Raw genomic sequence first — 72,089 nt, 5'->3', positions numbered from 1 at the left:
CTACAGAGCAATTGTGATAAAAACTGCATGGTACTGGTATAGAGACAGACAAGTAGACCAATGAAATAGAATTGAAGACCCAGAAATGAACCCACATACCTATGGTCACTTGATCTTCGACAAGGGAGCTAAAACCATCCAGTGGAAGAAAGACAGCATTTTCAACAATTGGTGCTGGCACAACTGGTTGTTATCGTGTAGAAGAATGCGAATCGATCCATACTTATCTCCTTGTACTAAGGTCAAATCTAAGTGGATCAAGGAACTTCACATAAAACCAGAGACACTGAAACTTATAGAGGAGAAAGTGGGGAAAAGCCTTGAAGATATGGGCACAGGGGAAAAATTCCTGAACAGAACAGCAATGGCTTGTACTGTAAGATTGAGAATTGACAAATGGGACCTAATGAAACTCCAAAGTTTCTGCAAGGCAAAAGACACCGTCAGTAAGACAAAAAGACCACCAACAGATTGGGAAAGGATCTTTACCTTTCCTAAATCAGATAGGGGACTAATATCCAACATATATAAAGAACTCAAGAAGGTGGACTTCAGAAAATCAAATAACCCCATTAAAAAATGGGGCTCAGAACTGAACAAAGAATTCTCAACTGAGGAATACCGAATGGCTGAGAAGCACCTGAAAAAATGTTCAACATCCTTAATCATCACGGAAATGCAAATCAAAACAACCCTGAGATTCCACCTCACACCAGTCAGAATGGCTAAGATCAAAAATTCAGGTGACAGCAGATGCTGACGTGGATGTGGAGAAAGAGGAACACTCCTCCATTGTTGGTGGGATTGCAGGCTTGTACAACCACTCTGGAAATCAGTCTGGCAGTTCCTCAGAAAATTGGACATAGTACTACCGGAGGATCCAGCAATACCTCTCCTGGGCATATATCCAGAAGATGCCCCAACTGGTAAGAAGGACACATGCCCCACTATCTTCATAGCAGCCTTATTTATAATAGCCAGAAGCTGGAAAGAACCCAGATGCCCCTCAACAGAGGAATCGATACAGAAAATGTGGTACATCTACACAATGGAGTACTACTCAGCTATTAAAAAGAATGAATTTATGAAATTCCTAGGCAAATGGATGGACCTGGAGGGCATCATCCTGAGTGAGGTAACACATTCACAAAGGAACTCACACAATATGTACTCACTGATAAGTGGATATTAGCCCAAAACCTTGGATACCCAAGGTATAAGATACAATTTGCTAAACACATGAAACTCAAGAAGAATGAAGACTGAAGTGTGGACACTATGCCCCTCCTTAGAATTGGGAACAAAACACCCATGGAAGGAGTTACAAAGACAAAGTTTGGAGCTGAGATGAAAGGATGGACCATGTAGAGACTGCCATATCCAGGGATCCACCCCATAATCAGCATCCAAACGTTGACACCATTGCATATACTAGCAAGATTTTATCGAAAGGACCCAGATGTAGCTGTCTCTTGTGAGACTATGCCGGGGCCTAGCAAACACAGAAGTGGATGCTCACAGTCAGCTAATGGATGGATCACAGGGCTCCCAATGGAGGAGCTAGAGAAAGTACCCAAGGAGCTAAAGGGATCTGCAACCCTATAGGTGGAACAACATTATGAACTAACCAGTAGCCCGGAGCTCTTGACTCTAGCTGCATATGTATCAAAAGATGGCCTAGTCGGCCATCACTGGAAAGAGAGGCCCATTGGACACACAAACTTTATATGCCCCAGTACAGGGGAACGCCAGGGCCAAAAAGGGGGAGTGGGTGGGTAGGGGAGTGGGGGTGGGTGGGTATGGGGGACTTTTGGTATAGCATTGGAAATGTAAATGAGCTAAATACCTAATAAAAAAATGGAAAAAAAAAAAGAAAAGTATTATCAAGAAAAAAAAAAAAAGAGCTGGCTGCTCTTCAGAAGACGTGGGTTTGAAAGATCCTGACAGAATGTAAAATGTCATAGAAGCCATGAAATTGGCAAAATAGATTTCATTGTTAGTAGAAGTAGCTTTACTGATTTAGAAAAATTAAGGCGCACAATGCTCTGGCTGCTCCTTGAACCCATGTGTCTGCCAATGTTTTGACCGTTCCTTGAACCCAGGTGTGTGCCCACTGCTGCACCTCACTGCCAGGTGTTTGTGATATTGGTTGCTGGGGAAGAGTCAGAAAATCTCCCCAGCAACCACAGCCGGGCCAATCCGGAGTTGCTACACCTGCACCAGACTCTTTCCTTGTACCCCTCCCTACCCATTTCTTTAGAATAGACATTGTTTAGATCTGGAAATCCCCTACTCCCCTTTTCTCCTTTCCCCCCTGAGGGCCTATAAAAACTGGGACCTCTTTCCCCTTGAGGTCGACTTCTCTACCCCTGTGTGAGATATGAGTCATCCCCAGAGCTCTGGCTTATCCCCCAATAAAGCCTCATGTGGTTTGCATCAAGCTTGGTCTCTCATGAGTTCTTGGGTGTCTGCTATTGTCCCTAGGCCTGAGCAAGGGGCTCCTCACAGAGTCTTTCATTTGGGGGCTTGTCGCCGGATTGGCGTGACCACCCATGTCTCCGAAGACCCACTTGGAGGTAAGATTTTTTGTCTAAAAATATTTCTGTAAGCCAGCAAGGTTCAGTGCAGAAATTTGCAGCTCCTACTTTTCGTGAGAAATGGAGAACTGTGCCTCAGGATGAGGCACTGAGTGTGAACAGCAGAAATGCTGGAATTACTGGCTACTGCTCACTCTGGGAGAAGCCCCGAGCGAGGGGAAGTACTCCAGGAGTCCATCTGGGGCAGGAAGTGAAGAGTTGGTAGGCTTCCTAGATTGGAAGACTTACACACTTCCCTGACTTTTTTGCATTTCTGAATGGGTTTTGTTTGTCCATTAGAAGACGGGCATTTGTCAGTGTGTGTGTGTTTTTTGTGTCTGTTTCGTGTTTTCCATGATATTGGACGATAGGACAGACTGTAATGACCCCCCCCCCCCCAAGTTTGACTTCAGACCACTGGACTGAAGTTAGATCAAGGGCCCATAATCTTTCAGTAGAAATTAAGAAGAGACCTTGGCAGACTTTTTGCGCCTCCGAGTGGCAGCTTTTAATGTAAAATGGCCACTGGAGGAGACTTTTCATTTGATTCTTATCTTTGAAGTTAAAGCCATTGTTTTTCAGAGTGGACCTGGGTCCCATCCAGATCAACAGCCTTACCTCATCTAGAATTCACCGCCATAAATCAAACCATAAATTCCTGGCATATCTTGGAGCCCCCCTGCCCCCCCCCCCGGGCTGCCCACATGCGCCTGAGTGGGTCAGCATGGTGGCAGCGACAGCGGAGGTGGTGGTGAGGACCCTGCCTAGACCAGCGTGCTTTCTGGCCTGGCTGCAACAGGGCGGGCAGGGCTCGCCCTGCCATGCCAACTGCTCCAGCTCCCTGGGCATGCACAGCCCCAGCCCTAAACAGAGCCTCCTCTTCAACCCACAGCTCCTTCCCCTCAGCCCTATCTTCTACCCCCACTTGGTCCTGCCTCTCTGCAGCCCTGGGACCGCTGGCTGAGCAGCTACAAGATCGAGATCCGGAGCCGACGATTCCAGGGTCCCCCAGCAGATGGAGCTCCTGACACCACTTCTGTTTTTCTTTTGCAAGCTGTGGGCGACCTGCCCATGGACCCGCAATCTCTGCAGATCTGTACAATTGGAACGCTGGGTTCCCTCTAGACCAGTCAGATTAAAACTACAACATGGCTCAAGGTAAGGAGATGTTGGCAGTTTACGCTGGGCTCTAGTCTAAAGGGAGCGACAAGACGCCCCACCAATTTGGCTAAGGTAAGAAAGAGAGAGAGAGACAGAAAAGAGAGAGAGAGAGAGGGAGAATAAAAGGGATAAAAGACAGGAGAGGAACTTAATCAGGATTTTGGCCGCAGTAGTAGGGAAGCATAAAAGAAAGAACAGGTCTGAGAATAGATGGACAGGGTACCTGGGAAACAGAGAACCTAGACCTGGAAGAAGAAGAGGAAGAAGAAGAAGAAGAAGACCCGTCTAGAAGACTTTAGAGAAGGACCAATGTGCCTATTGCAAAGAAAAGGGACTATGACTTAAATACTAGCACCGGCTACTCCAAGACAGGTGAGAGAATTCTTGGGCACTGCTGGGTTCTGCAGACTTTGGATACCTGGGTTTACAACACTGGCTGCCCCCTTGTACCCCCTGACCAAAGAAAATGGAGAATTCAGATGGACATCAGAACATCAGAGAGCCTTTGAAAATATTAAAGAGGCCCTGTTGACTGTGCCAGCCTTGGAATTGCCAGATCTAACCAAACTCTTCATCCTCTATGCCATGACATATTTGTCTAAGAAGCTGGACACAGTAGCCAGCGGATAGCCCACATGTTTAAAGGCCATTGCCACAGTAGCCTTACTTTTTAAAGATGCCAACAAATTAACTTTGGGACAGCAAATAACTGTGGTAGCCCCCCACTCTCTTGAAAATATTATCCACCAGCCCCTAGACCAATGGATGACAAATGCCCAGATGACTCACTAGCAGAGTCTATTGTTGACTGAACGAGTCATGTTTGCTCCTCCTGCTATCCTCAACCATGCTACCTTCTTGCCTGAAACGAACGACTCCTTGTCTGTTTACTGCTGTGTGGACATCCTTGCAGAAGAAACTGGGATCCATAGTGATCTACGCAACCAGTCGTGGCCAGTCATTCCAAACTGGTACACAAAAGCAGCTTCCTACGTGTCACCTTGAGCGCAGAGTCGGCAGAAAACCCCAAGGTCCCCCGAAGACTCTCCATGCGATCTTAGGACCTCTGGTGAGTGGAACACAACTTCTGTTCCAATCAAATCTCGAGGGACCTGAGAGCATTAATTAGTGAAGCAGAAAACCCGGCCTGACGAGGGTCACAAGTCCCTTCTAGTCAGCACCAGCAACGGGTCACCTTGGGTGTGGAGTCAGGGGACACCCCCAAGGTCCTTAGAGGACTCTCCACACAATCTTAGGACCTCTGGTGAGTGGAACACAACATCTGCCAGGAGGCAGGTTAGAACGCCAGATATCTGGGCATCTTCCCTGCAAGAGAAGAGCTTGCCTGCAGAGTGCTCTGACCACTGAAACTCAGGAGAGATCTAGTCTTCCAGGTCTGCTGATAAAGGCTAACATAATCACAAGAGGAACAAGCTCTAACAAGAGACAACTATATAACAACTAACTCCAGAGAATACCAGATGGCAAAAGGCAAACTTAAGAATCTTCCTAAGAGAAACCAAGACCACTCACCATCATCAGAATGCAGCACTCCCACCTCACCTAGTCCTGGGCACCCCAATACACCCGAAAAGCTAGACCCGGATTTAAAAGCATATCTCATGATGATGGTAGAGGACATCAAGAAGGACTTTAATAACTCACTTAAATAAGTACAGGAGAGCACTGCTAAAGAGTTACAAGTCCTTAAAGAAAAACATGAAAACACAACCAAATAGGTAGAAGTCCTTAAAGAAAAATAGGAAAACACATCCAAACAGGTGATGTAAATGAACAAAACCATGCTAGACCTAAAAAGGGAAGTAGACACAAAGAAAACCCAAAGTGAGACAACGCTGGAGATAAAAACCCTAGGAAAGAAATCTGGAACCATAGATGCGAGCATCAGCAACAGAATACAAGAGATGGAAGAGAGGATCTCAGGTGCAGAAGATTCCATAGAGAACATCGGCACAACAATCAAAGAAAATGGAAAATGCAAAAAGATCCTAACTCAAAACATCCAGGAAATCCAGGCCACAATGAGAAGACCAAACCTATGGATAATAGGAGTAGATGAGAATGAAGATTTTCAACTTAAAGGGCCAGCAAATATATTCAAAGAAATAATAGAAGAAAACTTCCCAAACATAAAGAAAGAGATGCCCATGAACATACAAGAGGCCTACAGAACTCCAAATAGACTGCACCAGAAAAGAAATTCCTCCTGATACATAATAATCAGAACAACAAATGCACTAAATAAAGATAGAATATTAAAAGCAGAATGGGAGAAAGGTCAAGTAACATATAAAGGCAGGCCTATGAGAATTACACCAGACTTTTCACCAGAGACTATGAAAGCCAGAAATCCTGGACAGATGTTATACAGACCCTAAGAGAACACAAATGCCAGCCCAGGCTACTATACCCAGCCAAACTCTCAATTGCCATAGATGGAGAAACCAAAGTACTCCACGACAAAACCAAATTCACACATTATCTTTCCAAGGATCCAGCCTTTCAAAGGATAATAACAGAAAAAAAAAAAAACAATACAAGGACGGAAATCAAGCCCTAGAAAAATCAAGAAAGTAATCCTTCAACAAACCAAAAAGAAGACAGCCACAAGAACAGAATGCCAACTATAACAACAAAAAAAATTAAGAAGCAACAATTACTTTTCCTTAATATCTCTTAATAAAATGGATTCAATTCCCCAATAAAAAGACATAGACTAACAAACTGGCTAAACAAATAGGACCCAACATTTTGCTGCTTACAGGAAACACATCTAATGGAAAAAGACACAACTACCTCAGAATGAAAGGCTGGAAAATAATTTTCCAAGCAAATGGTCTGAAGAAACAAGCTGGAGTAGCCATTCTAATATTGAATGAAATCGACTTCCAACCCAAAGTTATCAAAAAAGACAAGGAGGGAGACTTCATACTCATCACAGGTAAAATCCTCCAAGAGGAACTCTCAATTCTGAATATCTATACTCCAAATGCAAGGGCATACACATTCATTAAAGAAACTTTAGTAAAGCTCAAAGCACACATTGCACCTCACACAATAATAGTGGGAGACTTCAACACACCACTTCATCAATGGCCCGTTCGTGGTAACAGAAACTAAACAGGGACACAATGAAACTAACAGAAGTTATGAAAGAAATGGATTTAACAGATATCTACAAAACATTTTCTCCTAAAACAAAAGGATATACCTTCTTCTCAACACCTCATGGTACCTTCTCCAAAACTGACCATATAATTGGTCACAAAACAGGCCTCAACAGATACACAAATATTGAAATTGTCCCATGCATCCTATCAAATCACCATGGACTAAGTAAGGCAGATCTTCAATAACAACATAAATAATAGAAAGCCAACATTCACGTGGAAAATGAACAACACACTTCTCATTGATAACTTGGTCAAGGAAGGAATAAAGAAGGAAATTAAAGACTTTTTAGAGTTTAATGAAAATAAAGCCACAACATACCCAAAAGTATGGGACACAATGAAAGCATTTCTAAGAGGGAAACTCATAGCTCTGAGTGCCTCCAAAAAGAAACTAGAGAGAGCACACACTAGCCTCTTGACAACACACCTAAAAGCTCTAGAACAAAAGGAAGCTAATTCACCCAACAGGAGTAGAAGGTAGGAAATAATCAAACTCAGTTGGCGAAATCAACCAAGTGGAAACAAGAAGAACTATTGAAAGAATCATCCAAAGAGGATCGTGTTCTTTGAGAAAATCAACAAGATAGATGAACCCTTAGCCAGACTCACTAGAAGGCACAGGGACAGCATCCTAATTAACAAAATCAGAAATGAAAAGGGAGACATAACAACAGATCCTGAAGAAATTGAAAATGCCATCAGACCCTTATACAAAACACTATATTCAACAAAACTAGAAAACCTTGAAGAAATGGAAAAATTTCTAGACAGATACCAGGTACTAAAGTTAAATCAGGATCAGGTTAATGACATAAACAGTCCTATATCCCCTAATGAAATAGAAGCAGTCATTAATAGTCTCCCAACCAAAAAAAGCCCAGGACCAGATGGGTTTAGTACAGAGTTCTATCAGACGTTCAAAGAAGATCTAATTAAAGTTCTTCACAAACTATTCCACAAAATAGAGGCAGAAGGTACTATACCCAATTCATTCTATGAAGTCACAATTACTCTGAAACCTAAACTACAGAAAAATCCAACAAAGATTGAGAACTTCAGACTAATTTCCCTTATGAATATCAATGCAAAAATACAACATAAAAATCTCGCTAACCCAGTCCAAGAACACATTAAAACAGTCATCCATCCTGACCAAGTAGGTTTTATTCCAGGATTTCAGGGATGGTTTAATATACAGAAATCCATCAATGTAATCCATTATATAAACAAACTCAAAGACAAAAACCACATGATCATCTCATTAGATGTGGAGAAAGCATTTGACAAGATCCAACACCCTTTCATGATAAAAGTCTTGGAAAGATAAGGAATTCAAGGCCCATACCTGAACATGATAAAAAGCAATCTAGAGCAAACCAGTAGCCAACATCAATTTAAATTGTGAGAAGCTGGAAGCAATCCCACTAAAATCAGGGACTAGACAAGGCTGTTCACTCTCCCCATACCTATTCAACATTGTACTTAAAGTCATAGCCAGAGCAATTCGACAACAAAAGGAGATCAAGAGGATACAAATTGGAAAAGAAGTCAAAATATCACTTTTTGCAGATGATATGATAGTATGTATAAGTGACCCTAAAAATTCCACCAGAGAACTCATAAACCTGATAAACAGCTTCGGTGAAGTAACTGGATATAAAATTAACTCATACAAGTCAATGGCCTTTCTCTACACAAAGAATAAACAGGCTGAGAAAGAAATTTAGGGAAACAACACCCTTCTCAATAGTCACAAAAAATATAAAATACTCTAACTAGGGAAGTGAAAGAAATTAAAGAAGATCTCAGAAGATGGAAAGATCTCCCATGCTCATGGATTGGCAGGATCAATATAGTAATAATGGCTATCTTGCCAAAAGCAATCTACAGTTTCAATGCAATCCCCATCAAAATTCCAACTCAATTCTTCAACGAATTAGCAAGAGCAATCTGCAAACTCATCTGGAATTACAAAAATCCGAGGATAGCAAAACTCCTCTCAAGGATAAAAGAACCTCTGGTGGAATCACCATGCCTCACCTAAAGCTTTACTACAGAGCAATTGTGATAAAAACTGCATGGTACTGGTATAACAACAGACAAGTAGACCAATGGAATAGAATTGAAGACCCAGAAATGAACCCACATACCTATGGTCACTTGATCTTTAACAAGGGAGCTAAAACCATCCAGTGGAAAAAAGACAGCATTTTCAAAAAATGGTGCTGGCACAACTGGTGGTTATCATGTAGAATGGGAATTGATCCATTCCTATCTCCTTGTACTAAGGTCAAATCTAAGTGGATCAAGGAGCTCCACATAAAACCAGAGACACTGAAACTTATAGAGGAGAAAGTGGGGAAAAGTCTCGAAGATATGGGTACAAGGGAAAAATTCCTGAATAGAACAGCAATGGCTTGTGCTGTAAGATCGAGAATTGACAAATGGGACCTCATAAAATTGCAAAGCTTCTGTAAGGCAAAAGACACTCTCAATAAGACAAAAAGACCACCAACATATTTGGAAAGGATCTTTGCCTATCCTAAATCAGATAGGGGACTAATATCCAATATATATAAAGAACTCAAGAAGTTGGACTCCAGAAAATCAAATAACCCCATTAAAAAATGGGGCTCAGAGCTAAACAAAGAATTCTTACCTGAGAAATACTGAATGACTGAGAAACACCTGAAAAAATGTTCAACATCCTTAATCATCAGGGAAATGCAAATAAAAACAACCCTGAGATTCCACCTCACACCAGTCAGAATGGCTAAGATCAAAAATTCAGGTGACAGCAGATGCTGGCGAGGATGTGGAGAAAGAGGAACACTCCTTCATTGTTGGTGGGATTGCAAGCTTGTACAACCACTCTGGAAATCAGTCTGATGGTTCCTCAGAAAATTGGACATAGTACTACAGGAGGATCCTGCAATATCTCTCCTGGGCATATATCCAGAAGGTGTTTCAACTGGTAAGAAAGACACATGCTCCACTATGTTCATAGCAGCCTTATTTATAAAGCCAGGAGCTGGAAAGAACCCAGATGCCCCTCAACACAATGTAGTACTACTCAGCTATTAAAAAGAATGGATTTATGAAACTTCTAGGCAAATGGATGGACCTGGAGGGCATCAGCCTGAGGTAACCCAATAACAAAAGAATTCACATGATATGTACTCACTGATAAGTGGATATTAGCCCAGAAACTTAGAATATCCAAAATATAAGATACAATTTGCGAAACACATGAAACTCAAGAAGAATGAAGACCATTTGCTCCTTCTTAGAATTGGGAACAAAACACCCATGGAAGGAGTTACAGAGACATTTTGGAGCTGAGACAAAAGGATGGACCATCTAGAGACTGCCATACCTGGGGATCTATCTCATAATCAGCCTCCAAACGCTGACACCATTGCATACACTAGCAAGATTTTGCTGAAAGGACCCTGATATAGCTGTCTCTTTTGAGACTATGCCGGGGCCTGGCAAACACAGAAGTGGATGCTTACAGTCAGCTATTGGATGGATCACAGGGCCCCCAATGGAGGAGCTAGAGAACGTACCCAAGGAGCTAAAGGGATCTGCAACCCTATAGGTGGAACAACAATATGAACTAACCAGTACCCTGGTGCTCTTGGCTCTAGCTGCATATGTATCAGAACATGGCCTAGTCAGCCATCACTGGAAAGAGAGGCCCATTGGTCATGCAAACTTTATATGCCTCAGTACATAGGAACGCCAGGGCCATGAAGTGGGAGTGGGTGGGTAGGGGAGTTGGGGGGAACGGTATGGGGAACTTTTGGGAGAGCATTGGAAATGTAAATGAGGAAAATACCTAATAAAAAATTTTTTTTTAATAAAAGAAGAAGAAGCTTCCTAGTAGAAGGCCCTTCAGATAGCTGAGGGACACAGCCCATCAACATCTACACCAATAGCACTTTTTATAAATACCTTTTCAAAATGGGTAGAGGCCTACCCAATGAAAAAAGAAACTGCCAATGTTACAGTAAAAAGATCCTAGAAGAAATTTTTCCACGGAATACCTAAGGTAAAATGGTCTCACAGCCTTTGTTGCCCAGATAAATCACAGACTGTCCATTCAACTGGGGATTAATTAAATTTTACATTGTGTTTATAGACCCCCAGAGTTCAGGATAGAAAGAAAGTTTAAATAAAAAAGAGACCTTGAAGCCGGGCGTGGTGGTGCACGCCTTTAATCCCAGCACTCGGGAGGCAGAGGCAGGTGGATTTCTGAGTTCGAGGCCAACCTGGTCTACAAAGTGAGCTCCAGGACAGCCAGAGCTATAAAGAGAACCCCTGTCTCGAAAAACCAAAAGAGAGAGAGAGAGAGAGGGGGAGAGAGAGAGAGAGAGAGAGAGAGAGAGAGAGAGAGACCTTGACTAAATTGATCTTAGAAACCGGCAGGAATGACTGGACAGCCCTCCTTCCCTTTGCCTTGTTCTGCATCAGGAACACTCTGAGGAAATTTAAGCTCACTCCATACGAAATCCTGTATGGGAGTTAGACTCCTCTACCCCTGCGTGGGATACAAGTTGTCCCCAGAGCTCTGGCTTTCCCCAATAAAGCCTCATGTGGTTTGCGTCATGCTTGGTCTCTCGTGAATTTTTGGGTGTCTGCTATTGCCCCAAGGCCTGAGCGAGGGGTTCCTCACAGAGACTTTCAGGTTCAATTCTCAGATACCACATTGCAGCTCACAACCATCTATAACTCCAGTTCCATGGTATCCATTTCCCTCCTCTGACTTCCATAGGCATCAAGCACATAGGTGGTGCACAGATATACATACAGACAGAACACCCAAACATATAAAACCATTTTTAAAAACAGTAGTATTTACTTATTTAAATCAGAAGACAATAGCACCACAAGATTGATCATAAGAATCTTTTAACTATATTGTGATAAAAATATCCATAAGGCTCAGAGTATCACTGTGTTCTATAAAGAAGGTCACTATGATCCGAACATGATTTACAAAGAATTCATTCCTCAGAGGTCATGATTAATTATTGAAAATGAGATTGAACATTTAAAAGATTGGTGAACTAGCAAATAGTGCTCAGTTTACAGTTAAGATTTGAGCATTTTACTTCAAAATTGTAATATTATCATACAATTGTAGCAGGCACAGCTTAAAGGACACATTGGAGGAACCAGATTTGTTAAACATATGGGCCTATTTTCTTCAAAGGAAGAAAAATGGCTGATGTCTGGTTACGTGGAAAGCTGAAGTGAATGTTGTCTGACAATCTGGTGATCTTTTTGCTATACTATGGAGCCAGCCTTCCTGACTCCCCCCACTGTCCTGAGCATTAGTTAAATCTTTGTCCTGAGCTTAGTCTCTTGAAGAATAGGAATCAAAAGTTTCCACGTACTTCTTCAATAGACTCTATCTTTATGCTTGTTACATATCCTTCCTCATTAAGCCTTGCCCCAGCACTGTTTATTAATCAATAGAATTCATTCTTATACTAAAGGTCACAGGTGCTCTACTTTGGGTTTTGGCATAGCTATTCCTAAAGCTTTGTTGTAATGATTATCATGTAGAAACATCTTTCTAAAGTTTTACTGTACTTAAATGTGCAAGAGAAATAAACCATGACATGAAATTCTAGAAATTTCAAACCAGTACGACTGAAATGGTACTTCACCTATTGTGGATCATTTCCCTGCCAGCTGTGAGACTTGAAGAAAGGGTAGTTGTCCCAACAATACAATGAAATTCTAGTACTAAGGACCAGCCTCAGATCGGAGAAGGGTTCCTGAGGGAAGGGGTGTTTAAGAACAGTGAAAAAAAGACTTTTAATCCCAGCACTTGGGAGGCAGAGGCAGGTGGATTTCTGAATTCAAGGCCAGCCTGGTCTACAAAATTGAGTTCCAGGACAGCCAGGGCTACACAGAGAAACCCTGTCTCAAAAACAAAAAAACAAACAAACAAACAAAAGACTTGAAGTCAATCATGGGGTACAAGCTGATGGCCTGTGTTCTGCTTAAAACAGTTTTTTAGACAACCTTCTGCTTGAGACAGCTTTCTCTAAAGATCTCCAGATAGCTCTGCTCTCAAAGACTAAGGCCCAGTGTTTTATTTACATATCAATTTGGTCATTTACTCCAGGTTCCCTTTTGATTATCCCACAAATCAGCATTCCTAGACCCCTTGATTCCTAGAAAGATAGCAAGCACATTTTTTAACATTGCAAATGAATTCAGAGTTATGCCTGCCTTTGTAAACATAAACAATAAATTTAGTTGGGTGGGATCTTGCCCTGCGAACAGCTCCCTGCCAGCTGTATCCTTCCTTAATATCTTTCTGACAAGCTGTCTCCTGGTGTAGCTACCTTTGTTCTTTTAGGTCCATGGAGCTTCTCTTATAATTCATATTGCATCCTTATATTTTGCATAGTTGAGAAATTATATAATTTTAAACCCATGTTTTCAGAATTCTTTCCCACAGCCTTAAGGGCTACCCTGAAGGTCTCAGCATTTTATCATTTTTGCTAAGGACATAAACATACTCCTCATCCCAGACTCAGGCTGCTTCTACTTATCATGGAGTCGTTAACCTTAACAGGGAACACATTTCCAGATAACCTCCGCAGGGAGAATATTTTTGGAAGGAGGAACATAAAGTAAAAAAAAAAATAAACACACACACACAAGCCTCACACCCAGCAACTGTCAACACTGGAGAAACATGCACTCTTGGCCTGTTGCAGGAGCAGGAAACCAAGTCACACTATCTCTACCACATGGTCAAGCAAGACTTAGCAGTACACAGTTCAAAAAATAACTTGTTCATTTGTTCTTTGCTTGTTTTCTAGCATTTCAGACCCATAACAACCAATTACAACTGGACAAAATCACACAGAGTTCTGCATCTTGGTTTTCAGGCATGAAAAGCAGAAAATTTCCAACATCTTCACTTTTAGAAGAAAGTTGTCTACTATAATCTTGGAATATTATTTTCTCATTGAACTTGATAATGCAACATAAATATCAAACTTTCACAAATAAAATAAAATTAAGACATTTCACAATTATGTTACCATCTTGGGCTTATCTATTTTAAAACATTTTTATATAAAAAAGTCAATACAATTTTGCAGCTATTGATTTTTACTGATAGTGATTTAAAATTTACCAGGTGTTCTTGATCTCTTCTCAGTGAAAATGATTTCAAGTGTGTTGTGAAAATTAGCAAGATTCTGCCACGTTTCAGTGGCGAGTTTTCGAAGAATTCAACAGTGAATTGTCTCTGCTGCTGGACTCTTTCCTACTTTTAAGGTCAATGGAAACAATAGAAAGTAAAAGGGTCAGAGCATAGAAGAACACAAAACCAGAAAAGAATACCAGTTATTAAACAGCTATGACAAGTGAGTTTAAGCTTCCATTTAAGGACTACCATGAAACCTGTCGGCTAATTTAAAGTATAAACCACTTCATTAAGTGAAGGGGGCTGTTATTCAACTGAATCTTCTAGTGAATCATGTCATATGCTTTTGGAAAATGCCTGCAGATTTTTTGAATAAATATTAAAGAATTTTCATATTAGTAAATTGTCAAAGGCCAACATAAAAGATGCAATTCTGATTTTGTATTAAGTATTTTATTTATTTATATTCCAGCTGTCCTCCCCCCTTCTGCCCCTCCCCACAGTTCCTCACTCCATTCTTCCTCTCCCTTGCCTTCAAGAGGGTGCTCCCCCTCTGCCCCCATGCTCCAAGAGTATTCCCACTTCCCTGGGATTCTTTCAAGGATTAGATGCATCTTCTCCCACAGAGGCCAGACCAGGCAGTCCTCTGCTATATATGTGCCAGGGGCCTCAGTCTAGACCACGTATGCTGCCTGGTTGGTGGCTCACTCTCTGGGATCTACCAGGGGTCTTGGTTAGTTGAGACTGGTGGTCTTCCTGAGGGGTCACCCTCCCCTTCAGCTCCTTCAATCCTTTCCTTAATTCCTCCATAGGAGTCCTTGACATCAGTCCAGTGGTTGTGTGTAAATATATGCTTCTGTCTTAGTCAGCTTCTTGTTGGTCCACTCAAAGGGCAGACACATCATAGCGTTAGTAATAGTGTCAGGTCTTGGTCCACCCTTCACCCCGGAGATGGATCCCAAGTTGGGCCAGTCACTAAACAGCCTTTCCTTTAGCCTCTTCTCCATTTTTGTCCCTGCAGTTCTTTTAGATGGAAATAATTCTGGGTCAGAAATTTTGACTGTGGGTTGGTAACCCCATCCCTCCACTTGAGCCCTATCTACTGAAAGTGGACTCTTCAAGTTCCTTCCCCCCACTGTTGAGAACTTTGGCTAAGGTCACCCCCAATGAGTCCTGAGATTCTCTCACCTCGCAGGTTTCTGGGACTTTCTAGAGGGTCCCCCACCTCCCACTCCCAGAAGCTGTATATTTTCACTCATTCTTCTGGTCCTCTGGGTTTCTCTCCTGTTCCCCCATCCATACCTGATCCTGTTTCCTTTTCCCCTCCCACTCCTCTCTCCTACCCAGTCCCTCCCTCCCTCTGCTTACCATGATTATTTTGTTTCCCCCTTTAAGTGGGATTGAAGCATCCTCATTTGGACCTTACTTTTTGTTAAACTTCTTATGGCCTGTGGGTTATATCCTGGGTATTCTGTACTTTTTGACTAATATCCACTTATCAGTGATTACATACTGTGCATATCCTTTTGGGTCTGGGTTACCTCACTTAGGATGATACTTTCTAGTTCCATATATTTGCCTGCAAAATTCATGATGTCCTCATTTTTAATAACTGAATCGTATTCCATTGTGTAAATGAACCACATTTTTCTGAATCCATTCTCTGTCATGGGACATCTGGGTTGTTTCCAGCTTCTGGTTATCACAAATAAGGCTGTATAAACATAGTGGAGCATGTGCCCTTGTTATATTTTGGAGCATCTTTTCAGGATATGTCCAGGAGTGGTATAGTTAGGTCTTCAGGTAGGTCTATTTCCAATTTTCTGAGGAACTGCCAGACTGGTTGTACTTCCAGAGTGGTTGTAGGAGTTTGCTATCCCACCAGCAATGGAGGAGTGTTTCTCTTTTTCCACATCCCTGCCAGCATCTGCTGTCACTTGACTTTTTGGTGGAATCTCAAGATTGTTTTGATTTGCATTTCCCTGATGACTAGGGATGTTGAACATTTCTTTAAGTGCTTCTCAGCCACTCAAAATTCCTCTGCTGAGAATTCTCTGTTTAGCTCCCTCTGTACCTCATTTTTAATAGGGCTATTTGGGTTTTGTTTTGTTTTGTTTTGTTTTGTTTTGTTTTTGGAGGTTAACTTTTTGAGTCCTTTATATACTTTGGTTATTAGCCCTCTATTGGATATAGGTTAGTGGGGGGGGGGGGGGGAGATGCAATTCTGAGTAATTCAGCAATGTTAAAATCTTGGAGTCTTTTACAGAAACTGACTCTTGAGAAGTTTCTGCAGTATTTCCTGCCTATTAGTCTGACTAGTTTCAACAATTACAGGGTCTATAACTAATGAAATAGGCTAAACAATACTCTAATTTATATATCTTTACAACAGAGAGAAAATTCTGATCTTACTGACTTACTATTCAAGATGCAAATGGAAAACAAAGGAATAGAAATGATAGCACTGAAAACTTGATACTTGAATCAAAAAGGGAAAGACACTAAATAAATACCAAATAAGCTTGACAATTATTATAAAATAACTATCTCTGGAGTGTTATAGAAGCACCTTGGTGGGTTGATTTAATCAAGAGAAGCATCCTAAAGGAAATGTCATTCACACTCAGGAAATCTTTGCCAAAGAAAGATTGACCTGTTGATGAACAGTCAGTTGAAGTGAGACTTCAGTGCAGCATCGACTTCATCTATACATGACAAGAGCTGATAAAGATCATTAAAGTGGTCACTAACAAGATCATGTGTGATATTTAATAACTATCTCTGGCAGTAGTAGCTAAAGGGCAAGACCAGAAGCTAATTAGTAGCTTGTTGGAATAATCAACATGGAAGATGACAAAAGTCTAGATGAGGCCAGCAACCATAGCCATGAAGCTATATGATTTTGAAGTAGTGTTACACATCTCCTTTGATAGCATGTGAAAAATGAGTCTTATTTAACACATATTCCTCCAGGTTAATTTTTAAACCTTTAATGTGTTCATGACTTTCACTTTATCATTGTGTTCTACAGGACTCTAGTTAGTATACAAATATTTCACATCATACTAAAACTTGATAGGCTTCACAAACAAAATTAGAATTATTCAAATTTTTGTATATTAAGGCAATGTCACTAATAAACTCTTTATTACCTATTAATCCAGCTCATTAAAGATTTATGAAACTTCCTGATGGAATTCATATGTGATATTCCATACAGAACATTATTTTATGTCCTGAAGGGAGTCACAGGTATCATAGTCAAAAATGCAAATGCATCACTGAAAAGCAGTCACTGGGCCTAAGCTATAGCTAGCTAATGCATTTGTTCCCTCATTTATTAAGCACTTATTATATAGTGTAACTCTAATTATGTATCAACTTGTAAGTCAAATTATAGAAGTTTAGCTAGATGACTATAGAGAGTTGTACATACCCTAGGGCTCAGCAAAGGATATTTTAAATTTCATGTTCATTCACCACCAGTTAAATAAGAAGGGATAGTATATATAGAACCCTGTGCATAAGCCTACTGGCCAAAAGTTTCAGCTAATTTTTCAAACTATGAAACTGTGAAAAAGTTAAGATAAATGATGTAGTAGCCCAGGAAAAGGCACTTTGTATCACACTAAGAAGTGTTCTTTTTTTTTTTATAGAAAATAGTAAGACACTGATGAATTTTAAGCAGAAGACAAATAGGACATGGTTTGAGGGTTTATTTAAGGTATCTGAGCCAATGCATGGAAAAGAGCTATAGATTGTAATAAAGTAAGGCTAGAAAATAAATTCAATTAGCTAACAGTACTAAAAAGGAGAAATAATACTCTAGGGAATTGGTATTAGAAATAAGAAGAAGCTTGCTAAGGAGGTAGAAGATAAAATATGCAATGATGAAGAATGGGAAGTAGAAGACTGGCATTGGCATGGCCCCACTTTCAAGAGGCAATGGAAATAATGTCATAATACACTGTGTGTGAGCCAAAGGGAAGGGCAGGTTTGCAAAGAAAAAATACTTTCAATGTACATATGACAATCTAGAACATGGAATAGTTACTGTGGAGATATGCCACTAAGACCAAGATATCCACTGCAAGAAAGATAGCTTTACTTCCAGAAGCAGAAACTAATATAGCCTCAGCAACTAGAACACTGAATCTGCCTACTAAAACCACCATCTATACACTTCTATAAATTAAACAGTTTTGCTAAATGAGTCCCATATTGACCCACCTGAAACTTTCTTAGACCTATATTTCAGTTGACAGGTCTTCCTACCCAATCTATTTATCTTCCTTTCTCTCACATGTGAATATTTATGGTATTATGTGAAGGCTTTCACTATTTCTTCCTTCCTTTTTTCATTCATTCCACCACAATCATTTAGCCCAAGTAAATCCCTTGCATAAGTAATCCTATTTTGGCATAACTTCCAGAAGGACACAAACTAACACAGTCAGTAACCATAATGCTAAGAAAACAGATTTGCTGTATACTGGGAAGATTGAACCTTGGATAGAGATGAGTGCTCCACAGCTGAAAAGTCTCAAGAGTTGCCATTTTATAACACTGCTGCATGTACAAACCACTAGGGGGATTGATTGTGGCACAGAACAGGCAATATGATGTATTTAGAATAATTAAGGTATATGAGGCTTTAAAGAAGTTAGATTACATTGTAGCACTAACATACAAATACACAAGGAAAAAATAAGCTTTCACCCTAGTCTTAGTTTTAATCTGTGGGTAAATAAATGGCATCTTACAATTCTCATATCTTCATGCCAGTATTGAAATTTGAGGACAAAGCTATTGTTTTCCTTCATCTTTCACAAACCCAAGGTTTGAGTATGAAAGGAAAGACAGATGAACATTCTTCAGTACTTGCACACCCAATGTCTCTTTATTTGGTCTACAAAATGTCATCTGGCATGGCTGCAGCAGAACACATTTAATCCCCTTAGCACTCTGCATATGAACATATTTTTTAATTTATCACTGGCTATATAAATGATTATGGTATGAATTTGCTCATGTAAAATATTTTAACACTTTGTCTCAACCTCATCTTGAACTTCTTCCACTTCCTTTTTAAGTTACCAAATCAGGCACACAGTTGAAACCAAGAATTGTTACTAATGGTAATGATACAGTGACATAATTCTATTCATAACCCATACAAAAATTGCATCTTTATTCAAAATATCTGAAGGGCTTGGTTCTCTATGATGTTACAATTTACATCTTTAGGTTTGCAAGAATTGATATAGTCATAGCACTGGCATTTAAGTCACATAAGTTGCCACACCTGGGCTTGCAATTAACTCTACCTAACAGGAAACAGACTTACCTAGGTAGAAGCTACCTTGTGTAACCCAAAGAAAGACACAGATCTATGGTTCTTCAAAAAAAATTATAATGTGAATAGATAAAAGAGACAGAAAAGAGAGTTGAAGATAATTCAACAGTTTTAAAATAATTCCACCAAAATATAGCAATTCTTCTAGTCTATGTAGGAGGAACTGACACTTTTTTCTCAATGAAGATTATTATATTCCATAATATGCAGAGCCATAATTCATATGCAAGACTGTAAATTTGGTAGGTCAGTTTCAAATACTCAAATTTAAATTCTTACATCTAGAAACCAAATTATATTATTTTGCCTTGAATCAACAGTCACAGATATGATTAAAGCATGTTAGAGATATTTTGTAGCCTAAATAGATCTCTTATCCAAGCATCACTAAAAATATTTAGTTTGGGGCTGGAGAGATGACTTAGCAGTTAGCAACTGGGAGGTGAGAGACTCCCAGAACTCATTGGGAGGGACCTTTGATGAAATGCCCAACAGTAAGGAGAGGGAACTTATAGAGCCCACTTCCAGCAGGAAGACAGGACATCAAGTAAGGGATGGGGTTGCCTCACTCCTCTGACCCATAATTGTTTCTGTCTGAAAGAATTACAGGGATGGAAACAGAGAGAAGCCTGAAGAAAAGAAGGTCCAACGACAGGCCCAAAGTGGGATCCAGCTCAAAGGTCCCAAGGCCTGACACTATTACTGAGACTATGGAGCTCTCACAAAAAGGGACCTATCATGACTGCACTCTGAAAGACCCAAAAAGCAGCTGAAAGAGTCAGATGCAGATATTTGCATCCAACCAGTGGACAAAAGCAGCTGACCCCTGTTATTGAATTAAGGAAGGCTGAAAGAAGCTGAGGAGAAGAGCAATTCTGTAGAAGGACCAGCAGTCTCAATTAATCTGGACCCCTGAGATCTTTCAAACACTGGACCACCAAACAGACAGCATACACCAGCTGATATGAGGCCCCCAACAGACATACAGCAGAGAAAAGCTGGGTCTGTGTTCATTCAGAGATGAAGCACCTAACCCTCAAGAGACTGGAGGCCCCAGGGAGTTTAGAGGTCAGGTGGGGTGGGGGTGGGGGCATCCACGTGGAGATGGGGTGGGGTAGGGAGGAGGTGTGGGATGTGGAGCAGTCGGAGAGTGGATGGGGAGATGTGGGGAATGGAATATGGAGTGTAAAAACTGCATTACAAATAAAATGAAATAAAGAAAAATTATAGAAGAAAACTTTCATAACTTAAAGAAAGAAATGCCCATGAACATACAAGATGCCTACAGAACTCCAAATAGACTGGACCAGGCAAGAAATTCCTCCCATCATATAGTAATCAAAACACCAAATGCACTAAACAAAGAAAGAATATTAAAAGCAGTAAGGGTAAAAGGTCAAGTAACATATAAATGCAGACCTATCAGAATTACACCAGACTTCTCACAAGAGACTATGAAAGCTAGAAAATCCAGGGCAGATGTCATACAGACCCCACGAGAACACAAATACCAGCACAGGCTACTATACCCAGCAAAACTCTCAATTACCATAGATGGAGAAAATAAGACATTCCATGACAAAAACCAAATTTACATAATATATTTCCATAAATCCAGCCCTACAGAGGATAATAGATGGAAAACACCAGCACAAAGAGGGAAGCTACACCCTAGAAAAAGCAAGAAAATAATCTTTCAACAAACCCATAAGAAGATAGCCACACAAACATATTTCCACCTCTAACAACAAAAATAACAGGAAGTAACAATCACTTTTCCTTAATATCTCTTAACATCAATGGACTCAATTCCCCCCAAAAGACATAGACTAACAGACTGGATATGTAAACAGGACCCAGCATTTTGCTGCATACAGGAAATGCACCTCAGGGACAAAGACAGACGCTACCTTAGAGTAAAAGGTTGGAAAATAATTTTTCCCAAATGGTCGCAAGAAGCAAGCTGGAGTGGCCATTCTAATATCAAATAAAATCAACTTTCAACCAAAAGTTATAAAAAAAAAAGACAAGGAAGGTCACTTCATACTGGTCAAAGGAAAAATCTACCAAGATGGACTCCCAATTCTGAACATCTATGGTTCAAGTGCAAAAGCATCCACAATCATAAAAGAAACTTTACTTAAACTCAAAGCACACATCACACCTCACACAGTAATAGTGAGAAACTTCAACACCCCACTCTTAGCAATGGATAGATCATGGAAACAGAAACTAAACAGAGATACAATGAAATTCACAGAAGGTATGAACCAAATGGGTCTAACAGGTATTTATAAAATATTTCATCCTAAAGCAAAAGAATATATCTTCTTCTCAGCACCTCATGGTACGTTCTCCAAAACTGTCCATATAATCAGTCACAACACAGGCCTCAACAGATACAAGAAGACTGAAATAATCCCATGCACCCTATCAGATCACCATGGACTAAGGCTGGTCTTAAATACCAACAAAAACAAATCGAATGCTCACATACAAATCGAAGCTGGCTAATGTTCTTCTCAATGATAACTTGGTCAAGGAAGAAATAAAGAAAGAAATTAAAGACTTTTTAGAATTTAATGAAAATGAAGACACATCATACCACCTATGCGACACAATGAAAGCAGTGGCAAGAGGAAAACTCATAGCTCTAAGTGCCTCCAAAAAGATACTGAAGAGAGCTTACACTAGCAGCTTGACAGCATACCTGAAAGCTCTAGAAGAAAAAGAATAAAATACATCCAAGAGTGTTAGATGGCAGGTAATAATCAAACATAGGGATGAAATCAACCAAATATAAACAAAAAGAACTATACAAACAATCAACAAAACCAGGAGCTGGTTCTTTGAAAAAAATCAACAAGATAGAATCAATATCCAAATTAATAAAATCAGAAGTAAAAGAGAGACATAACAATGAAATATATCTTAAAATAATCATTCTGTTTGTTAAATATTAACAGTTTGTATTTTATAATTTGTATGTTGGACTTTTAAACAGAATTGAGACTGTGATAAACTGTAGGGATTTTGAAGCTGAACTAGATGCCTTTCACAATATAATATTGCTATAAGCCTATGGAGGCCAGGGAGTCGAGTGTGGTAGTGTGAATACAGATGAGCCCCATAGGTTCATATATTTGAGGTTTGGAGGCTTCAAAAGTCTCCCACCATCCCCAGGGCTGATGAAGCAACGGAATGATACTGATGCTTCCACTCTCCCAAGCTGAGCTCTACCTGGAGTAGCACAACTTCCCAGAACATTGGACTAGACTAGTCTACAAAAGACTAAAAGTTTGATTCTGGAAATTCTTTTTTTTTTTTTCTGTTACTGAAAATAGACTTTTTTTCATACAACATACCTCAAGAAGTGACATCGAGGATGAGAAAGAATTAAGTTAAGGTGCTACTGAGATACCTGTGGCAAGCTGGTAAAGATGGCAATCTACAGAGCAAAACGAGGTGATACAAAAGAAACTTTGTCTCATGGGAGCCACTGGGAAGGGGCTGGGAGACTAGGGGGGAAAAAAACATAACTCTCTAGAATCTGGTTCACCTCAGGCCTCAATTAGTCACCTCAAACACCGACATCTTGATGACTAACAGCCAGCCACCAGAGCAAGAGGACATGGAAAAGCTATTGAATTAGCTTGGAGAAGTTATTCAACTTTTTCATGAGGTCTGTACCTCATTGTGAAATGAGTAGACCGTACTGCTACGTCTTATCTCATTGGAATATTTTTTAAGAAAACATGCTTTTTCAGTACATAGCAAGGAGCAGATTACTGGGGGATAGCAAGACTAATTCCTGAAGACTGATAAAATATTTATGTATTAATTTACATATGTTTTGTGATACATGCATGTTCATGTGAGTGTGTGGACATAAGTGTAGATAACAGATGATTAGGTCTGGTGTCTTTTTCTATGGCTCCCCACCTTATTTTTTGAGATAAGTTCTCTCACTGAACCTGAACTTTGCCAATTTGGATAGACTTGCTGACCAATAAGATCCAGGGTGGTCCTGTCTCCAAACCATCCCTCTTCCAGCACTGGGATTACAAATGGTTACTATCATATCTAGTTTTTTATGTGGGTCTGGGGACCAAACACGTCCTCATGCTTGTCTAGCAAATATCCCATCAGTTGAAACATTTTTCCAGCTCCATAGAATGATTTTTGAAATTTAAATAAGATATTGTAGGTAAAACTTGCTGGCAGTATTTTGTATAGTAAATAATAGCTATTAACGTTAGTTACAGTTTAATTTATTAAAAGTTAATCAAATAGCATACTAAATATAACTTTTTGAGACGTTTTACCATATCACCCTTACTGAACTGGAATTTGATTTGTAGACCAATCTGGCCTGGAACTCCTAGAGACCTACCTCCTGTCTCTGTCTCTGCTTCTGACTCTAGAGTAGTAGAATTAAAGGCATATGCCACCACAGCCTATCTAAATATAATTTAACATTACTTGAAACTACCCAGTGTCTGGTTCCTGATGGTGACAGTGACAGAGCTGCTTATACCAACATTCTAATATTGCTTCATCTGTAGCCAGCTCCTGAGTCATGAAGGGATTTACACACACACACACACACACACACACACACACACACACACACGTAATAGCATTCACTAGCAGTGGCTAAAACACATACATGTTTTTGTTTGTTTGTTTGTTTGTTTGTTTGCTTTTGTGTTGTTTGTAATGATCTACTGTAATTGACAACCACACTGATTAAGCCAATTAAAACTTTTACGTCCTTTTTATTGGAGATCAAACTTGAGCCCCTAAAAACTTACTTGTTGACAAAGCTCAAGGATATATAGTTTTAAAGGTAAACCAAAGTAAAGTGGGTGTTAGAGTAATCTTGAAGCATTTATTATTAGCAGAAAATAGTAGTTATTTTAGACATAACTTGCTAATTATTTCGTTTAATACCTCTGACCATGGCCAAGGCTCTGGAAATCTTAAAGGTGTTGCCAAGGTCAACTGACCTAAAAACTCTTTAAGCAAACATAGAGTCAATCAAGATGGCATATCTTAATCATTTCACTTTCATTATCTTTTCTACTATGCTCAACATCCAAGTTTGCCTTGCTGATTTTTGAGAAAGCATTCCAAATTACATCAACATTCAACTTCCTTTTGTTACTGGGAAGAACTTGATCGAGAACAGTCCGCCAATCCCACAGGTGGCGCTGAAGGACTATCAGAGCAGTTACTGAAAGCTGAAGATGCTCCTCTAGTCGAGTACTGACGCTAGAGATGTCGTCATCGCGTTCTGGTTTGTGACAGCCGCCCGCGTAAATTTGAAATGGCTGATGATTTGCGGGCTGGTGGAGTTCTGGAACCTATAGCTATGGTTCCACCGAGACCTGACTTGGCGGCGGAGAAGGAACCGGCGTCCTGGAAGGAAGGTGAGCACCTCAACCCGAGTCGGAGAGCTGTTTTCGTGGTTGCCGGCCGGGCCTGGCCACCCTAAGGACGCGATTACCTGGGTGGGGAGTTCTGTGCTGGGTCTGGCCCCGCTCTCACGACTTCGGAGTCGGGAGATACTGTGGCCAATTTAGGCTCTCTATCCTCCTGACTCAGCTTCCGGAGAAGAGAAGGGGTTGGATCTGGGTGGACATTCCCCAGACGGAAGGGACTCAGGGGGCTTTGTATTCATTTATTTCATGAGCCAAGTTTTTGTTTGTTTGATTGATTGATTGATTGATTGATTGATTTGTTTTTAACCTACATCTAAGGGATCATGTGCTACGCTTCTCCTTTTTAAAAACAACCTTGAACTCTCATCCTATGCACTGGGGACAGATGACAGCAGAGCTGAGTTTGGATAGAATCCAGAAATAGAATTGACCCAGCTTTTCTTTTCTTTTCTTTTTTCTTTTTTTCCAACACAAACCACCAGCATTTATTTCCTGGGCCTAAGTATCAGTCTTTTGGTAAAAAGGGCAAAGAATTGGTCAGTTAGTTTTGAATCCAAATCCTTTCCCCAAACTGGATCTGTGAGGCGCCATGAGGAAACTTAGAGCTGCATAGATCATCAGAACTGAGCTTAAACCCGCTTTCAAAACAAAACCAAAACCCAAAACCAAAGCAGAAGAAAAGTGATTGTCAGCTTCTCTCTCTCTCTCTCTCTCTCTCTCTCTCTCTCTCTCTCTCTCTCTCTCTCTCTCTCTCTCTCTCTGAAAAAGTTATGTTTTTTTAAAAATGTAAAAGAAGCTTTAAAAAAGGGCTAGGAAGATCTTCCTGACAGACAGGCTGGCTGGAGGGTGAGTGGTGACAGGACAGTCCCTGTCCAGGTGGCAGCTGCTCACCTAGGGGCAGGGCCTGGCTCAAGCCCCGCCTAGCTGAATAAATAATATCTCGTGGTGCTGGTTGTCTTCAGAGTGTACCTGAGCACCGTGGGGAGGTGGGGAAGAGTGGAGCCTGCGGTGTGGGTGGAGGACTTGGCTGGAGTGGGGGCCACAGAGGATTCCATGAGGCTCTCAGTCGGCCTGGCTGGCCAGGGCTCCAGTCCGGGAGGTACAGCAGGTCTCTTCCAGCCTTGGGACCACAGGCAGACTCAGGACGAGGTGTTCGCATCACTGCTCTCAGGCTGGCTGCTGGCTTCCTTGTCTGGGGTACTTCCCTCTGCCTGTGCTTCTCCCTCAAGTGCGAGCTCGCCCATGTCTCCAGCGAGCTTCCGCATGCTCACGGCCTCCGAGTCTCCCTGGATGTCAGGGACTGCATTCCGATGGCCTGTCCGGTCGCAGGAGATGAAGTCCGAGTAAGAGGACTCGACTTCCATCATGCCTGTCGCATCGCTCCTCAGGCCTGACCAAGGGACAACCAAGAAACATGGGTGCTAATACTGCCTTGAATGTGGCCGTGGGATTTTCAAAGCTCACAGCAGAAGTCCAGGTGGTCTCTCTCTGACTGTATAGCAAGTCTAGTCTAATTCCGTTTTCCTGCCTGCATCTCTTCAGGTTTTTCACTCTTGATTAGCCAGTGCAGAAGGTCTGCCGCCTTGTCGCCTCATAGAGCCCCAGCCCTAACCCAGCTTTTCTAACCCTCAGCTTCATTGTACCTAATCATGGGAATTTTATTTGCCAAACTGTGACCTTACATATGCTAGGAAAGAGCTCTACCATCCCCAGTTCCTTTTTTACTTTGAGGCAGGGCCTCTACATAGTCCTGGCTGACCTGAAACTCACTATGTAGACCAAGCCAGCCTCCAACTCAGAGTTCCACCTGTACTGGAGGCTCAAGGCATGAACCACCGTGTCTGGCCTTGATGATTTTTAAAGCTAGTTTATATTAACACATTCAGTTATAATGTGTAATGGACAGAGTTAGGTTGATGTGAGAAATCATAGGTGTGACTTAATTCTTCAACAAGCGTACTTTGTGAACAGCCAAAAGTTTCATATGTACAGATGCCTTAGAAAACAGCCAGTATTTCCAATGTGAAAGCGTTATAATATGAAGAGTCAGCTTTAAAGTGTCTGTCTGTAAGGAACTAAACTTGTATGCTATTGTATGAGAAATCTTAAAAGTGGCATTTACAAGTCAGGAGTGATAGTGCATCTCTGTGATTCCAGCACTTGAGTGGTAGGAGCAGGAGCAATGGGAATAAAGGGCCATGCTTGGCTACCTAATAAGTTGGAGACCAGCCTGGGCTACATGAAACTCTGTCTCCATAAAACCAAACCAAAACAACAGTCACAATAAAACACTGAACTTAGAGAAACAGAGTTTACTTCATGGTTTCCCAAAGAATGGGGAAACTGTTTGTCAAAGTAGACTTAATGAAAAGCAAGAAGAGTAGAGTAGATCATGTATTTTCACCATTTAAAGAAAATATGTGAGGTAATGGAAATCTTAGCTTTCTTATGGTAATTATTTCTTAATATGTAAATAAAACATGAATGTCTTCCGTAGATGACTTTCTTTTTCTACTTTGTTTCTTGGCAAATTTTTTAATTTAATTTAATTTCAATTTAAAAGACAAATACAGCTAAAAAGCATATGGAGTGCATCAACTTAATAAACCTAGTTTCTACCAATCAAAGGGCTAAGAACGCTATCAGCATCTGAGGTTTATAGCTGAGAGTCATCTACTTGGCTATAACTAGCCTTTTATATTTCCACCAATATATTTGAAGAACGCCTTGATTTATGACTGATTTTATTCTGTTACTATTTTTTTAAAAAAACAATGAAACTGCTACATTAGAGCATAGAATTTGGATGTGATGGTTTGTATATGCTCAGGCCAGGGAGTGGCACTATTAGAAGGTATGGCCTTGTATGTAGGTGTGTCACTGTGGATGTGGGCTTTAAGACTCTCATCCCTAGCTTCCTGGAAGTCAGTATTCTGTTAACAGCCTTCAGATTAAGATATAGAACTCTTAGTTCCTCCTGCACCATGCCTGCCTGGATACTTCCATGTTCCTGCCTTGATGATGATAGACTGAATTTCTGAACATGTAAACCAGCCACAGTGTTGTCTTTATAAGACTTGCCTTGGTTATGGTGTCTGTTCCTAGCAGTGAACCCTAAAAATCAATCTTCTGAGAAGTTTTCTTAAGCTGTGTTCCAGAGATAGCCAAGGTTATTCCTCATGCTACAGCACTCTTTAGTAATGTGTTAAAGTCATCCAGGTGGTACTGGTTTTGAAGGCATGAGGGGTTATGAAGAACAGCTGAGGCTTGGCACTGTGAGAGGCAGTGGAAGGCCATTGGTGAAGGTGCAGCCTCAGTTGGTCCACGACTGAAGGATCATGTAAAGGAGTTGAGGCTTGGCACCATGAAGAGAGCCTATGAGAGGCTTTTGGTGAAGCCTAGTTGCAGAAGAAAACCCCAGTGGTTTTGGTTTTTGGGGGTGGGGGTGGGGGTGGGATTGTTTTTGTTTTTGTTTTTTTTTTCAAAACAGGATTTCTCTATGTAGCCCTGGCTGTCCTAGATCTCACTCTGTAGACCAAACTGGCCTTAAACTCAGAAATCCACCTGCCTCTGCCTCCCAAGTGCTGGGATTAAAGGTGTGTGCCACCACTGCCCAGCCAGACCCCAGTGTATTAGAGATGCCAGTACTATGGGGTTGATCACCAAGAACAGCAACAGCAGTAGATCAACCTGAGCTTAGAGTGCTACAGAGGGCAGAACTGGAAAAGTGATGCCAGCCCTTTGGAAGAGCTCAGAAGATCATATGTAGAACAAGAAGCTGTGAAGTTGAAAGTGCCTTGGAGATTTAATATTAAAGATGTCAAAGCTGTGGAATATCTGCTGAGGAAAGCTTCTAAGAGGGAGTGGGAAAAGGAAACAGAAGTTTGTTGCAAATCAACAAAGATGAAAAAGGAGTTGGAGATCTGAAGACTGCTTTAACATCAGCGATGGAAATGAAGTTTGGAGTTTGCCTGGCTGCTTTCCTGTCTTTACTTGGTGATTACAGCTAAGAGATTGGATGAATCTCAGAAGACAACTTTGAACTTTGGACCTTTAACATTGTTGAGAGTGCTATAGACTATAGGGACTTTTGAAGTTCGACGGAATGTATTTTGCATTATGCTATATTTAGATATGGCCTCCATAGACTCATGTTTGAACAAGCCTATGGGAGCCAGGGAGTGGAATGTGATGGTTTGTATATGCTCAGCCCAGGGAGTGGCACTATTAGAAGGTGTGGCCTTGTTGGAGTAGGTGTGTCACTGTGGGTGTGGGCTTTAAGACTCTCATCTTCCTGGAAGTCAGTACTCTATTAACAGTCTTCAGATTAAGATATAGAACTCTCAGTTCCTCCTGGACCATGCCTGCCTGGATGCTGCCATGTTCTTGCCTTGATGATGATAGATTGAACTTCTTCTATACATGGAAGCCAGTCACAGTGCTGTCTTAATAAGACTTGCCTTGGTTATGGTGTCTATTCCCAGCAGTAAACCCTAACTAAGACATTGGGGTAACCTAAAACTATGTTTCAGGGTGATGGTCACTGTACTGGCTAATTTTATGTCATCTGTACACAGCTAGAAGTATCTGAAAGGACTGAACCTCAACTGAGAAAATGTCTCCAAAAAATCTTATCAGGGGTAGGACATGTTCTTAATTAATATTTGATGGAGAGGGCACAACCCATTGTGGATGGTGCTGTCCCTGAGCTGGTGGTCCTAGGTTCTCTTAAGAAAACAGGCTGAGCAAGCCATGATGTTCGAGCCAGTAAGTAGCACCCTTCCATGGCCTCTGCATCAGCTCCTGCCTCCTGCTCCCTGCCCTGCTTTAGTTCCTGCCTGCTTTTGTTTTATGCAACTAGGCATGGAATAAACCCTTTCCTCCCCAAGTTGCTTTTTTTTTCCCCCATTAATTTATTTATTTTGCATCCCAGTTGCAGTCTCCCCACCCTCCTCTCCTTCCAGTTCCATCTTTACAACTCCCTCCCTCACACTCTCTCCCCTTCTCTGAGAAGGTGCAGCCTCCCTTGGGTACCACTCTGCCCTGGGACATCCAGTCACCCAGTTAGGGGAACAGGATCATAGGTAGGCAACAGAAACAGGGACAGCCCCCACTCCAGTTGAATGACCCACATGAAGACCAAGCTGCACTTCTATTACAAATGTGCAGGAGGCCTTCATCCAGCCCATGTATGCTTTTGGTTGGTGGTTCAGTCTCTGGAAGCCCCCAAGGGTCCAGGTTAGTTGACTCTGTTATGGAATTCCTATCCACTTCAGGTCCCTCAATTCTTACCCATCTCTTCCACAAGACTCCCTGAGCTCTGTCTAATGTTTGACTGTGGGTCTCTGTATCTATTTGGGTCAGTTGATGGGTTCAGCTTCTCAGAGGACAGTTATGCTGGGCTCCTATCTTCAAGCATAATAGAGGATCAATAGTGTCAGGAATTGGTTCTTGATTATGGGATGGGCCTTAAATTGGGCCAGTAATTTGTTTGATGTTCCCTCAGTCTCTGTTCCATCTTAGTCTCTGCACTTCTTGTAAGCAGGACAAATTTTAGGTCAAAAGTTTTGTGGGTGGGTTGGTTTCCTTATCCCTCCACTGGGAGTCCTGCTTAGCTACAAGAGGGAGCCATTTTAGGCTCCATATAACCCACTGCTAGGAGTCTCAGCTAGAGTCACCCTCATAGAATCCCTGGAACCTCCCCCATCTCAGGTCTCTGGTATATCCTAGAGATGCCCCACTCTCCCTGAACCTGATTCCCCCACACATACACTTCCCCTCACCATCCCCTCTTCCACTCAGTTTTCTCCCTCCACCCACCACCAATGATTATTTTATTTCCCATTCTGAATGAGATTCAAGCATCCTTTCTTGGGCCCTCCTTGTTATTTAGCTTCTTTGGGACTGTGGATTGTGCCATGGTTATCTGAACTTTGTGGCTAATATCCACTTATAACTGAATGCATACCATGCATGTCTGTTTGGGTATGGGTTACTTCACTCAGGATAATATATTTTTTTAGTTCTATCTGTTTGCCTGCAAATTTCATGATGTCCTTTTTAATAGCTGAATAGTAATCCATTTGTGTAAATGAACCACATTTTCTTTATCCATTTTTCTGTTGAAGGGCATCTGGGTTGTTTCCATTTACTGGCTATAAAGCTGCTGCTATTAGTTGAGCAGTGGTCCTTGTGATATGATGGATGTTAGGGTTGGTAAAGCTCTTTTCCCAATCTGTTGGTTGCCATTTTATCCTATTTACAATGTTCTTTGCCTTACAGAAGCTTTACAATTTTTTTTAAAGATTTATTTATTATTATATGTAAGTACACTGTAGCTGTCTTCAGACACATTAGAAGAGGGCATCAGATCTCATTAAGGATGGTTGTGAGCCACCATGTGGTTTCTGGGATTTGAACTCAGGACCTTCAGAAGCACAGTTGGTGCTCTTAACCACTGAGCCATCTCTCCAGCCCGAAGCTTTGCAATTTTATGAGGTCTCATTTGTCGATTCTTGATTTTATAGCATAAGCTATTGGTGTTCTATTCAGGAACTTTCCCCCTGTGCCGATGTGTTTGAGACTTTTCCCCACTTTCACTTCTATTACCTCTGGTGGAATCACCATGCCTGACCTAAAGCTTTACTACAGAGCAATTGTGATAAAAACTGCATGGTACTGGTATAGTGACAGACAAGTAGACCAATGGAATAGAATCGAAGACCCAGAAATGAACCCCCACACCTATGGTCACTTGATCTTCGACAAGGGAGCTAAAACCATCCAGTGGAAGAAAGACAGCATTTTCAACAATTGGTGCTGGCATAACTGGTTGTTATCATGTAGAAGAATGCGAATCGATCCATACCTATCTCCTTGTACTAAGGTCAAATCTAAGTGGATCAAGGAACTTCACATAAAACCAGAGACACTGAAACTTATAGAGGAGAAAGTGGGGAAAAGCCTTGAAGATATGGGCGCAGGGGAAAAATTCCTGAATAGAACAGCAATGGCTTGTGCTGTAAGATCGAGAATTGACAAATGGGACCTCATGAAACTCCAAAGCTTCTGCAAGGCAAAAGACACCGTCAATAAGACAAAAAGACCACCAACAGATTGGGAAAGGATCTTTACCTTTCCTAAATCAGATAGGGGACTAATATCCAACATATATAAAGAACTCAAGAAGGTGGGCTTCAGAAAATCAAATAACCCCATTAAAAAATGGGGCTCAGAACTGAACAAAGAATTCTCACCTGAGGAATACCGAATGGCAGAGAAGCACCTGAAAAAATGTTCAACATCCTTAATCATCAGGGAAATGCAAATCAAAGCAACCCTGAGATTCCACCTCACACCAGTCAGAATGGCTAAGATCAAAAATTCAGGTGACAGCAGATGCTGGCGAGGATGTGGAGAAAGAGGAACACTCCTCCATTGTTGGTGGGATTGCAGGCTTGTACAACCACTCTGGAAATCAGTCTGGCAGTTCCTCAGAAAATTGGACATAGTACTACTGGAGGATCCAGCAATACCTCTCCTGGGTATATATCCAGAAGATGCCCCAACTGGTAAGAAGGACACATGCTCCACTATGTTCATAGCAGCCTTATTTATAATAGCCAGAAGCTGGAAAGAACCCAGATGCCCCTCAACAGAGGAATGGATACAGAAAATGTGGTACATCTACAAAATGGAGTACTACTCAGCTATTAAAAAGAATGAATTTATGAAATTCCTAGGCAAATGGATGGACCTGGAGGGCATCATCCTGAGTGAGGTAACACATTCACAAAGGAACTCACACAATATGTACTCACTGATAAGTGGATATTAGCCCAAAACCTAGGATACCCAAGATATAAGATACAATTTGCTAAACACATGAAACTCAAGAAGAATGAAGACTGAAGTATGGACACTATGCCCCTCCTTAGAATTGGGAACAAAACACCCATGGAAGGAGTTACAGAGACAAAGTTTGGAGCTGAGACGAAAGGATGGACCATGTAGAGACTGCCATATCCAGGGATCCACCCCATAATCAGCTTCCAAACGCTGACACCATTGCATACACTAGCAAGATTTTATCAAAAGGACCCAGATGTAGCTGTCTCTTGTGAGACTATGCCGGGGCCTAGCAAACACAGAAGTGGATGCTCACAGTCAGCTATTGGATGGATCACAGGGCTCCCAATGGAGGAGCTAGAGAAAGTACCCAAGGAGCTAAAGGGATCTGCAACCCTATAGGTGGAACAACATTATGAACTAACCAGTACCCCGGAGCTCTTGACTCTAGCTACATATGTATCAAAAGATGGCCTAGTCGGCCATCACTGGAAAGAGAGGCCCATTGGACACGCAAACTGTATATGCCCCAGTACAGGGGAACGCCAGGGCCAAAAAAAATTGGGAATGAGTGGGTAGGGAAGTGGGGGGGAGGGTATGGGGGACTTTTGGGATAGCATTGGAAATGTAATTAAGGAAAATATGTAATAAAAAATATTAATTAAAAAAAAGATTTAATGTATCTGGTTTTATGTGGAGGTCCTTGATCCATTTGGACTTGAGCTTTGTACCGGGAGATAAGAATGGATCAATTTGCATTCTTCTACATGTTGATCGACATTTGAACCAGCACCATTTGTTGTAAATGCTCTCTTTTTTCCACTGGATAGTTTTACCTCCTTTGTCAAGATCAAATGACCATAGGTGTGGGGATTCATTTCTGGGTCTTCAATTCTATTCCATTGATCTACCTGTCTGTCGCTGTACCCATACCATGCCGTTTTTATCACTATTGCTTTGTAGTACTGCTTGAGGTCAGGCATGGTGATTCCCTCAGTTCTTTTATTGTTGAGAATAGTTTTCCCTATCCTGGGTTTTTTGTTACTCCAAATTAATTTGCAAATTGCTCTTTCTAACTCTGAAGAATTGAGTTGGAATTTTGATTGGGATTGCATAGAATCTGTAGATTGCTTCAGCAAGATGGCCATTTTTACTATATTAATCCTGCCAATCTGTGAGCATGAGAGATCTTTCCATCTTCTGAGGTTTTCTTTTATATTTTTCTTCAGAGATTTGAAGTTCTTTTCATATAGATCTTTCACTTGTTTAGTTAGAGTCACACCAACATATTTTATATTATTTGTGACTATCTTGAAGGATGTCATTTCCCTAATTTCTTTCTCAGCCCATTGATCCTTTGAGTATAGGAAGGCTACTGATTTGTTTGAATTAATTTTATATCCAGCCACTTTGCTGAAGTTGTTTAATCAGCTGTAGAAGTTCTCTGGTGGAATTTTTGGGGTCACTTAGTATATACTATCATATCATCTGCAAATAGTGATATTTTGACTTTTTCCTTTCCAATTTGTATCCCTTTGACCTCATTTTGTTGTCTAATTGCTCTGGCTAGGACTTCAAGTACTATATTGAAGAGATAGGGAGAGAGTGGGCAGCCTTGTCTAGTTCCTGATTTTAGTGGGATTGCTTCAAGTTTCTCTCCATCTAGCTGCTCCTCAGTTCCTGTGTCCTGAGGGTTCCAGGCAGTCCCTCTAAGCAGAAGTGGTGGCCTTACCTGTGCTCACAGGCTTGTCAGCACTTCTGGAAGACCAGCTCTCTCCTGGTGGTATTTGGGTATGGAGTGCTGTGGCACAAGATCAGCTCTGCGCGCAGACGGAAACCACAAAATATGTTTTTAACTGCTGAGCCATCTCCCTAGCCCCTTGTAGTTTCTTTTTAAAATATATATTGATGGAATTGTTTTAGAGGAAATATTAGCTACAAGATACTTGGTCTAACCCTGCTAATTATAGGGAAAAAACTCCTGGGATCTGGAGAGGCTCAGTAGTTAATAGTACTGCTTTTGCGGTGGATCACTCACATTCAAATTCCAGCATCCATGTTGGGCAACTTAGTAGGTGCAGGGAGTTCCAATACTTCTGGCCTTTGGCACTCCTATTCATACCCACACAGGGTTAAACACATGCAAATAATTGAAAACAAAATCCTTTAAAATCATAGCTATTAGCTTTGAAAAAGAACTAGTGTTACTTCCAGAATTGTCAAAAATATTTAAAAATTCCTAAATTGAAGTATAATTTAGATTTTGAGGGTTTTTTTTTTTAAGCTTTAAAAACTAATGATATTACTGCTCATAAGAAGTAGGGCTTTCATCCTTAAGTCCTTGCTTGTATTTTGTTTGGATTATCTAAATAGATTTGCAATTAGGAACACTATCTGATAACTAGATGTTGGTGATTGTTTCTAATGCTTTGAATTAATCGACAGTCTACTTGTCCTTGTCTGCAATTGGTTTTTGATCAATCAGTAAAGAATCAATGGCCAGTTGCTGGATGGAGAGAGAGCGGCGCAGACTAGGAACTGGGAGAAAGGAAGGAAGGAAGTGCTATACTTCAGAGGGAGATGGATTAGATTTAGAGCTGCAGAAGGAAAATCCAAAATGTAGGTTCAGAAGGAATGTGGACCCCCGAAAGGGCTGCCCAGTAATGTCTTGGGCAGCAAAGACTAGGGAGCTGGCCAGAAGGAGCCAGGGCAACAAAGATAAAATATAGAATTAGAAGTGTTAAGCCAGACCTAGTGAGATGGCTCAGCAGGTAAGAGCACTGACTACTCTTCTGAAGGTCCTGAGTTCAAATCCCAGCAACCACATGATGGCTCAAAACCACCCGTAATGAGATCTGACTCCCTCTTCTGGTGCGTCTGAAGACAGTGTACTTATGTATAATAATAAATAAATCTTTGGACTGGAGCTGTACTCATATATAGAAAATAAATCTTAAAAAAATAAAAAAGGTGTTAAGCCAGGTTACAGGAGGGAAATGTATGCTAGCTGTGGGAAGAATTAGAACTGCCCAGCATTTGAATTAGCCAAGGCATTTTAAAATTAACTAGTGTGTGTGTGTGTGTGTGTGTGTGTGTGTGTGTGTGTGTGTGTGTGTGTGTATCTGTCTTCCATTTGTGAATCCAGATAGCTCCTGGGCAGGTGTGTAAGTGCGACCTGCTGGGAGCCAAAGTGGTGTAGCCCATTACCTCTACACTAGATGGTTGAGTCTTTGTGTTATATTGCTTTAGGTTTATTCTTGGATGCAGATCCATGCAGTGATCAAGGCTATCATGCTAATCCAGGTGCTACTGTAAAAACTCTCATACCAGAAGGAAAAACTCCTTTTCCACGAATTATCCAAACAAATGAACTTCTGTTTTATGAACGATTCAGAGCCTATCAAGATTACATTTTAGGTGAGTAATTTTTTTTTTTTTGCAAGTAGCTTGTCCATAGATTGTCAGTTCTAAGAAAGTGGACTCAGATGGATTTATTAACTTCTCATCTATACATTTCCAATTCTTATTTAATTTGTAGCTGACTGTAAGGCCTCTGAGGTAAAGGAATTCACAGTCAGCTTCTTGGAAAAGGTCCTTGAACCATCTGGATGGTGGGCAGTCTGGCACACTAATGTGTTTGAGGTGTTGGTTGAGGTAAGTTGAATTCTCTTATGTATATATTTTGCCAAGCTGTCCTCTGTGTTTCTGACTTTGTTTCCTAGGTCATGGATTGAATTAATCTGTTTCTTTTTAATCTTCCTTGGAGTCATTAATCATTTTTAATAGTGAAGTTTTAAACTAATTTTTAAGGGTTAAACATTCTAGTTTTAATAATACGCGGCGTCCTCATACATGTGTGACATACTTTGTTCTCACTTGTTGTCCTCCTCAGACACCCCTCCACTTAGTTCTGACTCCTGCTTTCTTATCACATGTATTCCTTTACTCTTTCTATTTTATGCCTCCATTAAGATATTTTCCTCCATTTCATATTTCTTTTTAAAATTTTTAAGTATAGTAATTGTTTGTGTGTGTGTGTGTGTGTGTGTGTGTGTGTGTGTGTGCCTGTGTGCACACACCTGAATATTTATGTAGGAATCAGAGGACAGCTTACAGAAGTCAGTTCTCTTCCTCCACCTTTTAGATTCAGAGGCCTGACCCCAGGAACTCAGGTTTGGCAGGAAGCACCTTTATCTGCTGAGCCAAACTCGTTCTAGATTCTCAACCACAAATGTATAGCAGAGAGTTTCTAATAACTTCGCTTGGTATTTTACCTATTTCTATATCTGAATTCAGCAGTTGAAAAGCTGTATTATTTTGGAGGCCTCCTGTTACTTTACTTTTTCCTATTGCTTGTGTATTTTGTGATGGAATTTAGACATTTGTTGGTTTAGATAACTTTTCTGGTTTTACTTAGAGATCGTACATGAACAGCTTCCTGGTTTTAATTCCCAATTAAATTTAATCCTTTCACCAGTTCAGCTGGGTATTTTAATTCCCAATACCATTCAGTGAGGAGAACAGAGTTCTGATAGCTCAACACTAAAGTGTAGAAGATATAGAAATATACTTAAAATTGATTAAAGCCCACTAATACATCACTGATGACCGTAAGCCAGACAGTGGGAAAATTCATGGAGAATGTGTTATAAAGTTAAAAATTATTTAGGATAAATGTGTCTCTAATGCATTAATGAGGTGAAAGAAAGAGGCTGGGAAAAGAAAGAAACAGAAGAGAAGCAAGGTCAAATAAATGAAAAGAAGACGGAAGTTGAGGAGTGTTAAGACGAGAAAAGAGAAAGGAGCAACTGATTGGGCACAAAAAGGAGGGGGAAACCCTCAGGAATGAAAAAGTTCATAATTACCTAAATATATGGACAGGAGTAGAAATTAAAATATTATTTAAACAAAAGCCATTAAATATTTCTACAACTATAGAACAGAATTCAAAGTGGGGGAGCAAGACAAAAGAAGAGGAAAATGATTACCCACTAATGAAAAAGTTCACAAGTTAGGTGACTGTAGGAAGTGAAGTAATAAATTATTTTTAAAACTTTAACCATTTTTAAAAATAAATGAAATAAAAATACATCTGATATTGTAATAAAGACAAAAGACTGAGGGACAGCAAAATATAATGGGTATAATAATAATCGTAATAATAATAAATAATGTTGGAACAGCTTCTTTCTAGGTCCTTGAAAACTGGAAAACGTCATATGCATAGGATGGGAGAGGTAGATGGTTACTGGGCATCTGTGCCTTTTCTTTCCTTCGGCTTCTGCTGGTGTTGAACCTATATTTTACAGTGTCTGAAGTCCACCAGATATGTCTTCACTTTTGTAGTTTATCTTTGTGTTACCTGTGGACTGTGCAGATTTTTGTCAGTCTCTTGATGTTTTCCTCTTTATACCCATGCGGTAACTAATGTTCTACTTGGGAGTTATCTCTCAAATGTTTTAAGAATGTAAGAAACAACTGCAGCACTGAACTCTTATATAGGTCTAGCTTGTTGTACATTAGAAGTCTTTTAATATTCATCAGATTGCTGGAGAGATGCCAGTAGACTATTGAAACATTCTGGAACTCCCCGCGGTGAGCGACAGGTTGATGGCCCTGTTGCGTTTAGGCTTAGGGCAGTGGAGCTCTAGGGCTGCTTTCGGTTGATTCCTTCTGCTCTTGGCAGCTGAGAATGGGACTGCTTCTCTCTGTGCGCTTCACTGTTTGAATAGAACTTCCTGCTGCTGGCACTTTTCTGCTTTTCAGCATCGGGCTTTTCTGCTCTCTATAGCTGGGATCCAGAGCTGTCTGTCTATCATCTGGAGTTGTGGCAGGTTAAATTCAGACTTTCTTTATTATAATTGTTTCTCATAATGAGGTCCCAGTTTTAGCTCAGTTCTAAATAAGTAACATTTTGCGGGGCCTGTGCCCTCCCAGTCATATAGAGTAACAGTAAAATTCTGGAGAATCATTGCTTCACCGAAACTCAAAACTGGTTTTGATGTTTGTAAAACCCTGTGGTCTTGTTCTGAAAGTCAGACTCTCCTTCTCTTTACCAGCAACACCTGGATTACCGTTTGAAGGAGGCTCCTGTTTTCCTTCCCACTGCTAGGGAACTGAGTTGCCTATCTTTTTCTCAGTACATTTCAGTTTTTCTAGCACTGCTATTTTAATTTCTAGTGCTGATCCTCCTTTTTTTTTAATATTCTCATTTTGAAAATTCTAAGTGATTTCTTTCACTGTCTCACCAAAGCAATTTCCTTTCCGAAATCTTACCCATAAGTCCTACTGTTTATTTTTCTCCTTGATTTATATTCTGAGGATAAAAGCCATTTCTGTTTTGTTTGTCCTTAAAAGGCACGCTGACACATTACTTACTTTTAAAAAGTGGATTATAAATAGTATTTTATACTGTGTGTTTCCACTTTGATTTCTGAGTATTAAAATGAGCCACATTGTTTTGAATTTCAGGTTACAAATGTGGACTTTCCATCCCTGAAGGCGGTCGTAAGGCTTGCAGAGCCATGCATCTATGAATCTAAATTGAGCACGTTTACCTTGGCCAATGTGAAGGAGCTTTTGGACCTGAAGGAGTTTCATCTGCCTCTGCAGGAGTTGTGGGTGGTATCAGATGACTCACATGAATTCCACCAGATGGCACTTGCAATTGAGCACGTCAGGTAGAAAGGAACACTGATAGAAGTAACCTTGTAGCCAAAACTGCAATTTAATGGAAATAAATCTTTTTTTTTTTCTTTTCTCTTTTTTTCTTCTGTTTTCTTTCCTTTTTTGTTTTTTAATCCTGTCTTGAGGCTTGAACCTAGGCCCTCATACACACTAGAAAATGTCTTTACCACTGAGCCACATATCCATGCCATAGGAAATCTCTTAAAAATAAAAACAAAAATCTTGATATCTTAAATTTTTAACCTGTTATCACTTCAAACCCAGAAAAAAAAGTTGAAAAAAATAATACATGAAATTCTTGTTTATCATTAAAATTCTTCAAAAGTTTACAAAAGATAAAGAATTCTTAATTTGATTCTTATTGATTTAGAAACTGACTTAAAAGTCATGGATGCTAAGGCTTGTGATTGGTACATTTTGAATGTAATAGGACAGAAAAAAACGATGAAAGGTAAGAAAATAAAAAAAAGTTGTATACTACTAGTTGAAATAGTATACATCATTTTCAAGAATATGTCTAAGCAGAGAAACTATTTTCTCATTCTACGTTGAAGGTTCTTAGAGGATGTGTTCCTGTGTCTTATTTCTGTAGGTAGTGGTGTCCCTTTAAATGAAATAATGTGTGTAATGTCTAGATTACTAAATATACTTTATTTTTAAAAAATATTTTATTTTATGTGAATTGGTATTTTGCCTACATTTTTAAATGTACACCACATATATGTGAACATAGAGGCATTTAGATCTCCTGGAACTAGAGTTACAGAATCATTGTGATGTCGGTGCTGGGAACTGAAACACGGGTCCTCTGCAAGATCAGTTAGTGTTCTAAGCTGATGAACCACCTCTTGGTATGCTTTTAAAATTACTTCAGATAAATTTTTTATTATAGTTCATGTTATAGTATATTTCTGTCTCTGTCTGTCTGTCTGTCTCTCTCTCTCTCTCTGTGTATAAGAAATTTGCTTAAAACGTATGTATATCTTTAATTGGACTCTAAAATCTGAATCTGATTTGCTGAGTAAAAGAAGAAAATTGTATTATTACTTAAAGACATTTGGGTTTTTTGGGGGGAGGTATTGTTTTTGTTGTTGTTGTTTTAAGATGTATTTGTTTTATGTCTGTGAGTATACTGTTGCTGTCCTCAGACACACCAGAAGAGGGCATCAGATATCATTACAGATGGATGTGAGCCACCATGTGGTTGCTGGGAATTGAACAGAGCACTTCTGGAAAAGGAGTTAGTGCTCTTAACCACCAAGCCATCTCTCCATCCCCAACATTTGTTTTCAAGTTCTATATAATCTATGTACATTCTAGTATATTTGTCCTTTGTTTTGTATTTGTTTGTATTTGTTTTGTATTTTTTAAGGTATATAATATAAATACAGCTTTTATGTGTTGATATAATAGGCACTGATATACTCATTCTTTATGATTAAGCCTTATTTGACTAAACAAATTTGTCTTTCACAAATTTTATTTTATTAAAATAAAATTTCAAATAAACATATATTTGAAAATATATTAAAATAATAAAATTAGATGTACATTTCAGGAATTGGAAGATTAGGTGATATCAGTAATATTGTTTGGTGTTTTGTAGTCTAAAAGGTACTTTCTAATTTCTATACCTTTAGTGGCTTAAGCTGCTTTTCCTGAGCCCTCCCTAACACCCAGACTCACTATGCTCAGAATTGCCTTTGGAATTAGAGATTTTTATTTCTACACCAATTGAGTACTCAATATTAAAACAAAATAAAACAAAACCAAAAAAAAAAAAAAGTGGTTATCACCCAGACTTACATACATGACTGGAAACAGCAATGAGTACAAACTAGAATTAATATACTGAAATTGTTATCCTATGGTTGTTTCTTAGGAAAGTAACATATAAACTTGAGTCGGGAAGGTTACCTAGGCAAGGAGGACGGGTCCAGGATGTCTGTGATATTAAGATACTGAAAGACCTGCACAATCATAACATAGTCCAGGGGTGCTGGATCTGACATTTTTTTATTAGTATAAAGTTTATTTTCTTTTATATGTTAGGAATTTTTTTTTTTTTTTGAGACAGGGTTTCCCTGGCTGTCCCAACTCACTTTGTAGACCAGACTCGCCTCGAACTCAGAAATCCGCCTGCCTTTGCCTCCTGAGTGCTGGGATTAAAGGCATGTGCTACCACACCCAGCTGGATCTAACATTTTTGTAAGTCAGAAGGTGCATAGCTTTGTCAGCCAATTAATCAGTTCTATAATAGAACATTGGAAATCCACTGCAAAGTTTTCATTATTTGGAAAATATGATCAGCTTTGTGTTTTTAAAAGTTCACATAGGCAGACTGATATATAACTCATATGGGGAGCTGAGGCTCATTCGAGGTTTCTACTTTGAAATAACCAACTCTGAAGGAGATGTATAGTAAATGACACATAAGTATCTGGTACTGTATTGGCATGGGTAATAATTTCGGCTAGGTATGAAACTTAAATATGTTTACCAGGTGGAAAAAGTGAGAGGCATTTGACCAACATGCCTCTCACTTTTGTAATTTGGAAGAAGTATAAAATTGGAAGTTTGCATGTAAGGGCTTTGAAGCAGAAGTGTTTTAAAGATACATTCTGAAAAGGAATGGCTAATATGCATGAGATTTGTCTTGAAATAATCTAATATCAAGATGATATGGAAGAGAAAACGAATATTTGAGTTGGGTAGAGACGGAAAAGATTACCTGTGAACTTTTTTCAAGTTGTATTAATAATATTATCTATGTTTTCTTTTGCTATACATTTTTGAAATCTTTCTCTTTTTTTATTAGATATTTTCTTTATTTGCATTTCAAATGCTATCCCAAAAGTTCCCTATACCCTCCTTCCGCCCTGCTCCCCTACACACCCACTCCTGCTTCTTAGTCCTGGAATTCCCCTGTATTGGAACATATAAAGTTTGCAATACCGAGGGGCCTCTCTTCCCACTGATGGCCAACTAGGCCATCTTCTGCTACATATGCAGCTAGAGATATGAGCTCTGGGGGTACTGGTTAGTTCATATTGTGGTTCCACATATAGGGTTGCAGACCCCTTCAGCTCCTTGGGTGCTTTCTCTAGCTTCTCCATTGGGGGCCCTGTGTTCCATCTTATAGATGACTGTGAGCATCCACTTCTGTATATGCCAGGCACTGGCATAGCCTCATATGAGACAGCTATAACAGGGTCCCTTCAGCAAAATCTTTCTAGCATATGCAATAGTGTCTGGGTTTGGTGGCTGATTACGGGATGGATGACCGGGAGGGGTAGTCTCTGGATAGTCCATCCTTTCGTCTTAGCTCCAAACTTTATCTCTCCAAATGCTTTCATGGGTATTTTTGTTCCCTGTTCCAAGGAGGAATGAAGTATCCACCCATTGGACTTCCCTCTTCTTGATTTTCTTGTGTTTTGCAAACTGTATCTTGGGTATTCTATGTTTCTAGGCTAATATCCACTTATCAGTGAGTGCATATCTAATAACTTCTTTTGTGATTGGGTTACCTCACTAAGTATGATATCCTCCAAATACATCCATTACTCGAAGAATTTCATAAATCCATTGTTTTTAATAGCTGAGTAGTACTTCATTATGTAAATGTACCACATTTTCTGTATCCATTCTTCTGTTGAGGGACATCTGGGTTCTTTCCAGCTTCTGGCTACTATAAATAAGGCTGCTATGAACATAGTGGAGCATGTGTTCTTATTAGCAGTTGGAACTTCTGGGTATATGCCCAGAAGAGGTATTGCTGGATCTTCCGGTAGTACTATGTCCAATGTTCTGAGGAACCTCCAGACTGGCTTCCAGAGTGGTTGTACAAGCTTGCAATCCCACCAGCAGTGGAGGAGTGTTCCCCTTTCTCCACATCCTCGCCAGCATCTGCTGTCATCTGAATTTTTGATCTTAGCCATTCTGACTGGTGTGAGGTGGAATCTCAAGGTTGTTTTGATTTGCATTTCCCTGATGATTAAAGATGCTGAACATTTTTTCAGGTGCTTCTCAGCCATTTGGTATTCCTCAGGTGAGAATTCTTTGTTTAGCTCTGAGCCCATTTTTTAATGGGGTTATTTGATTTTCTGGAGTCCAGCTTCTTGAGTTCTCTGTATATATTGGATATTAGTCCCCTATCAGATTTAGGATTGGTAAAAATCCTTTCCTAATCTGTTGGTGGTCTTTTTGTCTTGTTGACGGTGTCTTTTGCCTTAGAGAAGCTTTGCAATTTTATGAAGTGCTTTTGTCAATTCTTGATCTTACAGCACAAGCCATTGCTGTTCTATTCAGGAATTTTTCCCCTGTGCCCATATCTTTGAGGATTTTCCCTACTTTCTCCTCAATTAATTTCAGTGTCTCTGGTCTTATGTGGGGGGCTTTGATCCACTTAGACTTGAGTTTTATACAAGGAGATAAGAATGGATCAATTCGCATTCTTCTACGTGACAGCCACCAGTTGTGCCAGCACCATTTGTTGAAAATGCTGTCTTTTTTTTCCAATGGATGGTTTTAGCTCCCTTGTCAAAGATCAAGTGACCATAGGTTTGTGGATTCATTTCTGGATCTTCAATTCTATTCCATTGATCTACCTGTCTGTCACTGTACCAGTACCATGCAGTTTTTATCACAATTACTCTGTAGTACAGCTTTAGGTCAGACATGGTGATTCCACCAGAGGTACTTTTATTGTTGAGAATAGTTTTTGCTATCCTAGGTTTTTTATTTTTCCAGATGAATTTGCAAATTACCCTTTCTAACTCAATGGAGAATTGAGTTGGAATTTTGATGGGGATTGCATTGAATCTGTAGATTGCTTTCGGCAGGATAGACAGTTTTACTATATTAATTCTGCCAACCCATGAGCCTGGGAGATCTTTCCATCTTCTGAGATCTTCTTTAATTTCTTTCTTCAGAGACTTGAAGTTCCTATCATACAGAATTTTCACTTCCTTATTTAGAGCCACACCAAGGTATTTTATATTATTTGTGACTATTGTGAAGGGTGTTGTTTCCCTAATTTCTTTCTCAACCTGTTTATCCTTTGTGTACAGAAAGGCCATTGAATTATTTCAGTTAATTTTATATCCAGCTACTTCACTGAAACTGTTTATCAGGTTTAGGAGTTCTCTGGTGGAATTTTTAGGGTCACATATATACTATCATATCATCTGCAAAAAGTGATATTTTGAGTTCGTGCTTTCCAATTTGTATCCCCTTGATGTCCTTTTGTTGTTGAATTGCTATGGCTAGAACTTCAAGTACTATATTGAATAGGTAGGGAGAAAGTTGGCAGCCTTGTCTAGTCCCTGATTTTAGTGGGATTGCTTTGAGCTTCTCTCCATTTAGTTTGACGTTGGCTACTGGTTTGCTATAGATTGCTTTTATTATGTTCAGGTATGGGCCTTGAATTCCTGATCTTTCCAAAACTTTTACCATGAAGGGGTGTTGGATTTTGTCAAATGCTTTCTCTGCATCTAACGAGATGATCATGTGGTTTTTGTCTTTGAGTTTGTTTATATAGTGGATTACGTTGATGGATTTCCGTATATTAAACCATCCCTCCATCTCTGGGATGAAGCCTACTTGGTCATGATGGATGATCTTTTGATGTGTTTTTAGATTCGGTTTGCTAGGATTTCATTGAGTATTTTTGCATCGGTATTGATAAGGGAAATTGGTTTGAAGTTCTCTTTCTTTGTTGGATCTTTGTGTGGTTTAGGTATCAGAGTAATTGTGGCTTCTTAGAATGAATTGGGTAGAGTACCTTCTGTTTCTATTTTGTGGAATAATTTGAGGAGAGTTGTAATTAGGTCTTCTTTGAAGGTCTGATAGAACTCTGCTCTAAACTCATCTGCTCCTGGGCTTTTTTTGGTTGGGTGACTATTGATGACTGCTTCTATTTCTTTAGGGGAAATGGGACTGTTTAGATGCCTAATCTGATCCTGATTTAACTATGGTACCTGTTATCTATCTAGGAATTTGTCCATTTCATCCAGGCTTTCTAGTTTTGTTGAGTATAGCCTTTTGTAGAAGAATCTGATGATGTTTTGGATTTCCTCAGGTTCTGTTGTTATGTCTCCTTTTTCATTTCTGATTTTGTTAATTAGGATGTTTTCCCTGTGCCCTCTAGTGAGTCTGGCTAAGGGTTTATCTATCTTGTTGATTTTCTCAAAGGACCAGCTCCTGGTTTTGTTGATTCTTTGAATAGTTTTTTTTTTTTTCCACTTGGTTGATTTCAGCCCTGAGTTTGATTATTTCCTGTTGTCTACTCAACTTGGGTGAATTTGCTTCCTTTAGTTCTAGAGCTTCTAGGTGTGCTGTCAGGCTGTTAGTGTATGCTCTCTCTAGTTTCTTTTTGGAGGCACTCAGGGATATGAAGTTTCCTCTTAGGACTGCCTTCATTGTGTCCCATAAGTTTGGGTATGTTGTGGCTTCATTTTCATTAAACTCTAAAAAGTCTTTAATTTCTTTATTTCATCCTTGACCAAGGAATCATTGAGTAGAGTGTTGTTCAGTTTCCATGTGAATGTTGTCTTTCTGTTATTTATATTGTTATTGAAGATCAGCCTTAGTCCGTGGTGATCAGATAGGATGCATGGGATAATTTCAATATTTTTGTATTTGTAGAGGCCTGTTTTGTGACCAATTATATGGTCAGTTTTGGAGGAGGTACTATGAGGTGCTGAAAAGAAGGTATTTTTGTTTGTTTGTTTGTTTTAGGATAAATTGTTCTGTAGATATCTATTAAATCCATTTGTTTCATAACTTCTGTTAGTGTCCATGTGTCTTTGTTTAGTTTCTGTTTCCAGGATCTTCTCATTGTTGAGAGTGGGTTGTTGAAGTCTCCCACTATTATTGTGTGAGGTGCAATGTGTGCTTTGAGCTTTACTAAAGTTTATTTAATGAAAGTGGCTGCCCTTGTATTTGGAGCATGGATATTCAGAATTGAGGGTTCATCTTGGTAGATTTTAACTTTGATGAGTATGAAGTGCCCCTCTTTGTCTTTTTGATAACTTTGGGATGGAAGTCGATTTTATTCGATATTAGAATGGCTACTCCAGCTTGTTTCTTCAGACCATTTGCTTGGAAAATTGTTTTCCAGCCTTTCACTCTGAGATCGTGTCTGTCCTTTTCCCTGAGGTGGGTTTCCTGTAAGCAACAAAATATTGGGTCCTGTTTGTGTAGCCAGTCTATTAGTCTATGTCTTTTCATTGGGGAATTGAGTCCATTGATATTAAGAGATATTAAGGAAAAGTAATTGTTGCTTTCTATTATTTTTGTTGTTAGAGTTGGCATTCTGTTCTTGTGGCTGTCTTCTTTTTGGTTTGTGGAGGGATTATTTTCTTGCTTTTTCTAGGGTTTGATTTCCATCCTTGTATTGTTTTTTTTTTTCTGTTATTATCCTTTGAAGGGCTGGATTTGCGGAAAGATAATGTGTGAATTTGGTTTTGTCATGGAATACTTTGGTTTCTCCATCTATGGTAATTGAGAGTTTTGCTGTGTATAGTACCCTGGGCTGGCATTTGTGTTCTCTTAGAGTCTGCATGACATTTGTCCAGGATCTTCTGGCTTTCATAGTCTCTGATGATTCAATTCCCCAATGAAAAGACATAGACTAATAGACTGGCTACACAAACAGGACCCAATAATTTGTTGCTCTGGTGAGAAGTCTGGTATAAGTCTAGTAGGCCTGCCTTTATATGTTACTTGACCTTTTCCCCTTACTGCTTTTAATATTCTATCTTTATTTAGTGCGTTTGTTGTTCTGATTATTATGTGTCGGGAGGATTTTCTTTTCTGGTCCAGTCTATTTGAAGTTCTGTAGGCTTCTTGTATGTTCATGCCATCTCTTTCTTTAGGTTTAGGAAGTTTTCTTCTATAATTTTGTTGAAGATATTTGCTGGCCCTTTAAGTTGAAAATCTTCATTCTCATCTACTCCTATTATCTGTAGGTTTGGTCTTCTCATTGTGTCCTGGATTTCGTGGATATTTTGAGTTAGGATTTTTGCATTTTGCATTTTCTATGATTGTTGTGCCGATGTTCTCTATGGAATCTTCTGCAGCTGAGAGTCTCTCTTCCATCTCTTGTATTTTGTTGCTGATGCTCGCATCTATGGTTCCAAATTTCTTTCCTAGGGTTTCTATCTTCAGCTTTGTCTCACTTTGGGTTTTCTTTATTGTGTCTACTTCCCTTTTTAGGTCTTGGATGGTTTTTTTCAATTCCATCACCTGTTTGGTGGTGTTTTCCTGTATTTCCTTAAGGACTTCTACCTCTTTAGCAGTGTTCTCCTGTATTTCTTTAAGTGAGTTATTAAAGTCCTTCTTGATATCCTCTACCAGCATCATGAGATATGATTTTAAATCCGAGTCTTGCTTTTCGGGTGTGTTGGCGTATCCAGGACTTGCTGAGTGGGAATTATGGGTTCTGATGATGGTGAGTGATCTTGGTTTCTGTTTGTAAGATTCTTACGTTTGCCTTTCACCATCTGGTAATCTCTGGAGTTAGTTGTTATAGTTGTCTCTGGTTGGAGTTTATTCCTCCTGTGATTCTGTTAGCCTCTGTCAGTAGACCTGGGAGTCCAGCTCTCTCCTGATTTTTAGTGGTCAAAGTACTCTCTGCAGGCAAGCTCTCCTCTTGTAGGGAAAGTTCACAGATATCTGGCGTTCAACCTGCCTCCTGGCTGAAGATGAAGGCCCGAAACAGGGCCTGTCCCAGAAGCTATGTTGCTTCTTTAGTCCGAACTCTCAACTGTGCAGACTAGTCTCTGAGGGATCAGGTGTTCCGGCCTTGAAATCTTTCAAAAATATGTTAAAACATCTAGGTAGTTTTAAAGAAATTATGGATTTGTCTTCCCCTCTGAGAACCTGATTTATTGATTTAGATTAATTTTGTTCTTGTTTGTTTGTTTAAGATGTACTCACTATGTAACCCTGGGACCTAGGAATCAGTATGTAGACCAGGCTAGCCTCAAATTCATAGAGATCTACTTACTTTGCCTCCAAAGTATTGAGATTAAAGGTGTGCACCACCATCCAGCTAGGAAATATAATTCTTAAAAGTATATACCAGGAGACACTAATGTGTAGATGTGGCTGGGAGCTAATGCTTTATATTAAGTTCCTGCATCATCTCTTTTACTGGTTTAATAAAAAGCAATAAATTTTGTCAGTAAGTTCCAGATTTATATCTAAGCTGGGCTTGGTGGTGCACGCCTTTAATCCCAGCACTCAGGAGGCAGAGTCAGGAGGATTTCTGATCTGGTCTACATAATAAGGTGCAGGACAGCCAGGGCTATACAGAGAAACCCTGTCTCGAAAAAACAACAACAACAACAACAAGAAAGGAAGGAAGGGAGGGAGGGAGGGAGGGAGGGAGGAAGGAAGGAAGGAAGGAAGGAAGGAAGGAAAAAAAACAAAGAAAAACCAGATTTATATCTCTACTTTTTATCCCTTGTCTCTGGAAGGGTGAAAAGGCTATATTGATCTATCCACTGGACATTACTCATTTATAACGCAAATCAGCATGTCATCTGAAATACATTTAAAGCACAACTTTTATTTAAATCCTAATTTCTTTCTTTACTACCCAAATAAATGGCACTGCCATCTGTTAAGTTATTGATGGTTAATAATAGATAGTTGTAATCCAATGAAAATCTTGCTAGGAATGGTGACCCACACCTATAATCCCAGCAATCCTGAGGCAGGAGGATTAGGAGTTCAAAGCCATCTTAATCTACAGAATACTAGCCCCACTTAAAAAAAAACAAAAAAAACAAAACAAAACAAAAACAAAACAGTCGGGCGTGATCGTGCACACCTTTAATCCCAGCACTTGGGAGGCAGAGGCAGGCGGATTTCTAAGTTCGAGGTCAGCCTGGTCTACAAAGTGAGTTCCAGGACAGCCAGGGCTACACAGAGAAACCCTGTCTCAAAAAAACAAAAAAGAAAAACAAACAAACAAAATACCAAAACAAAAACAGATCACCCTAATAGCAGTATTACAATATTGTAGAGAAACTAACTTATTTGAAGGTTTTATTTTGTATGACTCATGAGTATCAACTGTAGCAAATACCCAACATTGATATGTCTTATAATATAATGTATACTTAATGTGTTGGTAGGTGGGAAATTCTAGCTGCTAACACAAAAGCTGTTATGAAATAAATCTAAAGTTTTATATCCTGTTGTTAAGACAAAATACCCAAACTAAAGCAACTCACTGAAAAAAGAATTTCTCTTAGCTTACTGCCCCAGGGACTGTATATGCCATCACAGTAAGGAAGGTTGTATGATGTCATCCCCAAAACTTGTACAGGCAGTATGGATGCAGAGAAATAACAACAGGCACAGCTGAGTTAACACCGTGTACTCAGGATTTCTTTATGTAAGATTTTATCTCCTAAACATCTTTCCAAACATTACCACCTGCCGTGGACCACGTGTTCACCCACATAAGCCTATGATAGACATATTTAAATCGAGCATCCACCCTTCTGAGCCAGTGAGTGAATTTTATTAATATTAAGCTTCCTTTCAGATTTTTCTACAAACACATCTGGAGGAGTTGGGATGAGGAAGAGGAGGATGAGTATGACTATTTTGTCAGATGTGTTGAACCTCGACTGAGATTGTAAGTATTTACTACTGATGTGATCGACGCACAGAAGTAGATTGGTGTGCAAATCGTGCATGCGTGACAAGTTATTAAATAAACCTTATGAGATAAAACAGACACCTGTACAGTGTGTGTGTGTGTGTGAGTGTGTGTGTATGTGTGTGTGTATGTGTGTGTGTGTATGTGTGAGTGTGTGTGTGTGAGAGAGAGTGTGTGTGTATGTGTGTGTGTATGAGTGTGTGTGTGTGAGTGTGTGTGTATGTGTGTGTGTGTATGTGTGTGTGTATGTGTGAGTGTGTGTGTGTGAGAGAGTGTGTGTATGTGTGTGTATGAGTGTGTGTGTGAGTGTGTGTGTGTTAGTGTATGTGTGTATGAGTGTCTGTGTGTGTGTGTATGTGTGAGTGTGTGTGTATGAGTGTGTGTATGTGTGTATGAGTGTGTGTATGTGTCTATGTGTGAGTGTGTGTGTGTGAGTGTCTGTGTGTGTGTATGTGAGTGTGTATGTGTGTGTGTGTGTATGTGTGTCTGTGAGTGTGTATATGTGTGTGTGAGTGTGTGTGTGTGTGTGAGTGTGTGTATGTGTGTGTGTGTGTGCTGTTTTGTTTTGAGATAGAATCTTTCTATAGCCCAACCTGGGTTTGAACTTGTGATTATCTTCTCTTAGTTTCCCAAATATTCTGATAATGGGGGGGGGGGCATGCCATGCTATATTTATAAACTACATTTAAATGAGTTTTAAGAGTATCTAGGTTAAAAGCTTGTAAATCTGAATTGTTAGGAGCTAGATCAATCCAAAGCTTCCTCAGCATCCCCCAATGGAAAGGGGGGCGAGCAGGTAACTCTAGTTCTGTGTCCTTGTCCAGTGACTGATGTGGCAAAATCCAGAGTAGGACTGGGGCTAGAGCCAAAAGAGTTATGGGTTTAACTCCTCGGAACTTGGTTTTCCCCTCTAAAAGGACGTGGTTATCAGTAGCAAGGCAGCTGTATCTGAGGAACCCTACGTTTTCTATGCCAGCATTATCTCTCCTGATCTCGGCCATTTCCTCCCTACAAACAGTATATGATAAACCATAGTCTTTATCTTATAGTTTGTATGTTTTCCTTTCTAATTCAAAATACACTTTACCAAAATGTAGGGATCTGAAATATGAATTTATTATTTCCAAACTATGGAGTATCCATATAATTTTTTAAAAAGCTAATTTACATGGTTGCAGAAATGCTAAGAGACTTATTTTTAAATTTGAGCCTGGTTTTTATAGCTTGGTTGATCTTATGTGTCAGTCAGCTATGGTTTAGTTTTTGTGTTTGAAAAGTGGATTTGCAGGTTATCTTTAGATGCATATGGGTTAACTAAAGAACAGCAAGTCCGTTCTTTTCTAGTGTCTCCTAATATTTGAAAAGCCAAGAAATTTGTTTTCTTTAAAATATGATTGAGGGGCTGGAGAGATGGCTCAGTGACTAGGAACACTGACTACTCTTCAGAGGTCCTGAGTTCAATCCCCACATTCACCTGGTGCCTCATAACCATCTGTAATGGGATCTGATGCCCTACTCAGTCACTATAATTTGATATGGTTTTCTTCTCCCATCTTAATCAGAGCATTACTGATTTAAAACAACAAAACTCTTCTCCAAAATAGCTAAGGCAATAGTTCTTAACATTTAATATATATATTAGTTTCTGTAGAGAAATTTAGAAAGTGCATTTGTGTTCTAGAGACCAACTTAATTGTTCTGATTAGGAGCCAGGGCATTTACATTTTTAGGTGCTCCACAGGTGAGTATGATATTAAGTTATGGTTAAAACCTCTGGTCTGGGGCTACTTAGTATATTTTTAAGTGAGAAATAAAATAGTTATTTAAAATATATATCTATTGGTCAGGCACTGGGAGAGCCTCTCAGGGAACAGCTATGCCAGGCTCCTGTCAGCAAGCGCTTCTTGGCATTAGCAATAGTATCTGGGTTTGGTGTCAGCAGATGGGATGGGTCTCCAGGTGGGGCAGTCTCTGGATGGCATTTCCTTCAGTCTCTGCTCCACTCTTTGTCCTTGCATTTCCTTAATCAGGAACAATTCTGGGTTAAAATTTTTGGATACAGGTGCTCGCAACCAACCATTAGACTGAGCATGGGCACCCCAATGGAAGAATTAGGGGAAGGAATGATGGAGCTGAAGGGGATTGCAACCCCATAGGAAGAACAACAATATCAACTAAGCAGACCCCTTAGAGTTCCCAGGGACTAAACCACCAACCAAAGAGTACACATGGAGGACCCATGGCTCCAATTGCATATGTAGCAGAAGATTGCCTAATCTGGCATCAGTGGGCGGGGAGGCCCTTGGTCTTGTGGAGGCTCAGTGCCCCAGCGTAGTGGGATGCTAGGGCCATGAGGCGGGAGTGGGTGGGTGGGTAGGGAAGCACCCTCAGAGAGGCAAGGGGAGTAGGGATGGGATGGGGGTTTGTGGAGGGGAAACTTTGAAATGTAAATAAATAAAATAACCAATAAAAAGTATATATAATGATAGTAATAGTGTACTTAAGTTTTATATTTATTTTCTTTTTTTTATTACCATTTACCCATTGGCTCTATCTAAACACTTTTTACATTTTTTTAAATCTAACTCTTTTTCTTTGTTGAGTTAGGATGGAGGTCTGTTTATCTTCTCAAAGAACTAACTCTTGATACACTAATACTTTGTATTGGTTTTTTTCTCTATATTATTAATTGCTACTTTAAGGTTTTGCTATTTTCTACATCTTGAATTATTAAGTAATTATTGTTTTTATTATTTCATAATTATTAATCATTAAACAAATAATCATGAAGACTTGTATCATTAAGTCATTTATTTGTGCTCTTTCTGATTTTCTAGTGTTGGTCCTTGGAGCAATAAAGTTCTCTCCTAGAACTGCTTCTAATGTGTCTCAGAGGTTTTATGGTGTTGTTCTTTTGTTCTTACTTAGTTTCAGGGATACTTTTATTTCTTTGACCAGTTTGCCATTCAGTAATGAGTTGTTTAGCGTCTATAAGTTTATACATTTACCAGAGTTTTATTTGTATCAATTTTATTTTTAAATGTTTAGATAGGATAATGGGATTGTTTTATGTTTCTGTATTAAAGTTTTTTATTATTGTTGTATATGAATTCTTTTATGCCATTTTGGATCATGGAGTTTTTGTTTTGTTCTGTTTTGTTTTAATCATTCAACTACAGCAGAAAATTATTTTCTGGGTACAATCTGAGTTGGCAGTTGTGGTCCTTTAGAACTTAAGAGTTTACTTCTTTTGCCTCTTTCTTCAGGGCTTCCACTGGGAAATCAAATGTGATTCTGGAGGACTTTCCTTTATATGTCATTTACATCTCCTCTCTTCTAGCTTACTATAGTTTTTCTTTGTCCTGTATAGTGTTTTGACTATGATATGCGGTAGAGTGTTTACTTTTCTGGTTTTGAGTAGTTGGAGTTCTTTGTGCTTCCTATCTATATTATTGTGTCCCTTCTTTGTTTGGAAAAGTTTTCTTCAGTGATGTTGAAGATCTGATTCATGCCTTTGCCTTCAGATTGTTCTTCTTTGCCTATAATTTCAAATTTTGAGGGTATCCCACATTTCTGAGTTTTGGTTTTTTTTAACTCTTTGATTAAAAATAACAATCATTTCTTAGCTTATTTTTTTTCTAGAACTGCTCTGTATCTGAGAGTCTTGCTATCCAGTCTTCTGCTTGATTCATATAATTGTAAGGCTTTTCTCTAAGTTCTTTAATTGGAATACTGAGTTTTTTCATTCCACCTTCACTTTGACTTATATTCTCTTAAATGTTCTCTTTATTGAATTGTTTTCAAATCTCAAATTATCTTCATTAAGCTGTATATTTAAATATATTTTCTTGTCTGTTACTCAAGTATTTATTGTTATCCTCTTGGAGATCAATCAAATGTTTGTGCCTTTAAGTTTTTTATGAAATTTATGAATATTTGTCTAAATTCTAAGTTCATCTAGGAAGTTCTCATTAGAGAGCACTTCTGTAGGACCAGTGGTTTGATGGGAGACATGCTATTTTGGCCTTTCATGTTTTTGTTTTTACAGTTTGACCTGGGCAAGTGGACTTCTTTCTTTGGTTGTGTGTCTGATGTGTGAATCTGGCCTTCTTTAAATTAGGCTAAGCCTAGAGATGTGCCTCTAGAGCAAGGCCAGACATAGCAGGTAGATGAGCTGTTTAATTGGACTTGGGAAACATGGCTCCTAAACCACAAGTGTATAGCTAGTACCAGAAAGAAGGTTATTAAGTGAAGGAGGTTCCTGAGCACAGCTCTAGAACTAGGATTATGAGTTTGCAGCTGGTGGGGGAGGGGGAGGTAAAGCCAGGACAAGGGAATAAGAAGCTTCCCAAGAATGTTAGGAAACTACTAGAAAAGGTAATGGATTTCAATTTGGTTTTAAACTTTCAGGTATTATGACATACTTGAAGATCGAGTTCCCTCGGGACTTATTGTTGACTACCACAATCTGTTGTCTCAATGTGAAGAGAGTTACAGGAAATTTTTAAATCTGAGAAGCAGTTTGTCCAATTGTAATTCTGATTCTGAGCAGGAAAATATCTCCATGGTGGAAGGGTTAAATTTGTATTCAGAAATTGAACAGTTGAAACAAAAGCTAAAGCTCATTGAGAATCCTTTGTTAAGGTATGTGAAGTTTTGTTGTTCTTAATTATTTAGCACATCATCTTTCTAGCTATCTTAGTGAGAACTGATGGGTCTTCTTGATTTTTTAAAGATATGTTTTTGGTTATCAGAAGAACTCTAATATCCAAGGAAAGGGTACTCGTCAAAATGGCCAGAAGGTCATCCATGTGGTTTCCTCCACCATGAAGACAGGTCTACTTCGGTCTCTATTCAAGGACAGGTTTTGTGAGGAGTCTTGCAAAGAAGAAACAGAAATTAAGGTAAAAGAAGTTATTGCTCCAAATGACTAGTTTTGATTCACTCCAGATTTTTACCAGTTCTCCAAATAATTATAAGAACTTTCTGGAGCTGGTTTTCTGTGAGATCCAAATTGTAAGAGCACTGTTCTTCAATGATAACACACGTTGTTAGCTGCCTGTCACTTCAGTGACAAGCACACAACTGAGCTAAGAGCACTATAAAAAAGACAAAGTTTTGATTTTTTGTTTGTTTTTTTTTTTTTGAGAGGGGGTTTCTCTGTGTAGCCCTGGCTGTCCTGGAACTCACTTTGTAGACCAGGCTGGCCTCGAACTCAGAAATCCGCCTGTCTCTGCCTCCCGAGTGCTGAATCCCATCATGCGCCATCGCCCGGCTTTGATTAATTTTCATGAGATACATAAAGGCACTTGAAGTTCTACCTAAGTGGCTTTGGGGGATGTAATTTTACAATATGCTGTTGTTTTCTAGTTCCATAGTGATCTGTTGTCTGGTATAAATGCCTGCTATGATGGTGACACTGTCATTATTTGTCCTGGCCATTATGTAGTTCATGGCACCTGTTCCATAGCTGACTCCATTGAGTTGGAAGGTGAGTATGGAAGATCATAACCAAACTTTCATTTGTAGCAAGTAAACAGTAAGTTAGTGGTCGTGATTAGCGCCAAGAATGAATCAACCCATCTGATCTCACTTTTGGTTTTGGTTTACCTTCTCAACAACCTGTGCCTGTCACTTTCTCCTTATTCCCTATAAGTGTCGAACCTTTGATCCCCAATTTTCCTTCTACTTTCATATCAACGTGTATTCTATTATTCCTCACACCTCTCTCCCTTAAAGCTTTTCCTTCCTCTCATTGTTCCTTTTCTAGTTTAATGACAAATACATACATCTCCTCTCTTACACATACAAATACATAAAAGTTAGAAACTAAGATACACATATAAGAAAGAAAATGAGGTATTTGACTTTCTCAATCTGGATTACCTCACTTAATATTTTCTACTTCCACTTACCTGTGAACTTTATAATTTCATCTCTTCTTTTATAATTGTATATATTATATATGTAGTGTGTAGAAGTACAGCAATTTTGTTATCCATCATTAGTTGATGCATATCTATTCTGATTCTTTTTTGTTTGTTTCTGTTTTTTGTTTTATTAGATATTTTCTTTATAAACATTTCAAATGCTAGCCCGAAAGTTCCCTATACCCTCCCTCTCCTCCCCTACCCACCCACTCCTACTTCTTGGCCCTGATATTCCCCTGTACTGAGGCATATAAAGTTTGCAATACCACGGGGCCTCTCTTCCCACTGATGGCCAACTAGGCCATCCTCTGCTACATATGCAGCTAGAGTCAAGAGCTCTGGGGGTACTGGGTAGTTCATATTGTTGTTCCACCTATAGGGTTGCAGACCCCTTCAGCTCCTTGGGTGTTTTCTCTAGCTTCTCCATTGGGGGCCCTGTGTTCCATCCTATAGATGACTGTGAGCATCCACTTCTGTATTTGCCAGGCACTGGCATAGCCTCACATGAAACAGCTATATCAGGGTCCCTTCAGCAAAATCTTTCTGGCATATGCAATAGTGTCTGCGTTTGGTGGCAGATCATGGATGGATCCCCAGGTTCAGTAGTCTCTAGATGGTCCATCCTTTTGTCTTAGCTCCAAACTTTGTCTCTGTAACTCCTTTCATGGGTATTTTGTTCCCTACTGGAACAGAAATAAATATAAATGAGCAAGTATCTCTTTAGTTGGTTTGGAGAGCTCTTTGAGTATATGTCCAGGAGTAGTATAGCAGGGTCATGTTAGTTCTATTTTTAGCATAATAAGAAAATCTTCTTCACTGATTTCCATAGTCCATATTACATTACTACTAATAGTGCATAATAATTCTCCACATCTTTCACCAGCATTTGGTATCATTTATTTTCTTAAGGATGGCCATTTGACTATGGCAAAATGAAATCTCATGGTAGTTTTAATTTGCCTTTTCCTAATGTCTAAGAATGTTAAAGACTAAAGATATTTGTTGGCCATTTGTACTACTTCTTTGAATACTCTCTATTCAGTTTCTATGGCCTTTTTTTATTGGGTTTCTTGTTTTCTTTTAGTACTTTGAGTCCTTTTTCTATTCTATATATTAACCATCTGTTGAATGTATAGCTGGAAAATATTTTCTACAATTCTAAAGGATACATTTTCCCTCAATTAAGGTCCTTTGCTGTACAGATGATTTTTAGTTCCATTAGGTCAAATTTATTGTTTGTTGGTCTTATCTCCTAAATACATAGAGTCCTTATTTATGCATAGATCTTGAAGTCTTCCCTGTTTATTTCTCTAACAGTTTCAGAGTTTGGGGGCTTATGTTCAAATATTTGATCAATTTGGAATTGGTTTTCTCTCTCTCTCTCTCTCTCTCTCTCTCTCTCTCTCTCTCTCTCTCTCTCTCTGTGTGTGTGTGTGTGTGTGTGTGTGTGTGTGTGTGTGTGTGTGTGTGTGTGATGAGGGGTCATCTAATTTCATTCTCCTACATGCATATATCTTTTTCCAAACACACTTTGTTAAAGAGACTGTCTATTTTTGGAATCTTTGTCACAAATAAAATGGTTGTAGCTGCATGGGTTTATATCTGGATCTTATGTTCCATTGATCTACATGCCCTACATGTGTGTGTGTACATGTACACAAACCAACACCATACTTGTTTTGGTAAATGGTGATACTTTTTTTCTTTAAACTCAGTGTTGCTTTGGCTTTATTAGTACTCTTAAAAATTAAAAGAGGGCTGGGCAGGGTGGCACCTGCCTTTAATCCCCACACTTAGGAGGCAGAGGCAGGCGGATTTCTGAGTTCAAGGCCAACCTGGTCTACAAAGTGAGTTCCAGGACAGCCAGCGCTATACAAAGAAACCCTGTCTTGAAAAACCAAAAAATTAAAATTAAAAGTAAATAAATAAATAAATAAAAGAGGTAACTATTAACATTTTTTCTTGACAGTTTCACAAATACTATGTGTTATAATTTTATTCATCCTCACTCACTCATTACCTTCTATCATTTTTCTTTTATTTGAACCACTTTTTCCTACATAAAACCCTAATGAAACCCACCCCTATCCTCTCCAGCATCCATTAGCAGTCATCAGCTCCTCGGGAAGGAATAAAGTCTCATGGACACCTTATCTATGCATGATGAAAAACTGAAAGGCTTAGTCTTGTATAGGCATCTATAAATTCTGTTTTTCCATGGCTGCAATGGCCCTGGTATAGCTGGATGGCAGCATTTCTTAATACTCTTCACAATGTTCTGATTGTTAACTTTTGTTGTCCCCTGACTTCTGTGATATCTCCTGGGCTTTGGATAGTGGTTATTCAGCAGAGGTTGATATAGATGTTGCTTAGCGTCACTCAGCACTTTGACAAGGTATGTCTCCCTCTGCAAAGGCTAAAAACATGTTTAGAAGGCAGTTGGACAGGGCTGGTGAGATGGCTCAGCAGTTAAGATCGCCGACTGCTCTTCCAAAGGTCCTGAGTTCAAATCCCAGCAACCACATGGTGGCTCACAACCATCCGTAACAAAATCTGATGCTCTCTTCTGGAGTGTCTGAAGACAGCTACAGTGTACTTACATATCATACATACATACATACATACATACATATTTTAAAAAAGAAGGCAGTTGGACAACATGTTCGTTTTTATAGACAGAGGTAGTATGTTCTTCCCTTGGGACCATGAGCTCCTCGATCATATAATTTTGACCAGGTTTAGAGTACCAGGTAAGTAATCTATCCACAGGAATAGCCTTCATGTCCATTTACAAAGCAATTAGTTATTCCCAAAATAGTCATTCTACCATTATATTAATGAGCATATCCTGTTTGGCAGGTGTGTTTTATCACATGTGTGATCTACAATTAGGTGAGACTGTTGATAAGATTCTTTTGTGGCAGCCTGGATAGCACCTTCTGGTTATGTGAACCTTAGCCAGCATAGAGGGCATTTTCTGCACAGTTCCTACCTCTTTCTTTGTGTCCTACACCAAAAGTATTTTACTCTCAAGTTCTGGTAGGTGACTAAGAGCAATGACAATAGCCTATGTTCTTTTATTGACTTCTGAAATTGTTCTGGCCTACAAGTCATGAGATAGTATACCTCTTGTATTGGACTCTTATTTAAAAGCTTCTCTTTTTTCTTATTTAAATTCGTATAATTATTTTGTATTACTACCATCATCATCATTAAAGTAATAGGTTTCCATATAGCTTTTTTATCCTCAGTTTTCTTTCCCCATTCCCTATCTTCCCAGTACCCCTATATCCCTGCCCAAACCCTTTCATGCCTAGGCCCCCACTTTCATGTCCTTGTATTTAACTGCCTCCTCCTTTAGTGCTCCCTCTGACCATGAAATCTTTCTTGCCTCTATAAAGAATTAAATTCAAATTTTAAAAAAATTAAATATTGAAGTTATGTATTCAAGGAAAAAAATTGGGTTTCCCTTTGTGGACCTAGGCTACTCTACTCAGTGTCACACTTTCTCCATTTTCCTGCAAATTTACTATCTTCCTTTCTTATGGTTGTATAGAACTCCATTGTGCATATGTGCTTCATTCTTATTGTTCATTCATCAGGTGGTAGGCAGTTAGATTGTCTTAATATGTTTGTATGTAGATGTTTGTCTTCATTCTTCCTAGGTGATTTTACTCTCTTCCTTAGGATATGGCCTACCAGATGACATTGTCATAGAAAAGAGGGGCAAAGGAGATACTTTTGTGGATTGCACGGGTATGGATGTTAAAATTTCAGGCATAAAATTTATTCAGCATGATTCTGTGGAAGGAATCTTAAGTAAGTATCTGGATGTTTGTTGTATTTTTTGTTTTGAGCTTTGAGAGAAAAGTCGACTGTGCATGAAAGTTAAAATTTAATATAATTGAATATATGGGAGGCAGATTAATAACTCGTATAGCATGACAATTTAGGAAGCATCAAAGTTTTATAACTTGTTTTATTCTTGGAAACTTATCAGTTTCTTTTCTGTTACTGTTTGTTGTTGTTTGTTTGTTTGTTTGTTTGTTGTTCTTGTTTTTGAGAGAAGGTCTCACTCTGAACTAGCTGTCCTGGAATTATAGCAAATAGTCATCCTGTCTCAGCCTCCGGAGCCTTGGCTTTATAGGCAGATCTCACCATATCTTTCACAAGTATAACAGTGTTAAAGTTGTGGAACCCTTCAGAGGTGGGACCTAGTAGTAGCTAATTAGATTACAGGGGTTCTAGTCTCAGGAATGGAATAATATAGGTTTCATGGGAGCAGATTAGTTTCCAGGGAGTAAGTTTTTATAAGAATGAACAGGATACGGGGGCTGGTGAGATGGCTCAGTGAGTAAGAACACTGTTCTACCAAAGATCCTGAGTTCAAATCCCAGCAACCACATGGTGGCTCACAACCACCCATAATGAGAGCTAATGCCCTCTTCTGGTGCATCTGAAGTCAGCTACAGTGTACTTATGTATAATAATAAATAAATCTTTTTTTTAAAAAAAAGCATGAACATGATACCTTTGTACTCTTTCTTCCTTGCTAGTACATGTACACCTTCTGCATGCAATTTCTATTCCTTATGCCTCTCCACATTGTAACATAGCTGGGAAGATATTATCAGATACCTTGCTGTTCCTAGTTTGCAGATACTAGAATCGTGTATCAGGTATTTTGTTATAGACACACAAAAAGTGACCAAGACATTGTACCTGTTAACTGCAGTTAATGTCAGGATAGCTGGCCTGAGAGCTTCTGGGGCTTCTCGTGTATCCACCTCTCATCTCACTCTAGGATCTCTGGGATTGCGTGTATGCACTACTATCTATACCTGGCTTTACCACAGTTCTGGGTATTTAAATTTAGGTCCTCATGTCTTGGCAAATGCTTCACCCACTAAGCCAGTCATTTATTATTAAAAATGTAACCTTTAGTTTTTAGGAAATAGTTAAAAATAGATACTGCTATATATTTTATGAGTTTGTAACGTGTACCAACATTTAAATGATACCTCTGAAAAATATCCTATTATCTAATTATGATCTATACCATCACAGTTTGTACAAACTTTCTACTTTTCCATTCAGTTTTGGAAATATCAGCCATATTAACTTTAATTTTAACTTTAATAAACTTTCTAGATTTCCCTTATATAAAAATCATTTTATCCTTTATATTAAATCTTTATTGAATAAAAAAAATCATTCGTCTTTTACTTCCTGGGTTTTTTTCTTAATAACTTGAGGACCATATGTGCTTGATTATTGAGAGTAGGTACTGAAAAAGTAGGTACTTATCATCAGTATGCAAACAATGATGTGCAGGTTTTGAGTTTACTCATCTCAGCAGGAAGCCCGTCAGCTCTAGGAAAAGGTTTGGCCTAATTGTTTATATTTGGAATTCCCAAGAGATCATAGAATTTAACCTTTATGTTTTTATTACTGCCCATAGCGTGTCATGTTTTTACCCATGTGTTGCTTTCAAATTTTATGGTGGGTTTTGTTTTTAAGGTTGCTGTCAGCCAGTTGGCTGCTTTCAGCAAATTATTACCACATCACACACATAAACATAATACATTGTATGGTGAGAGACATGACGTAGTGTATAACTTAAGGTTAAAGCTATACATTCACTTAAGTTGTAAAAGCTGATTACATAAGTTCAAAACAAGTTGGTTACACTGTTCTCTTAAAGGCCAATGTGGTGGTTTAAATGAGAATGGCCCCAAATTGGCTCATATATTTGAGTTTTTGGTTCCCAGTTGGTGGATTATTGGGAAAGATTAGGGGGTGTGGTCTTGTTGGAGAAGGTGTGGTTTCAGAGGTGGGCTTATAGATTTCAAAATTTCCACACCAGACTGAGACTCATTCTCTGCCTGCTTGTTGCTGACCAGGATGTAAAAATCTCTGGTACTTTTTCAGCACCATGTCTGCCTATCCACTACCATGTTCCCCACTGTGATGATAATGAACTTACCCTCTAAAACTGTTAATCTCACACATACACTTATAAAAGTTGTCTTGGTCATGATATCTCTTCACAGCAATCCACCAGTGACCAACGCACCAAATTAAATGTAAGCAGCTGAATACACAACAGGATAGGTTAAGTGCCTAATCTTAACCGATCTCAACATATATTATTAGCTTGGCTGCAAAGTGCATCAAAAGTTAAGTCTTTTGGGGGTTAAGAGACATTTTTATAAAGAATCATCACAATGTCTAATGCTAGCTTTAAACTGTTTCTGATATTGATATATTACTTAAAATAGTTAATATTTTTGTTACAGTCATTCACCATGGCAAGACCACACTGGAAAACTGTGTACTACAATGTGAAACCACAGGAGTCACAGTGCGCACATCAGCAGAACTTTTCATGAAAAACTCAGATGTATATGGTGCCAAGGTATTGGTTTATCTTTGGAAAGAAGTAATTATGGTATTTAAGTTTGAAGTAAATCAAATATGATACCAAGATGTAAATCTATTATTTCTTCAATGAAAATCAGACACTTACTATCTCCTAGTCACCTAAAATGTAGGTAGTCATTAAAAATACGACCACTCTAGCATCTTATAAACAGGCTACTAAGAATAGAATTCATTATCTAATGTTCTCAATGGTAAGCCTTAAAAAGTATAGACTCGTAAGATTATACTTTGTGAAACTGAAGAAGTTGTTCAGTGATTAAGAGCATATACTGCACTTTGAGAAGACCCAGATTCAGTTCCCAGTACCCATGTTAGCATACTAACATCTCCTTGTGACTTTAGCTCCAGAGATCCTGACATCCTTTCTGTGAACTCTGGGCACCTGTAGTCAAATTCTCACATTCCTACACACAGACCTACACATATAACATATAATTTTAAAAATCTTTTTACAAGCTCATAACTTTGTAAATAAGTTTCTAACAATTGGAGCTATTACTGTAAGTGCTTAAGAATTTCACACATGAATACACATATCCACCTCCTTTCCCTTCTCCAATTCTTCCCCTACTTCTCTACTACTTTCCCTCCCAACTTCTTGTGTTTCCTTTTTTAAACCCTCTATATCCATGTACTGCTGCTTATATACATATGTGGTTTAGGGCATGAACTGTCTTAGGCTTGTATGTTTAAATACTTTTGACTAATGATTGAGACAATGGTCATTTTGAATAACTATATTTCAACAAAATTGTTAAATAATTTATTAATATAATCAAAAAGTTGATTTGTCTAGAATGAAACCGTGTAATCATTAAGTGTGGCACTCTTTACTCCATATATATGTATATGTATGTCTTTATAAGGGAGTGTATGTGTAATTTTATGTGTGTGCTAGTATGTATCTCTGTGCAGTGTAATGTGCATGTGTGTTTGTTTGTGTACATGTATGCTTAAGTACACATGCATATGTAAGATAGTAGTTGGCAGTCAGTGTCTTCCTCAATCACTTTTACAGTATTTTTTTGAAGTAGGGTTTCACTGGCTGTGGAGCTCAGTTAGTCTAGCTGATCAGTGACGCTTGCTGCAAAACCTGAAAACCTGAGCTTGGTCCGTGGGAACCAAAACTATGGAAGAGTAGTATTGACTAATGTTAGTTGTAGGTGCCACAGTAGAGAGAGAAGCTCACCAAGATGATTTGCATAAGAAGCAGAGTGGTCCAGCCTTCCTGGAAGACTCACCATGACTTGGTTCACTCCAGTTACTTTTATTCAATCATTACACAAAATTAATTGGGGCTGGGAAAGGGTCTACTTACCAAAGTTATTTTGACCTTGCTACCCAAGAGAGCAGACAACTCGCCCAAATCTTGGTTCCTTTTTATCATGGCTAGCCATAATCAAAAGTAAGAACTCCCAAGTTTGCCAGGAATGTTCTAGGACTAGGGTTTGTGCGGGTGCAAGCTCTCATTTAGTGCCAAGTACAGATCTTCCAGAGAGATGACATCTCTTCAAGGTTAAAACAGTCTCAAAACAATTTCTCAACCTCTACCGATTAACCTAAATATAGCAAAGGCTTTGCTGAAACATTTCATTTAAAAGCAGACACAAAGGCTTTACTATGCATGTCACTACAGGAGAGAACCAACTCCTACAAATTGTTTTCTGACTTCCACAGACATACCATGACATATGTACACTCACGTTTGTACATTCACAGACATCCCCAATATAAATAAATATGAAAGAAGGGAGGGAGGGAGGGAGGGAGGGAGGGAGGGAGGAAGGAAGGAAGGAAGGAAGGAAGGAAGGAAGGAAGGAAGGAAGGAAGGAAGGAAGGAAGGAAGGAAGGAAGGAAAAGCTTTTCTTTTTTTAGCTTTTCTTTTTAAAATATTTGTTTGTATAGGAGTGTTTCGCCTGCTTCTGTGTCTGTGCGCCACATATGTTCCTGGTGCTCATGGAGAAGGGCCAGAAGAGGGTGTCAGATTCCCTGGAATTAGGCTCATGATTTTGTGAGCCACCATATGGGTGCTAGGAATTGAACCCTGGGTCCTCTAGACTAGTAGCCAGTGATCTTAACTGATGAGCCATCTCTCCTGCCCCTGGTTTGACTTTTTAAAGCTTTACGTCATATTTTATAGGGTGCTGGTATAGAAATATATCCTGGAAGTAAATGTACCCTGACTGACAATGGAATCCATCACTGCAAGGAAGGAATTCTCATTAAGGTAGGTATTGGCTGAAACATTTTTCTAAAGGTTAGAATAATTTCACCCCTAAAAAAGTTATGTTTATTTCATTCTTATGTTGTGCTCTGTTCATTTTTTGTAAAGTATAAACATTGTTTAAATTTTAATAACACTAATAGTGATTAAAATTTTTCTAAAAAGCTTTTGATATCTTCAGATCTACAGAAATAAAAACATTGCTACAACTTACTAATAAGCATAGCTTTTTTGCTTTTATTTTTAGAAATAGTGTGGGAAAGGGTAGAAAATTGATGAAACATATGTTTAATATGACAATTCCTTACGACATTTGTTTTCAATGTCACAGGACTTCCTTGATGAACATTATGATATTCCCAAAATATCGATGATAAATAACGTCATACACAATAATGAAGGTTATGGTGTTGTTTTGGTGAAGCCTACAATTTTCTGTGATCTACAGGAAAATACACAAGATGAAATTAATGGTATGCTATATTTAGTAATTTAATTTTAAGGGATGTAAATGTTTTTATTAATCAAATATAAAAATAGATCTAGTTTACTCTATTTCAGCACCAAATTCTGATGAGGACTTTGGTTTTCTCCCTCAAATATTGCTGAAAGTCTAGGGATGTAGTTCAGCTTGTAGACTGCTGGCCGAACATGCACAAAACTGTAGTTTCAGTCCCAACATTTGGGAGTTAGAAGCAGGAGGGTTGAAGGTCAAAGTTATACTTAACTACAGAGAGCCAGAGATCACTTTTCAAAAAAAAGAGAGAGAAAGAGCTTCGAGTATGCTTGGTCATAGAGATAGAACAAGGTCAGAGAGAATGGTGAAGCAATTATTGAATCTAAGCATAGAAATTCAAATTTCAAATTAAGCATTGAAATTGCTAATTTCAAATTTAGCTTGTTGATCTGTTCATTTGGAGCTTCAGTGTGGTTCAGTAAGTCTTCTTGGCTTCTTGCGTATAAAACAAAATGACTTCTGTAGATATTTGTGGAGGATAGAAGTAAGAAATGAATTTTCTAAGTTTGAAGTTTCTTTTGCGTTTACTTTTCATTGGTAAATGAAAAGTTTCTCTCAGTTACCACTTTTCCTGACAGAAAAGGAAAGCACACACAGTGGAAATTTGTAAATCTCAAGCCACTGATGTGTAAATCACTTTTAAATATAAGACCTAAAGAAGTAAAAAGTACTAGTATGGCTGTGGAAATTTGAAGTGGTTTGAAGAATAGGCCTTGTCATCCTTCAGGAGCCCTTCCAGTCAGGACAGAACAAAGAACAGCTGAGATGCATGTGGAAGAGGCCCTTACCTTTTAAGCTCTGGAGGACGAATCTACACCCAATGCTACTCGTGTCATTCGTCTGCAGAGTCCGTGGTATAGATCTTAGGACTAAGCTTGGCTGGAATCATTCTGTAGCCCCATTGATTAAGATACACAGATTCAAGCTTATGCTTTGAATCTTCTGCAGCCAGCTAGGAAAAACAAAAACAAAAAACTTGCCTAGATAGGCTTAATCACATTAGAAGATAATAATAACATTGGAAGATAATAACAAAATATTTTTGCATTTAGCAATCATGAGAGTGTCAGGAGCTATCTAGGAAAGGCTAAGGCTAGCAGATGACCTTTCTCAAGGTGACCCACCATTTTTGCATGGGTGAGCTCTGAGAGGCAAGGTCCCTAGGCACTTCATCTCAGGATTGCTTCTTGCAGCTGCTATACCTTTCCTGTCACTATTATATAGCCTAAGGATTCCTGGGCATTAACCTACCACTGTTGAGCAGATTTCCTGCAGATCAACATAAAGGCGAACTTTCATAATTGCTGTTTAGATGAATTAATGATAGAATTCCTGATTTGATTCAAATAATCTTAGGAAGAAAGTTTTAAGATGGTTTTATTTGTTTTACTAGAAATATGTAATAAAATTAGAATCAAGAATGAAATATGCCCACTTCTCATAAATAGTAAGTAAGAGCTACATAATAAGCAATACAATGAGCTTTTATAATTACACTAAAAAACCATATATGCTTGGGAGAAATTTGTGTTAAAGCAAAAACATTCAGGTGCAAGGATGAAGCCACAAGTGTGCACTATGATAAGGCAAGGCCATGTAAAGACTTTTGCGTTGAACTTATAATGAGCTTACAATGTGAAACAGTGCTTTGTACTTATTATTAATACTTCTCTGTAACTCCCCTTTCATGTAACATTTTATCTATGAGGTAATTCTTACATAGAGAACTTTTTGTCTAAAAAGCTATGAAAAAAAAAAAGCTGAAAGTAATAAAGACAGATGGTGTAACTAGTTTCCACCTCACCTGGTGTGTGTGTTGTCTGTGTGAGTGGCTTTTTTCCTTTCCGTTCTTCTCTCTCTGGTTCAAAAAGACGTAATGAGCTTTCTGGCCAGTGAGAGGCTTCTTAGCTGACTGGCCAGAGACAAAAGCACTAGCAATAAATCCTTTTCATAATTGCCCAGCACTTGTTCAAGCACAGAGAGTTAGAGCAAAAGGAAGCCAGTGGTTTTCATCCAGAAAATAAGCAAGAGAGTGTTAAGTTTGCAGAAGCCATCAGCTTCTAGCCCCCAGAGTTACAGAGCTGGAGATCATCCAACTCTGTGTTCCACCTCAACTCCAAACCCCAGGAGGCCAGGGCAGGCCACCAGCATGAGAGTACAACTCTTTTTTTCTTTCTTTTTTTTTTTTTTTTTTTTAATTTGGTTTTACAAGACAGGGTTTCGCTGTGTAGCCCTGGCTGTCCTGGAACTCTGTAGACCAGGCTGGCCTCAAACTCAGAAATCCACCTACCTCTGCCTTCCAAGTGCTGGGATTAAAGGCATGCGCCACCACGCCTGGCTGAGAGTACAACTCTTGAGGATGGGAACTAGCTAGTAGATTGTGAGTTTAACAACTAGCTCCCAGTACATAGCTTAGCAGATAGTAAATATCTAGGAACATATCTGTCCAGTGACTGAGATTTTAGGATGAAGAAGGTAAACAAAGTTTAAAATTAATGACCCTATTAATGAAACTTTGCAAGAAGATCTAAGTAGCTACTCATTGAGATTTTTATAGTAAAGAAATTCTATAAACTCTTGGCAGAAAATACTTGAATCTAAAAGACTGTATTAGAAATATCTCCTTGTTTGTTTAAACTGTATGTTTAACTTCATTATAATTTGTTTCCTCAGACAATATGGTTCAGAAAAATAAAGAGGCAGATGTCACTGAAGGATTAGATCTGGAAGAAATGCTTCAGTGTGTGGCTAGCAAAATGGAGCCTTATGCCACAGCTGACTTTAATGAACAAGCTAAGGGAAACTGTGAAATTATAAATGAACTACTTGCTATTTCCATGCAAAAAGGCCGGATGAAGAAAAGACTGAGTGAACTTGGGATTACACAAGCTGATGACAACATAATGTCACAGGAGATGTTTATTGAAATTATGGGGAACCAGTTTAAGTGGAATGGCAAAGGGAGTTTTGGCACATTTCTTTACTAGCTACAATAATATCAATACTCACAAAATACTGTATTTTGAACATGTCTTAAGTATGCTGCTTATATACTTTGCTTCATTTGCTTCATGGCTGTGTATTATATAAAGTGTACTTGATTAAGCTTGTGTGAAATGTGGATTTATTTCTATCTATATGTATTACATACAAAGCACACCTTTGTAAGAAAGCCACAAAAAACATAAAATATGACTGTAGATGTAGTGAAGGAAGATGAAATATTGTAACTTGTGAGTTGTCTAGGAGCCAGCGGCCCTGGCCTGGGGCTGAGAACAAAGCAGAACAGGCCCAGGCATGCCAGGGCAAGGCTGTTGTTAAGGCATTCCTAAGAACATCTTGACAGTAAAGATGGAAAGGTATGCAAGGACAAACAGGGCTATATTATCTGAGTCAACACCATCTGGCCGGAACCTCCCCTCAATCCGAGGACAAGCAGGGCTATCTTGTCTGAGTCAACACCATCTGGCCGGAACCTCCCTTCTGTCTATTACCCCTTGGCGCCGGGTAAAGTCATACATCAACTGGTTGTTATGTGAACAAAGATAAGCCCCAAGCCCACCGGAACAAAGTCCTGATGCCCCTTTTTGCTGACATATAATCTTTCTGTTAATATTTTAATGAGCCAATCCAGTACCTTTGCTAAAATTCCTCTTACCCCTAACCCTTTGCTTCTATTAAAAACCCCTAGCTTCCGAGCCCCAGTGTTGACTTCCCTGCCTCCTGTGTGAGGTACATGTTGGCCCAGAGCTCTGCCAATAAAGCCTCATGTGTCTTGCATCAAGAAGGATTCTTGTGTTAGTGGGTGCATCCTGTCCCTGGACTAGAGTGGGGGTCCCCATATCTGGGGTCCCACAGTAGTTCAGTAGTAGAGCATTTGTCTAACATGTCCAAGGCCCAATGCCCAAGGTTCAATACCCAGCTCTCCCTGCTTCCCTCCCCAAAATAAAGAAAACCAATGGAGATTTATTGTCTAGAAAAATCTCTTCTTAACTCTGCCATATTGAGAATGCTAGTACTTCTTTTCTTGTAAATACCCTTCAGCATTGAAAATGAAAGAGAAAGGAAATGCAAGATGTGAGAATAGCATGCAGTAGGTGCCCGGTGTTCCTTTGTGTGTTCCTTTGTGTGTTTGTTTGTTATAGTATATGTAGCAGTTGCTGTCCAGAAGCTCAATGTGTAAACCATGCTGGCCTCAGATTCCTCTTGACCTGCCTACCTCTGCCTCCCATGTGCTGATATTAAAAACACATACCACCATACCTAGTTTGAATGGGACACAGTTTTATATTGAAATGTATTGTCATCAAAAAAGAAAAACTAGGTTACAGGTATGAAACAAACGTGTTCAGAGCCACTATTGAATATAAATTATTAATAAGAAAGTAACTATATTCTAATCATTCTTTTTCACTCTCCACCCCTCCTGTTTGTCTCTCTTTCTTGCCTCCCCAACTTGTCTAGTTAAGACAATAATGTTATACCTCAGGCTGATTTAAAACTAGTCATTAATGTCCTAAAGGTTAGGGTTTAGGGTTAGGGTTGTTTTAGAGTTAGTGATAGAGTTGTTAGGGTTAGGGGTTAGGGTTCGGGCAGCAGGTTAAGGACTCTTCTTTGTGTCATTTAAATGCATGTAAAACTTTTTAAGTATTCAAAAGTGTGTTGCAGTTAACAGTTTGTCCCTGACTCCATTTTAGGCATCTGGAAATTTAATAAAGCTGTTGTTTGAAATTTTCCTTATTCCTCTGCTCATCAGTTAAAACCTCTACCCACAGGTAAAGTTTCATGAGCTAGGTCAACATTGCCCTCATCAAGGTAGTCCAAAATCAGTAAGATATTGTGAGATTTGGGGATTTGTACATCACAGGGTGAAAGCTCAGAGTAACCTAATTTGATGAGTTTGAATCGAGGGATAAATGTGAACAAGACAGTTTAAACACAAAACTAGGTCTTTCTTGTTTGGCATATGAAGGCTCCAAATTACTAGGGTAGCACAAATAAAGACCAATTTTGAAATATAGTAGCCCAATGGTGGGCTGAGGATTAGGGACACAGAATATATAATATATTTATCACAGTTCCTCCTGTTGTGGTGGTCTGCTACCAGAAATAATATATGACAGGAAAATTGGTAATATAATATCACATTTAAGATAATAAAAATAACATTTTCCTTGAAATTCAGTATAAGAATTTCTGTTTTATATTTTAACTATTATTTCACTACTAATTCAGTATTTGAGCTTTCTCATTTAATAAACTCATGTGTATGACCTACAGAAAATAAAAAAAAAACTCTTAAATCTAAAAACATACTTTTAAATGGCAAATTACCTTGAAAACAGAAAAATAAGTAAATCTCACCATGTAATGTTTTTATTTTTAAAGACTTCACAAGAGCTAGTGAACTAAAACATTTTCCAGGCTAAATTATACCTTATTCTCTAATACTGTTTTTAATGTATTAACAATAAAAAGATGCCATCAATTTTATGTTTTACTCTCATGAGAAAAGATAATAGCCTAAGAAAAATAAGAATACACAAATATACATACCTATACACATAGACATACTCACAGTGACAGACCCATATTTCATTCAAAATCTCTGTAGCCAAGAAAATGTTTAATGTTTTCAGTATAATCTTAATTGACAAAACAATGTACATTTTTCTTCTGATTGATTATAAAAATTGCTCCTAAAGTACTCCCACACTCACTTCCAGACCATTAGATACTGCTAAACTGTGGTTTGCTGAGAATGAAGGATCTTTGTTAGAGACAAAAACTTACTAAGAGCAAGAAAAATTCATTCTAGTGGGACATAGAATTTTTTCAAAACAAATTTCTAAGTATGCTCATTAATTCCCACTCCAAACTCATAAACAGAAATACAAATCTGTTGAATTTTTTTGACTGTTGCAGTAAATCTCCAACCCACATAAGCCCAAGCAATGAAAACACAACTCAATATGAATACATGCTATGTGCCTCGATTGGGCAGATCTACCACTACACTACCATCTTCCCAATATAAGAGACCCCTTATAGGTTGCAGTTTCTCTAGGCCATGTGCTTCTCCACTTTCCTTTTTCTGCCACCATTGTTGTCTCTCTCTCTCTCTCTCTCTCTCTCTCTCTCTCTCTCTCTCTCTCTCAACTCTCTCCCAAAACCTTCAGCTCCACCTTCCCCTCTTTCTCCGCCCAATCCCCGGGCTCTAGCCTTTATAAATTAAAGTGAGAAGAAGGTTTACAGGAAATCACCTGAGTGCTGACTCATTCCTTGTTTGGAGTCCCTCACAAAAGAACAGAGTTCGCATCAAATACAATTAGCCCCAGGGCTATCCACAAAAATGACTAACATATGGAAAGACAATGAAGCATTTAATAGCCTCTTCTAGAACACATTCAACCTCCAAAATGGGGAATTTTCCTGAGAACCATAAACTAGTTTTATGGTTAATTCATTAAATAGAGATCAAAACATCCTTTTAAAGTCTTTTGTTGTGGCATTATATCATTTAATAATTGCTGAAATTCAACATGTTCTGTTACTATTACTTAGAACAAATTTCTTAATGTTGTGACCCTTTATTACAGTTATCACATTGTGATGACCTGAAACCATAAAATTATTTTCATTGCTAGTTCATAATTGTAATTTTTCTACTCTTATGGATCTTAATGTATGTTTTCCGATGGTCTTAGGTGACCGTTGTGAAAGTGTCATTCAAACCCCTCAAAGGTATTGCAACTCACAGGTTGAGAAACGGTGACAAAGAAGGACACCCAGCATGGGAACTTAGCTTAGATATTTTACTATTTAGCATGTATAAGGACTTTTATTTGAT

The 72,089-nt window shown here is 39.1% G+C and overlaps 1 protein-coding gene and 1 pseudogene across 1 annotated transcript; one reads left to right on the top strand and one right to left on the bottom strand.

The window, feature by feature from the left end:
• The first annotated feature begins 24,752 nt into the window (after nucleotides 1–24,752).
• Shcbp1 (Shc SH2-domain binding protein 1) lies at nucleotides 24,753–68,344 on the top strand. The gene is made up of 13 exons (NM_011369.3): nucleotides 24,753–24,899; nucleotides 36,009–36,176; nucleotides 36,298–36,413; nucleotides 39,231–39,439; nucleotides 50,008–50,100; nucleotides 54,535–54,768; nucleotides 54,860–55,028; nucleotides 55,495–55,615; nucleotides 59,742–59,873; nucleotides 62,354–62,472; nucleotides 64,639–64,725; nucleotides 65,054–65,195; nucleotides 67,913–68,344. The coding sequence occupies exons 1-13, from the start codon at nucleotides 24,797–24,799 to the stop codon at nucleotides 68,224–68,226; spliced, it is 2,007 nt and encodes a 668-aa protein (NP_035499.1). The 5' UTR covers nucleotides 24,753–24,796; the 3' UTR covers nucleotides 68,227–68,344.
• Gm6334 (predicted gene 6334) lies at nucleotides 25,380–26,518 on the bottom strand (annotated as a pseudogene).
• Nucleotides 68,345–72,089: the final 3,745 nt, after the last annotated feature.

Source organism: Mus musculus, chromosome 8 (assembly GCF_000001635.26).
Source record: "Mus musculus strain C57BL/6J chromosome 8, GRCm38.p6 C57BL/6J".
NCBI lineage: Eukaryota > Metazoa > Chordata > Mammalia > Rodentia > Muridae > Mus > Mus musculus.
This window is presented reverse-complemented; position numbering and strand designations above follow the sequence as displayed.

What these genes read in the sequence shown, in the direction of transcription:
- Shcbp1 (NM_011369.3), top strand. Translation starts at nt 24,797, where the DNA reads ATGGCTGATGATTTGCGGGCTGGTGGAGTTCTGGAACCTATAGCTATG. An exon ending in GTTGAACCTCGACTGAGATT is followed by an intron (nt 50,101 to 54,534) that starts GTAAGTATTTAC and finishes TTAAACTTTCAG; the next exon opens with GTATTATGACATACTTGAAG. An exon ending in TGACTCCATTGAGTTGGAAG is followed by an intron (nt 55,616 to 59,741) that starts GTGAGTATGGAA and finishes TCTCTTCCTTAG; the next exon opens with GATATGGCCTACCAGATGAC.